Consider the following 64,277-nt stretch of genomic DNA (forward strand, 5'->3'; position numbering starts at 1 on the left):
ATTATTTTGCTATGTAATTTGAAAAATTAGTTATTATAGTTCAAATCCGGATTGCTATTTATTAATTTAAATTAATATCAAATAAATTAAATTTTTGAATTTAATTAATAATATTATTTGTATCATAATTTAATATGATAGTAATGTGTTATAAATATATACATATATATATATATATATATACATATATTAATAACACGATTATTGCTAATTAAAAATAATAATATTATACTATTTTTAATAGAAAATATTAAATAATAAATAGTTAAAATAATTATTAATGAATTTTTTAATTAAAAGTATTAATATTTATAATCTAAAATATCTTTAAAAATAATGATATAGTATCATATAATAAAAATAATTATCCAAATACTATTTTTTTTGCATATGATCAAATGCTACTTATATCTTTAAGAACTTTCTAGTTTAACATTTATTATTAAAACTTATAAAATTCAACATATTTTCCAAAAAATATTTCTGCATAAGTGGCTTCAAATGATCCCTAAGATCATACAGTCCAATAATATGCACAAAGGCAAGCAAAGAGGGATTAAAAATATGCAATATAAAAATTGTTTAATATTTAGGAAATTCAAAAACATGATAGAAAAGAATTGAAAAAATATTGATTTTTCCTTTTATGGTAGCTATAAAAATGAGTGCCAAGAAAGATAAACTATGAAATAATTAATATGCCTATTTTTATTTTTATGGTTAGCTATACAAATAAGTGAGAAAGAAAATAAACTATGAAATAAATTAGTCAATGAAAAAAAATTGATTTTATGCATCTAATTTTTTATTTTTCTTCATTTTTAATTTTGAAAACATTTTATTTTCAATAGAGTTTAGTGAAATTATAGTTTAAAATAAATATTTTTCTTGTATATTTTTTTCAAATAAAATTTTGATATTATTATTATTGTGGTGACGAGGCACCCAGATTAATCATTAGCTTTTGGCAAACAAAGATGGAGCAGTTCGAGACCGAATGGAGCCGTTCGAGACCGAGCAACCATGTCACTGCCAACGCTCCTCAACTCCCAAACCCCAAAAACCCTCTCCCCTTTCCCCATCTCCAACCCTCACTCTCCCTGTCTCTACCCATTTCGAACCCTAACATTCTCCCGGAAACTTCCTCCATTACTCCACAACTCTCTTTCTCCTCTCAATTCACCCCCAAAACTCCCCCTTTCCTCTCACCAGCGAGAGGACCAGCAACTGGAAGAAGAACACGAAGACGAGGATCACGTTATCGGCGATTGCGTTGTCTTCGAAGATGGCGTCTTCGACGACCCGTACCTTCAGGAACACTTCAAATCGACCCCTCCCGAGCCCAGACCCAAGAAATCCGCCGCGGAAATCGAGCCCCAGAACTTGGTTCCCGACAAATGGCGGGAATCCTTGGTGGCGCTCAACATTACGAAGAAAGAGAGGCGGAAGATTGCGCATGAGATGGAGTTTGGAAGCCGCGTGAACAGGAAGAAGGGGTTGATGCCTGTGTGGAATGTGAGCGTGGAGGAGTATTTGAAGCACAGGGAGACTAAGCTGGCGCAATTGAAGCCGCTTGTTCTCGATAATCCTAATTTTCCAGCAAACGAGGAGAAAAGGGAGGCGGAGGTGAAGGAGGAATGGAGAGAAGGTCGTTTGGCGCCGAAGAATCCAAGGTGGGCAGTTTACGGTCGTGGTTTGGATGACGTTTCGGAGTTCTTTAATAGTGGAAGCTATGAACCTGGTCAGGGTGCTGTACCTCAAGGTAACAACTTCTAATCATCTTTGTTCTTTGTAAAGGTGGGATTTTTGTGCTTGCTTTCCAAAATTTTGTTCCATTTTTAGCTGGGAGTAGGATCAGTACGGCAACCTGAAAATTTTTATCACTTTGAGATATTTTATATGTTTTTCATGCTCTTATCTTCTTCAATGCATGGTGTCACTATTTTCACACCTTTGTGAAAGGGCCGTGCGGCGCTAGCTAAAATACTCTTATTTAACTAGCCATCCTATCGTTTACCAACATTCATCCACGAAATATTTTCATTAGCATTCAATCAAATAGCAACGGAAACAGTAAGCAATCATGAAAGCAGTGACAAGAAAACAGTAAACATTGAAGTAATGCAATTCATTAACAACACCTTCGTTGACATTGTATGTTTAGCGAGAGACAAGTAGGTTAAACACGTTGACAATATTTAGTGAGTTTTATAAGATTAATGAACACCCACTCTCCCTTAAAGAGGTTTTTATGTCAATATCATCATGATTCTAGGAAACATCAAAGTGACCAAGGAGTCACACCATGTTTCGAAATCGCGGTAGCGGATAACGTCGCGTAACGGTCGCGGGTGTCGCGGGACACGGGAGACGCGGGTGTTACGTAACGGGAAGCGGGCGTAACGGCTGTGAATTTTTTTCACGCCTGCACAACCATGCCAAAATCAAAAAATAAGCATGAAATCCATTAATGCATGATTTTTAATGAATTTTGACAACCTTCATTCAACCTACAAATGCTTTTTAATAGGCATTATGATTTTTATATTAATTTTAGTGCGCTGCTTACAAAAAAAGGCATATTTTTTTTAAAATTTGCATTAGTTTAATGGGTAAAAAAGATGTAGAAATGTAATTAAAATGAAGAATCAATTGATTAAAGACATAAAGTTACTTAAAATGAGTCAATAGACCCAATAATTTATATTACAATACAATAATTTATATTACAATTTACAATTTTAAAAAATAAATATGGAATTGTAAATCTTACAATTTAATTATTTAAATGGTAGTGTACTTGAGTCACTTGAGACTTGACTAATTGTGTAGAAATTAGGATTTATTATAAATTTTAGATCTAATATTAAATTATTAATAGTCAAGGTATTTAAAAAAATAATTATGTTGAATATTAATTAATAATTTTTTACTAAATCTGTACTCTAACTCTCTATCTTTATAAATTTTATGTTTTAATAATTTTATACTAATTTTTTTATTTTAATTAATAAATTCTACTTATATAATCATTTATAAATTTGCATACTAATTAAATAATAAATATAAACTGAAATTATAAAATAAACTAAATTATTAGTTTAGAATAAATTGGTAATTTACAATTACATTAACCAATGAAGTAGAAGAACTGAAGAAACATGCCCACTCCCGAGTCCCGAGTCCCCACCGAAGCTGCGAGAGAGCTGCAACCTGTAAGCCCCCAAAATTTGGGGGAATCAAAGGCTTCAAAACTTATTTTTGGAACTGTGATTGCGAGCCTGCGAATGGAGGCGACCTGCAGAGCACAGCTCCTTCAAGCGACAAATCGAAGATTGGAAGCTGATTTTTGGGTTCTTACACTGGACAAAGGAGACGAACTGACAAAGAGGGAAAAATCAAACACCTTCAAAACGAATTGCCAGTCAGCTGACCTGCGATGACTGCAAACACCGAAGAACATCTTCAAGGCAAAAATTGAAGCTGATTTTGGAGATTTTGAAGCTTCAGAGCCATAGATTGAAGCTGTACGAAAGAGACGAAGAGTGAAAGAGGGAACAGCACAACAAATCGAAGCTTCGAAGCTGCTTTCGTTTCTTTGGAGGCTTCAAATGAGGAGATCTAAGCTAGATGATGGAGAGAGACACACAAAAGGTACGCAGTAGTGTAAGGGGCTGTCGGCTGTAATGTGTTGTAACGGACGTTACGGGTCGTAACGTTAGTGTAACGGCCGTTATGGGCTGTTGTGGTTCTGTAATGGCCATTATGCACGTGAATTTTCTGCTCACCGCTAATGCGGGCTGTAACGGAATTGGAGAGATAATTTTCCATTACGTAACGGCCATTACGTAGATGATTTTCCATTACGTAACGGCCGTTACGCTACGTAACGGCCGTTATTTAATACCATGAGTCACACTGCCTTATTTGGCATATAAAGAAACTACTAGCAGAAAATAACCCTACACTATTATTTACATGATGAAAACCCATCTCCAGCACATGAGACAAACGGTCACAGGCAAGCATAATATTCTGAACAAGCTTAACTCGCACTTATGCGGTCGACGTCCTTGTAGACTTTTGTGCTAGGTACACTTCAATTTTGTTCACGAACGGTTGAAATTCAATTGATTTCTTTATCACCAAGGCCTTTCCACTTCACTAAGAACTCTTGCCGCATCTTCCTTAAGGATATGAACTTTCTATTTGCAAGAATATCTTTAACTTCACATCTGTCAGGTTGCACTGTCTTAAACTCTACTCTGTTTGACTGACTTCTGTTCAGATCATCGGTGTTGGCACTGAACGGCTTAAGGCAGCTGACATGAAACACATGATGCACTTTCATCCTATTGAAGTGCTGCGATTTTCTCCCCTGATCTGTCCACTTCTTCATTTACTTAGAAGCTTTCTCTAGATAGGCTCAGACAATCTCTGTATTTTGTCTCTATTCTCTAGTGAAGATGTACGCCCTGGGACTCTTTCCTCTGTGTGGCTCGCCTACTGTGTGAGGTAACTGTGGCTGCTAGCTTGTAACAAGCTCAAAAGGGCTCTTATTGGTTGTTGAGCTCCTTTGGGCATTGAAACAAAACTGAGCCACATCAAGTAGTTGTTCCCAATTTTTCTTGATTATTGTTGACGAAATGGCACAAGTACTCTTCCAGTAGCTCTTTGAATCTCTTTGTCTGTCTGTCTATCTGTCTGTCGGTGAGAACTCGAAGTGATGTCAAGATGTGGACCGAGGAACCTGAAAAATTCTGTCAAGAAGTTGTCAATGAATATTGAGTCTCAGTCACAAACAATGTCTTGGGGATATTTCACAATATTCACAAGGAACAATTATGCCGTCTTCTCTACCGAACAGTACTTTGGTGTGACCATGAATGTACTATACTTCGAAAACCTGTCTACACCCACAATTATAGACCCTGCATCTCCCACTCCGGGCATGTTGGTGACGAAGTCTAGTGAGACACTTTCCCACGGTTTAGACAGTAAGAATAATGGCTCCCACAGCCCAGAACTCTTCTTCTGCTACACCTTGTCTTGTTGGCAAGTGAGACAAGTCTGGGTGTAGTCAACTACATCATCACGCATGTGCGGCCAATAATACCTCTGCTTCAGTAGTTTTTTCATTGGAATCATTCTTCACAAACACCCCTCAACAAACATCCTATAATAGTTAGTAAGGCCAAGAAAGGAAAGTAGCTCCTTCACTGTTGTGGGGATCTTTCATTCTTGAATCATCCTTACCATCTCCATATCCCTCCGGATATGACATTGTTCAACCATATGATGAAGGATTTTGTTGTTCTACTGAGCGACAGAACACTTCCCTTTTTTCACATACAGACTGTTTCCCCTCAACCTGTTGAACACCTTCCGTAGATGCTCTTTGTGTTTCCTCTGAAATAACACTGATGCTCCCAACGGTGCTTTGGAATGGCGAACACATCCCGCTTTCAACTCATGAAGCTGTTTTCCCTACTTTGCTGACTCTGGAGGCGCCATTCGGCATGGCCCTTTAGCAAGTGGTTTCACTGTTGTTAACAACTCGATCTCATGCTCCACAATCTATCGTGGAGGCAAGTTGTGAGGCAGCTTATTCGGCATCACCTCCTTGTACTCATCTAACACCGCTTGGATGGTCATAGGCACCAGCTTTTGACCTACTTCTTCATCTACCACCATCGTGGCTAGATGTGTTTGCTCACCCTTTCTTAATTCCTCCTTAAGTTGCATGACTAAAAGGGACTTTGCATCGTGTAAGGAGGATCTCCCATCAGACATAGGGAACCGGTAGAAGGCATCAACATTGTCTTCGTCCCCCCTTAGGAACTCCATTCCCAAAATGTTTGGAAAGTCATCCAATGGCACCGCTGTGAAATTCACATGACCTTCCCACTGTCTAAACTTCACAGTCACTTGCTTGGCTACTCCCAGAGTAGGCTGGGTTATAGAATTAACTGCTTTCATGCGTCCTGTATCCTTCTCTAAGGATAAGTTGAGTCTCCATGCTTCCAGTTGTGAAACAAAATTATGAGTAGTCCTGATATCTACCATAGCGCGAGTACTTTTCCCATTGATCCTTAGGTCTATAAACATTAATCTTTTTGCTCGTGTAACTTTCGGTGCTTTTACCTGCTTTTCCAATGCGTTCACTTACCGCATTGCATCCACCCTCAGGACATCATTCTCTCCCCCCTCGCTTTCTACCATTTGTTTCGAAGCGGAAGCTTGTTAGGCATTGAGTAATCCCTTGTGTGGACACTCACTTATTCTGTGAGGTCCTCCACACAAGTAGCACGAAATTTTACTTTTCTTCTTTTCATTGGGTGTGTTGAACCCTTGAGATGACGAAACTTCCTTAGAAGTTGATGCTTTATAGTCGCCCCCCCCCCCCTACTCTTGGGTCTGCCTTTCTTGAAAGACTTTCCATTGTTTTCCTCTCCGCCAAACCCTTTGGACGAAGCGGAATTATCACCAACGTAGTTAGTCAAGCGTTTTGCAGCAGTTTGTGTAGTAGACAAGTCTTGAATTCTTTGCCTATAAAATTCAGTTCTTGCCCACGGTTTCATCCCCTTTAGAAAATAGAACAGCTTGTCCTTCTCCGACTTGTCCCTGATATCCAACATCAAAGTAGAAAATTGTTTCACGTGTTCCCTGATTGACCCACAATGTTCGAGGTCTCTTAGTTTTTTTTTAGCATTGTACTCAACATTTTTAGGAAAGAATTGGGCCTTGAGCTCTCTTTTCAAGTCTCCCCAACTATCCATTACACAACATCCACTTTCAATTTCATTGTACTTGGTACGCCATCATAGTTTGGCATCACCAACCAAGTACATGGTCGCAGTATCCACTTTCACCTCTTCTGAGGTCATCTTCACAGCGCGAAAGTACTGCTCCTCATCAAATAAGAAGTTTTCCAACTCCTCGGCATCATGGGTACTCCTATGCATCTTGGGTTTTGGTACCTTGGTATTGCTAACTCTCGGAGTGTTGGAGTTCCCCATAGCAAGAACCATCAGATTCTTCTTTGCATCCAGATTAGCTATCCGCGATTGCAAAGCTTCCACTGTATGGTGAAAGTCCTCTGACATTTCACCTAACAAACTTGCTTGATGCTTTTGCGATCCCATTACTTCATCAACAAGTTCCCTTAGCTTGGCCGCCTTTGTGGCCTTAGTGTTGGTTGTTGTCTCAGCCTGTGCTTCCAGTATGCTGATTCTCTCCACATTGGTTGGTGCCATGGTCACTTACCAAAGCTTTCCAAATCCCACAATGAAGGTAATTGAATTTCCAATACGAAGCTTTGATACTAGGTGTTACGGGCCGACAATTTTCACACCTTTGTGAAAGGGTTGTGCGGCGCTAGTTAAAACACTCTTGCTTAACTGTTCATCCTATCGTTTACCAACATTCATCCACGAAATACTTTCATTAGCATTCATTCAAATAGCATTGGAAACAGTAAGCAATCATTAAAACAGTGGCAAGCAAGTAGTAAACATTGAAGCAACGCAATTCATTAACACCTCCGTTGACATTGTGTGTTTAGCGAGGTAGGAAAGTAGGTTAAACACGTTGACAATAGTTAGTGAGTTTTACAAGACTGATGAACACTCACCCTCCCCTAAAGAGGTTTTTATGTAAATATTATCCTGACACTAAGAAACATCAAAGTAACCGAGGAGTCTTAATGCCTTATTTGGCATACAAAGAAATTACTAGCAGAAAAGAACCATACACTAGTATTTACATGATAGAAACCCATCCCTAGCACACGAGACAAGCGGTCACAGGCAAGCATAATGCCTTGAACTAGCTTAGCTCATGACACATGGGTATGCAAAACTGCTTGCATTGCCGAAATTGCACTTTTATACTGGAACTTTAATTTGTTGCTTCCAAAACTATATATATGAGTCGTTTCAAACTTAAAATTTGGTCCTAAATTGCAACATGTAAGGAGAATTGGGAAGTTTTCAGGGTAAAAGATACTCACCTCACCTAATGTTGGTAAAAAGATAGAAACCTCTATTGAGGCTTCTAAAATTTCGTTTGCTTCCTCTGAGGTTTCAAAAATATTATAGACCTCTCTTGAGATTCGCCAAAAAGACACAAACCTCCCCTAAAAAGAATTGTCTTTTTGCAAAACACAAATGGAGGTTTGTGTTTTTTTGACAAATCTCAGGGGAGGTTCTTAAAATTCTTGAGGGAGGTCCTTGAAATTTTTGAAACCTCAAGGGAGGTGAGTATCTTTTTGTCAAACCTCAAGAAGGTGAATGTCTTTTGCCTAAAATTTTATTGGTTGACTTTGCGTCCTTGTGAGTGCTTTATCAGCCAAAAGCACCTCAAATGCAAAATGCTCTCCATGTGCTGATGTGTAACATCTACAAACCAAAGTACATGCACATGTATGGGATGCACTAATTTTATGTGTTTTTGTGCATGTTCTTTTGATTGCCTTTTGCCTACGAGGCTGACTAGGATGCCAAGTAAATTTAAAAACCCTAATCTTTATTTCTTTGTGTATAATTTTTAGGTTTTCATTGCAATGAATCACATGGTTTGGGATTGCCAGTGCAACAATAATGTTTAATGTTTTAATTTGATAGGCCGTCGTAAGTTGTTCACCAAGGAGGAAAAAATTCTGCTGAATAAGCGGAGACCTGATCTAGCAGCTGCTACATCTGTAAGTTAATGTTCTAAGTGATGCTGGTTTGAGTAATTTGACTGATTGCATTTGAACCTTGATATGGGATTCAAATGAAAAATATTTTGAGTTGCGAATTATTTGTGGCCACGTGAGTTATAGTGTGGCAGTTAGTGATGTTTCACAAATATATCTGCTCACCTAATCATTAATTGAAGTTTTCACAAGAACTATCCTTGCAGTCATGCTAAAGGATAAAGTTGAGTTATCTGATTTGTTTATGACATTGGCTAACTTTTTAAGGACAAATGGTTACCTCTGCACACTCTTGCTGCGTCGGGAGAATTTTACCTTATGGATGCTTTGTTGAAACATGATGTTGATATCAACGGTGCAGATAAGGTATATACAGTGTTTACTTGCTAACTGGACAGATTTCAAGTTTGTCATTTTTTTTTTTTCATGTATTGCTTAATTGCTTCTTTGCCTCTCCCATGCTTTATTTATTAATTCTTTTTCTTTTGTCTGAGGAGAGAGGTTATATTACATATCTAATATCCTGAGAATTTCTTCTTCTTGTTGCATCATCTGCCTTTGCTTATATCTTGCTAGGATGGTTTGACTGCGCTTCACAGAGCAATAATTAGCAAAAAACAGGCTATTACCAACTATCTTTTGAGGGAATCGGCAAATCCTTTTGTTTGTGATGCAGTGAGTACAAACTTACAAATCACTTCCTGTTTGTGATAAATTAATAATGTTTATTATTATTTTCCCATAGACCTTTTGTAGTCAAGCTACTTTCTCGCTGCACATACACGCATAATTTTTATGCACAAGCTTTTTTTAATTTAATTAGCATTTTGGAGAGGTTGATTCTTGGCCACACTTGATTGAAATGTTGAGTTCAATCCTTGTTTCCATTTCTCTTTTCTCCAGGACGGTGCCTCTCTAATGCATTTTGCTGTCCGAGCTGCATCAGTTCATGCAATAAAAATTCTTCTGTTATATAATGTTGATATAAACCGTCAGGACAATGTATGGTTAATGAGTTTCCAGAGTTTCTTTACAAGTTCTTGTATGATTTGCCTGATTTACTCGAGACATCACTTGCTTTACCTCTGCAGGATGGGTGGACACCATTGCATCTTGCTGTTCAAACACGCCGAACAGATGTAGTGAGACTTTTGTTAATTAAAGGAGCTGATAAGACATTAAAAAACAAGGTAAATACATACTATTTCTCTTGGATTCTGTTGAAGCCAGATTAATTCTTTAGTTATTTAATGTTTGTGCCCGTGCTTTTATTAATCCTAGAGGTGGTTCTCTTGAGAGTTGATTTGCATTGTTGAGATTGTAGCATGTTTGATAAAAAAATGTATGCAGAATTGTTTATAAATTAGAATTGGAAAGAAAGAAGCAAAGGTGTGGTTGTACCACATACTGCACCAACTTGCATTCTCCCTTGAGAAGTCACTATGGTATTGCTCTCAAGCAGTTAAAACTATGAAAGTTTCCAACATGTAAACATTAGATTTAAAACTTTTACATGTTCATGCTTGGAAGAATTTGACATGGGCATCCGAGAGGTGATAGAAGGTCAAAGGTGCCTACTTATATATATACATTGAAACGATGGTGTCCGAGGCCCTTTGGATGCTCGACTAATCCACTGGGATAAGGTGCTTACTTATGTTAGCTTGAAGCTTTAGCTTATTACTTTATCTTAATGCCAATGTTTTCTTTCCTTTATTTTATTTTATGTTGTATTTTAATTTATGATATCTATTATCAACTTAGCTTATAAAGCAGTCAGTTGACTATCATTTATTTTCTTTTGAAGCGGCATTGAATGAAGAAATGAAAGATTGTAGTAGTTGATTGGTTGAGATTTTGATATGTGAACCTACTTTAAGCAGCTTAACAGCGAGCAGTTGATATGTGGGACAGATGATGTGAATGCTTTGTGGCATATAGGATTGGGGGCGTTCCTGATGCGCGCCTTGATGCATTTTGGGCATAAAATGCCCTAAGGGTTAACTTAAAATTACAGACTCCTAAAATGCATTTGCCACGCCTCACAGCCCAAAAGGCGCGATTGTTACGCCTCAGATGGGAATACGTACACCTTTTAGGATCAGACATAATAATGTTTAAAATTTAAAAAAAAAAAAAAAAAAAAAGGATCTTTTAGGGCTTGACGAGCGATAAACCCCCCTCGATGACTGAAGTTCTTGTGCAGAGGTCTACTGGGTAGAGGTCTTTTCTCTTCCAGCCTTTTGTCTGTCCTCGACAACTCCCTCCAGCCTTTCGTCTCTCTTCAATGAAGCTTCCATTGATGAATGATCCTCTCTCACGACCTTTGACAATGTTTCAGATGATCATCTTCGTGACCACTATTTTATTCCATGAGTAGCAACGACTGTTCGAGGACCTATCTTCCACTGCATGACAGATTATTCAGCAGAAAGCGATCACGGGGTCTGAGAAGAAAATGTGAGAGAGGATCAAGAGAGACAAGAAGATTCGAGAGATGCTGAGAGATGAGAGTCAAGAGAGATATAAGACCAGAGAGATGTGGGACTGGGATCTGTTGTGGAGTTTATATATAATATATATGTTAGGGACATGTGGTTCTTTTCAACAAAGAGAAGCACACATATGCTGAGATCTGGACTTGAAGTACTGACTTTAGCCCACCCTTAGGTTATTTAGGGTTTAAAACTGTATAATAAATTTTATTAAAATAAAATTCACATAAAGTTTAATATGTAATTTCTGAACTCTGTGAATGAGAATCCATGGTTTGCAGAAAGTCATGATCAGTTCATTTCATAATAAATTTTATTTATGCCTCAGTGGTTTGAGGCTTACGGCGCCTTACGCCTTCGCCTTTTAAAATACTGTTATATATGCACCTTTTTTGGGACTGTTTCAATTAGATTGATCTGTATGGGGCGCCAGATGAAATTTGATCACTTTCTTTTATATGTTGCTTACTCCCTTTTTTTCTCTATAGTTTTCAACACATTGTGATGTTGCTGCCTCTGGTTTCAGGATGGATTAACCCCACTTGAATTATGCCTTTATTCTGGTCGAGACACGAGAACCTATGAGCTTATCAAGCTGATGAAGCTGGTTCCGAAGCCACGTTAGGTATTTTCACTGTAAAATGAGCTATACAGCTGCTGAAATGTGCTGGTGGCAACAAAACAAAGCACCGGGTTTACCCTTCTCCTCTTTTACATGTAAGTTTCTATAGTTAATCAACTTATCTCAGATCACGTTCTCCTTCTGACAGAGTTCTCAATGCAGAGGAATCTCCCACCATCAATGGTAAATGTGACCGTGAGAGAAATGTGGCTTCCAGGCCCTGCTTCTATGATCATGAGGTCCTGGATTTAGGGGAATTGAAGCTCATAGAGATTGTAGGCTTATTGTTGATCCTCTTCAAGGCAAAGCTATTGCACCTTGATAACTATGGATGTTGATTTAAAATCCACAAGTTGTGATTTCTTCTCCATGAAGGTCCAAACTACTCATTTATTTATCAAGAAGCAATCTGGGTTGCATATATGCTATGGCTAGTATGATCGTACAGCCATCCATTCTTGTAGAATATTTAGGAAGATATTCAGGATGTAATGCTACTTCAGAGTGTATAAGTTTTTGTTTTAACGAAATATTTGTCACCCAAAAGAAGAAAAAAGGGTTCTATAGATGTTGCCCTTCCTCTTCTGACTACTGAGTTGCCGCAGCTACCCAAGGGGGAAGTGGGGAGGACCTCTACTTCTTACCAAGTATTAATCATGTTACAAATGTCCTTTTAAATAATCAAAGGTCATACCAAAAATCTTTTAACTATTTTTTTAGTTATAAATTAATCTTTTATTGATTAAATTTAATGGACTACCATCTTATTTGTGGGTTATGAATGCTTAATAAATTGTTTAGACAAAATTATCTTTATAAGTTTAATGAAAATTAAGACTAATTAATTTGACCATATGAGCAAGAAGTATGTTGAAGAAATGTTTTGAATCTATTTATTAATCTTTTAAAAAATTGTTCCTTTGTCAAAGAAACAACAGCAACAAAAAATTACTTGTCAGGTTCTACTTTAAATCTCAATACTATTATAGTTCAAGAGGTGTGTTAAATATTTGGAAGATAGGAAGAATGGAATGAAATGGGGTGTCATTTGATTTTGTCATAATCACCATTTGATTTTTTACTCCATTCTATTATGCAAACTAAAGATGTTTGTAGTGTGATGGGTTGAGTGGACATATGCATATATTTCCTTTAAAAAATAATTGTATTATTGTTTTTATTATTATATCGTTTTCTTTAGTAGAGAAGATCAGTTATGGGGATATTTTAAGAATTTAAAAAATTAAATCAAATGTAACTATAAAATAATGTCAACGCCGTGCTACTTTTAGGGTTGGTTAGGATCAAGAATTTTATGTAAGAAAACGAAATGAAAGAAAAATAAGGAGGAAATTTATTTTCTTTTATATTTTTCTTTTTCATCAAATATTGTAAAAAATTAAAGATTATTTTAATATGACTAAAAATTTTAAAAAAACTAAATATTAATAATGTGTAAAATCAAAATTTTGTTTATATATTTGATGTATTTTTTATTTATTTTCCTCATTTTTCTTCCAACATGTTTGATTCTCCAGTCATGTAATAAAGAGAAAAAAGTTAAAATTCTTTTTATTTTGTAACTTTCTAAAAGACGGTGTATGAATAGCATTATTATTTTTTTAGAATTAAAAATTAAAATTTTAATAATTATTAGATTGTATATAATTATGACTTGGGTAAATAAAAATTTTTAAATTAAGTTCCGTTAAACCAAACTCACTCAGTCACTCTATGTAAAAAAAAAAAATTACACTGTAATTTTTATTCGAACCCACGGTTGGAAAATATATATCAGCATTATTAATTAATAATAATAAGCAGGTCTTAGTTTAGATAAATTCTTCGTGACTATTAGGATTAGAGTTTTGTAGGTGCCTAAAAGTAGGGTTCTTATTATTGTCTTGTCGTAACGTTCTCGCTTCCTGCTCTTCTTCGCGTCTGGCTCTCTCCCACTCCTACTCCCACTCCCTCGGACGATGCTCGGAGCTCGGCTCTGCGCCCGAACGTTCTCCGGCTTCGCCCCCCTCGCCGATTATGCTGATGCCGCTCGTTCGATCTCCAATTCGCGCAATTGCTCTACGTCTCACTTCTCAATTCAATTAGTTTTTAGGTCTCGCGGATACAAATCGACTCTAGTTTCTTGCAAATCCTACCGCGGAAGATTCGGTGACAGATCGACCAATGCCGATGATCGTGATCACGATCACAATTATCTCCTTGCCTTTGTCCTCGTTTCAGGTCTCTTCTCACTCATTCACTCTATCTGAATTGAATTCAATTCTATGAAGATTGTTTTGTAATTAATTGTGATAATTAGAAGCTTGAAGATTGTCGTAATTAGAAACTTTTGAAACTCGTGGCGTAATTTATCGTTGTGCCTTGCATTCCTGAAACTTGAATTACTTGAACTAGTGCAGAAACTATGAGGCATTACCGAATGCGTAGGCAGGGGTTTGAAGAAGAGATGAAATGGCAGTCGTCAAGTGAGTTGCTTCCTTTTTCTGTGCGAGCAAAGGAATCAAGAGTGGACGTCAATTCATTAGGACTAGGGTTTCTTCGTCGCTTTCAGAGTCCTACAATTTTTCTAAAGATTTCTTGTGACGGGGACTTCTTGCTTCCGATTATTGTCGGTGGGGCATTTAATTACTCCTGCATTTAATGTCTTGCTGCTGCCAATTTTGGAAAGATTTTGCGTACAAGTATCATGAATTGTGTTATTGCAGGCGAGTTGGCTGTTGAGAAACTTATAGATACATTGGGAGAGGATGAATACGGAAATTGGGTAAATTTCTAAACTTTGACGTGAATCTCCCCCCTCCAACCAAGCTTTTAGAACTGGCACTAAAACCTATTTTAACTACCTATTTAGTTACAGAAAAAGACACCTTCTATTAGCAAAAACCATTAAATCTAATGGACAGGTGCCATGTCTGGGACTCATTTATAATTGATTACTTTTTTGAACAAAGTTGCCCTTACAAGCCTAAGCAACATATGAACGTCATAAAAATTAGTTGAATTAAAAATACAGGACATGGAGACTTTTCCTTGAAATTTGTGATACTTGGCTCTATTTTCAAACATCTACACATTTTGATGTATCTTTTTAATTGATTGACAAGGAAATTATTGGAGTTTGTGATTATTGGTTGTTAATTTTATTTTATTTTTGATAATAATTGCATTTAGTTATGTTATATAACTATTCAAACCTTTAACATTTGCTTAAAATTGTTTACTTCTATTGTATGCTTATAATCTAGGGGATTGGTGTTTTCTCTTGTTTTTGTTTTCCCTCCTTGTATTAATTTTTTATACGACAAGCTAATAAGTAATTCTTTTACTGTTAAATTTTTTTTTGATGGATGAGTATCTTCATTTGCATAAAAAGAAAAAGAAAAGAAAAATAATAGATTTAAGACATGTCACAAATCAGCTTCTCCACCATGCTCTTGGAATGAAATTTATTAATTATAATCTTTCTTAGGGCTAATATGGGCAATTTTGTCCAAAAAAATTATTAAGTATACATGTGCCCCTCCTCCAACACCCCCCCCCCCCAAAAAAAAAAAAAAATTCTTTTTTAGTTACTTTTTTATTTCTCTCTCAAATTGATGCTCAGTTTTGGGCTTGCTGCAGGATTGCCCAAATCAGTTCCAGCTTGTGAGAGATCTCGTGGGAAAACTTGGCTATGAAGTACGGAGCTAATTTTCTCATGTATTTAAAACATGCTCAACTCTTTTATTATTAGGCATTTTTCCACTTTGTTGCCCTCATTTATTGTGTCTCCCACAAAAGATACTCATTGACTAGCATCAATTTACGTTAGCATGTTTGGACTGCGGTTATGACGTCAATTGTACTGAATAAGTTTTATATGCACTTTCTTTTTTATGAGTAGAGGGCACTTGAGAAAGAGGAACAAAGAAAGCTAAGGGGATAAAGCCATAAAGGGTAAAGTAGGTTGACTTAAGAGCAAACTCCATGAGTTTCTTTATAGTTTGTACTCAGTTTAGGAACATGAATTTCAGGCTGCACATTTGGATTTGTGTGGATTGGGATGAAATTCAATATAATTTTGTGTTGCATTTTGTCTGAATTCACACAAATCCAAATCCATGGTCCAAGGTCTAAGGTCCAAACTCCAAGCTCTCAAACATAGAGCTGTGTTCTATCTTAAGGGAGGGAATCAAAGATTTATTTACTGTTCTGGCTGGACAAGAAGGGGTGTGTTTTTTTTTATCTTCTATCTCTGCTAGAATGTAACTAAGCAGTTCTTGTTGGAAAAAAATTGCAATATGTGCAAATAGCGTGTGACTCTTTGTCCCATAGATAAATGTTAATACTTTAGTAGTGCTGGCCTCAAAATGATTCTGTGATCCTTTGAACTCTTCATATGAGGATGTGAATTCATCATGTGAGCTACGACCATCAATTTATGTTATCAGTAGCTTATTTTATTCTGTTGTTGCGCCAGATGAGTTTCCTCGACTGATTCATAAGAAGTTTGAATTGTTAATCCAGAATCATTGGAAATCTCTTAATTTTGCATTTCAATATTTCATGTATGTAAATGTTTAACTCAATTCCACAAGACATTGCTTTTAAAACCCTTGGCAAGAGAACCTTGGGGTCTTTAAAATTAATGAGATTGCTTTCAGGTGGTACCCTGAAAAATTGATTGCAATTGGACGTCCGATAAGTTATTTCCACAGTGAGAGTGGCTTATTTTTTAGCCACGTCCCTAAAAGTTACATAGTGCATGCACACACACTATAGAATAATAGTGTATTTAAAATTACTTCTTCTTCAAAGCAATCATACTACATCCTGGAGACTGCATGATATGCTTCTCTTATCCTGTAATGACAGCTATTTAAAGAAGCAGTGAAAGGAGCAGATGGTGGTGGTGGTGGGCTTCATTGAATAATCCCTTATTGAACTTTTTCCTTCTCGGCAACTGCCACAGTCCCTCGGGCCTTTTGATCTTTATCTTGAATTACTTTGAACTTCAATTTCTGTATTTTTATTGTTTCTTTTGGCATTTGTATCTTTTAGGTTTCACTTATCTTGGTTTGCGTCTTATCTTGGTGATTTGTTCTTGTTGGATGCCTGTGCTATTTTATCTTTGAATTTCTTGCTCTGTTTCTAAACTTCTGTAGATTATGCACTTTTCTTCTTACATTCTCTAAATATATTTGCTGCTGTTTTAGCATAACTAGGCATCTTATATGGGGGAAGCATTTCTAGTAAATGTTTTATTCACTCATTTACCACCATGTTTTCAATATCAATAATTGTTGCATCAAATTTTGTGTTTATTAGTCTTCCATTCTGTGCTTAAATATCATTAATCTGCATCTAAGCTTGCGATATGTTTATTTATGTAATATTTTAAGAAGGTAAGAAGAAATATATTAGCTAAAAGGGATACAAATTCAATCAGCAAAGAAAGCAGAAACTCCTAAAAAAATCTCCTAGTCATTCAACATTTTTAACAGTGCAAAAAGACTATCTCATCCTTATTCCTTACCAGCAGTAGAGTTCTCAAAAATAACTTTGTTTCTGCTTCTACAGAACATTTGCAGAAAATCTGATGCAGAATAAATCAGTCTGATGCCTGGGTTTTAGATTGGGGAGCCTTTCAATTTCCACCTCCCAGACCCGGATTAGGAATTTTCAAAACTCTAGCAGCTTTATCATAGATCAGCTTTTAAACCAACAATGGAAAAACAGATGACTTCTAGATTCCACCTCAATCTGATAGAAAATGCAGCTGACTGAAGCTAGAATACCAGTTTATCATATTATCCAAAGTTCTCAATCTAATCCAAACAGCCAACTACAGAATATTGGCATGCCTTGGAATACAGTTTTTTTTTATCCATTTTATTCTGTACCAAGAAACAGATGTGTCTCTCTCCCTTGTGATATCCCAAGCTGTAGCAATCTTTAGAGAGCTTGACGAATCTCCCACCATAAGCTGATCCTGATTTGAAGTATTAGCATTAAAATCAAGAGCTTCCTTAATAGCTCTGAGAGAGTTTAAAATTCAACTAGACCAACTCCAGCTCCTATCTTTTATAATACTGCTCACCTAGACCTTCATGGGAGGGAAAAGTCTGTGAATGTTAAGGCCAAAACTGTCCATTAAAGGACCAAAAGGATGTCAGTTATCAGAAAACAAAAAGATTTTACACCCATTACCAGCAATGTATTTGAAGGTATTGTGCACATTGTTCCTAAGTCCAAGAACTCTCTTCCAATGTTATTAAGTTGTCTTCCTTCTCTTGCTAGGGACATTGATGTGGGACAGCAACCGAAATTTGGAAATCAGAGAGAGAGAGAGAGAGAATTAGAAAGAAGGGGAGAAGAAGAGAAGGAAAAGGAGAACAGAGAAGAAGAGAAGGAAAATAGGCTGCTGGACAGCAAAGAGAGCAGACGAAACCAGAACAGAACAGAACAAGAAGAGAAGAGAAAAAAGAAGGAAGAAGAAGGAGAGGAGAGGGGAGAACTGCGCAAGAAAGAGCACCCGGGGCAGGGGGGGGGGGGGGACTGAACTGGATTCTTATTCAAAACAATAACTGCTTATCCATAATACACAATCACACTAAAACTCTAAAATATCTAAACTTACTAATTTAAAACAAATCCTTGACTTCCAAATCTTCATACAAAATATGGTCGCCTAGAATAATTTGCAAGCAAACTTCCAACAGATATCCAATCCTTTTGTAAAGGGTGCTTTTCAATACATGTATGTTGGTTATTTTAACCCACTTAATAGGAAAGAGTACTTAGGTTTTCTGGTATGCAGGGGTGATCAACTGTCCATCCTTCCTTCTTAAGGTATCTCCTGTAGCAGCTATTTAACACATTCATCCAAAATTGCATGGGGGCAGTGGAGTTACCTGTTACCCTAAGCAGTTTTATCAATAGTAACTTACCATTTGGTCAAAATTTTATGTTATATTGTGTAATCCATTTCGCTTTCTAAATATTGTGGTCATTTAAACAGGGTTCCCTAGTGCTGCTTGGTTCAAATTATTCGTGTAATCCATTTCGCTTTCTAAATATTGTGATCATTTAAACAGGGTTCCCTAGTGCTGCTTGGTCCAAATTATTCATGTTTTCATTAAGAAATGGTTCTTTATTCATAAATGTGGGGCTGGAGTGCATTTAAGATTTCCTCTCTTTTTTATTTTTATTTTTATTTTTAAATTTTTTTTACTTTTATTTTTTTTCTCCCTTCAATTATGAAATTCACTTCCAGGTAAGAATGGTAAAGATTACAGAAAGAGTGGCTAATACTTACTTTTCTAGGATATATTTTAGCAAGGTACTTGAACTTCACAAAATATGTGTTGATCAATTAAAAAATTAAATGTTTTTTATTTTTTTCTTTATAACATCATTTTCAATTTTTTTATGATTTGCAGCCAGGGGAAAAAGATATTCTTAGTTTGGATGCTCGCCCCTCGGATGCCATAAATGTGGCAACCAGATGCAAGGTATATCATTGCACCTTTGTAACCAAGTGCGATTAAACACTGAATGTGGGGGTAAAACTTTTGATTCATAGCCTAGTTTTCAACTTTATATGTGTTAAAGCTTGGTCTACATTGTTGGCTCACAGCCTAACAGCTTAAGCTTTTAGGTAAAGTGGTAGTCTAACATGGTATTGGAGCTGATTACCAGGAGGTCCAAGTGCTGGTCTTGTTGCCTGCTTTTATTGTGTGGTGTTTAAAAAAATTTTGTACTCCTTATAATGGATGTTATTTCTTGTTTTTATCTCTTCATGTGCTATTGGGCTGCACATGCGGGGGAGTGTTAAAGTTTGATATACGTTATTGACTCTCAACCTAAAAGCTTAAGCTTTTGGGTGAAATGGTAACCTAACAATACATTTATTCAATTTTTTGCACTTTACATTTTATTGAGTGTCTTGAGTTTTTACTCTTGTCGGCTAGACTGGCCTGTCTTGGACATGCTTAAATTGGAATTGCAGGTATCAAGACTGGTCGTCTATGTAATATTGATTCTAGTAGGGTTATTTATTCAAGTCTAGTTTTTGTATTATAAGTTGGATGATTGCTGATAAGCCTAAAATTATTTTCTAAATAACGGTCAATGTAAATTTATTTTGGACAACTGATGTTGGGCTATAATGCTTGGTTTGCTGGCAGCAAGAGGGTTGTACAGGTAATTTCATTAAAAAAGGAAAAAAAAAATAAAAAAAAAAGAAAAAAAAAAAAGGAGCTATTTCATAGAGAAATGCCTATTCTCCCTCTGGTCTCCATTCACCCATCCGCACGTACCACACCCTATGTGTGCGCATTAAGGGGTGGATGTTCTATTACAGCAGTACAAATATGTATAAAATGGCAGCCGGAAATTTTTGGGAAAGCTTCCCCTTCTCACATAAAAAAAAAAAAAGAGAGCAGGAGGGGGGATAGATTTGAGAGGTTCTCCTGGAAAAATGCTTTGTAGCTATTATCTCTGATATATTTGGTACACATGTAGTTTTCAAATGCTCCCTTCAAGTACTTAACCTGCTTTGGTTTGGTTCTCTTGGGTACAGGACTGCAAACATTTTAGTTTTAGCGTTTAATTTTCAGAGTTTCTTTGGTTCTCTTGGGTACAGGACTGCAAACATTTTAGTTTTAGCGTTTAATTTTCAGAGTTTCTTTGATATTCCCTATTGAGAATTTTGACTTCTTATATTAAGGCTTCTATAACATTTTCCATGTTTTTTAATATTGCATTAGCATGATTTCCAGAGACAATTAGGTTAGGACCTTTGTGGATAACTTGGATAGAGCCCACTGCCCATGTTTTTAATCACTTCTGCAGTTTTTCATTTTTTGGAAGTATATGGCATGTCTTTGATTGACTGCTTCTATTCAAAGTTGATTTATAACTTCATGCATAGAGCAAGGTTACAACTTACAAACGGTGAATTTGGTAATAATTTTAAGAAAAATCCTTTGCTGACCTGGACTGACTGATAAATGATTATCTATCCTCTCAATTTTTTTCTTGTATTTATGTTGCAATTACTGGTAGTGTGCCTCATTACATATGGGATGTTGCCCTCAGGCATAATTAACTATTATGCTCTCATGTTTTATGTCCAGAAATTGGAGAAGACAGTTTGTGACATTTGAGATGGGTCTTCTTAACTTGAAAAATTTAGATGAATCATTTATACTGTTTCTTAAAAAAATTTCTGTTCGCAAAGCAGTGCACATGTGTAGCTATATTAAAAGCCATTTGTTCTTCCAAGCACAGCCTAAGCTCTTCAAGCACTGTATTTATTTATTTTTACTGTTACAAGCAGTTTGTTCTTTTTTTTTTTTATTTTCTTTTGTTTTTTTTCAATAACTGTTAAAGATATCTAGAATATATTAAGAAATGTTAATCAAGCCTTGCAGATGTTATTGTCATAGATTCAGGAAAGTTCATTTACTAGGGTGAGTTGGTCTCTCAGAACCATGTCTAACTGCAATTATAAATTGCGGTCTGCAGGCTCCGATATATGTAAATAAGCAAATTGTCTCAACAGATGCTATTAGAATTGTTTATGGGTTGGGCAGTGCACATGGTAGAAAGGCTATTTATGATGTATCCTTAGACAGGTATTTACAGTGATTACTTTAGAGGCTTAATTTTGCAATTATGGGATTTCTTAGGGTCTTAATGCTTCGAGTTATTTTCTTGTCCAGTGCCACAGATGATCCAGATTTACTTGCTGAAGAACTTGATCTGGTGAGGAACATGAATTTGTCTGTTGAAGAGGAAAGGTACCACGATGCAGGTATTTTGGATGGAAAAGAATGACATTATCTTTTATGTGAAGTCTACAATTGATTTCCACAAAGTGCATGTTTCTCTATGTAAACTTTGTTGCAGAATCTTATATAAATATTATCAATCTTTGTAGCCATGTGGAGAGAGAGACTCAATAAGCTTCGAAAATCAAGAGACGAACAGTAGAGTAAATTATTAGGTATATCGAACTGTAGCATTTTATCCATCTCCAGCATTTTGATTTCTGAATGATACCCCTTTCTCAAACAGGTGAAAATATTTCTGGGGTGTGCATGGTTTCTGGTTTTGTGTTAATGACTGGACTGCATGTTGTGTTTGTGCAGAGAAAGCCTTTGAATCGAGTTTTTAATGAATGGTAGGCCTGGAATCTTCTGTCTGAAATGCTGCCATCTAAATATACATGTACAGCTTTAAGTCGCCATACAAAGTTGTCCCTAAACGTAAATTGATGAATGTTCTGAACCATCTGGATGCTCAATTTCTTTTGCATGGAGGAGATGTAGTTTCCCAGCATTGCATAAGTTGGTTCTATGTATAAAAGTTGAAAAATATAAATAGCTTAAATTGTTTTGTCTGTACATTTTAGATTATTTCTAAAAGTGATAATGGGACGTGAATTTTTTGTTTTGTTTTGTTTTTTCTAAAATTAAAAGTTGTTAATGTTCTTTCAAGGAAAATATATATTCAATTAAATTGAGGTAAAATGACACTTTAGAAAGTTTATTTTAGATAGGTTATGATTTGAACCTTAAAAGATGTCTGCTATTTAAAAGACAAAATCATAAGGTGTATTATAAAAATTGACAAAAGGGTTGTGTTGGATGCCATTTAGAAGAGTAATAGTTTTATTTTTTGAGACAAGTAATAGGAATAATTGTAATTATACTTAGGCATAACTCTCATTTTATGCTTGAAAATGCTTTAAATATGGATTTGGATAAGATGTAGTATAAGCTTGTATTGAAATTTATTTAAATTCACTCAAATCCAAATTCAAAACCTACAAAATTTAATATAACTATGTCTCATTGGAACTATGCACAACCTCAGTGCATAAATTTATATATATATTTTTAATATATTTTGTGAATCACTCACCTGCACGAAATATAAAGAGGTAATACTTTCGTATAAAAATTTAAAATTTTGAGCATTAAACTGAATCTCATCTTACCAATATAAGAAGCAGCCAAAAATTATAATTTCTGCATTTTAGAAACTCAACACTCAATGCACATGCAAATTATAAAATTAAACTGCTATAAGAAGTAGCATGGAAAAAATGGTTAAAACAGGATGATGCACAAGATGATAGACAAAAAGTAGTAGTAGTAGTTGACAGCTATTGGTTCTTCACTAGAAATGAAATGTTTGAAAGGTGCTGCAACAGTACTCGTCACTTACTAGAGGAAAAGAGAAAAACAAAAGACTTGGAACAAGAGGATTCGTGAATCTCTCTCTCTCACATGTTGTTGAGAGTTTAACAACACAGGGAGAACTCAAATTGAAATCTTATTGGTGCAACCTTTTCAAACCAGTGAAGATGTCTAACATAAGGATGAGAATTCCGTGTTTCTCCTCTTCTAGTGTGTGTTGCTGCCATCGAGGAGGAGGAGGAGGCAAGGTTTCTCTGCCGGACTCGATGTCCTCGAGCAACTGTTGTGCACTCTGGAAGGATCTGAGGGGAGAGTCCAAGCCTGCCACGGTGGGATTCACCTGCTGGAGGGTCTTTTTGGCTGCGGCGATCTTCCCCTGTTTCATTAGACACATGGCCAGATTGCACATCTGATTATTGTTATTTGGCGCAAGAAAAATGGCCTGGCGGTAGGCCACCTCTGCTTCTAAGCACTTCTTCTGCTGCATCAACGCCCATCCCAAGTTCCCCTGAAGAAATAGAGAGAATTTTTTTCCTCAAGTTAATAATAATATATCCCATGTCTGACCAGAATTCTTCTTTCATTTTGGATTGTATTAATTATACTAGCATCAAACTAAAATGGGTATGTATCGTTCTATTTGCAGATCTTAATACGTACGCGTAAAAAGTAGTTTAATTTTAATATAAAACGAGTTATAATTTTGTGTTATTTTTAGATGCCCAGAAAACTTGAAAGAACTCTTTGAAAATTTTTTGATTGCGAAATTCAATCCGATCAGATCATAATTTTAAAAACCTACGTATTCAAGTGAGAACTCATTGAGTAGTGGGATTTGCTAGGTTTTTTTTTTTTTGATAGAAATATTATAATGAAGTGATTCAAAATAACATAAAATCATACAAAAATTAGGTTGTTGGAGAAGCCAGAGGAGAGAGCCTGGTTACCTGTAAGCGAATTATTTCTTGGTCAACAGAGATCTGCAATCTCTTGCCTCGGGAACGGGCAATCTTGGTGGGCTTCCCATTGAAAGCCTTCCCTTGATAAAGGAGATCCAACTTGTGCCTCAAGAGAGCTATTTGGTCATCCAGCCTTCCACATGCCTGTACCACATTTAAAAATAACGGTCCTTTTAATCTCTAGAACTGGTTTTTTTTTTTTTGTAAAATACATGAGCACAGGAAAGAAGCAATGAGGCGTTTTTCTTTTTATATTTTATTTTATTTGCTCCTCTTCTTTTCAACCAACCTTGTAAAGATCCAGAAGTATGTTGTCAAGAGACTCTTGGGCTTCATCAGAGCATCTGTATCTCAGGGATTTAATGGCTTCAATGGCTTCCTCTGCCCTGTTCTGCTGTTTCATTGCAATTGCCATATCTTTCAGCGCACTGTCCACTCTATCCCCAGCATTAATGGCCGCCCACAGTAGTGGAATTGTCTTCTCCGGATCCTTGTCCACCATCTGATCAAACCAAGCAAGAAGAAATTTAAAAAAAAAACCTCATCAATAATCCATTCAATAACCCGACCCACCCAAAAAAATTACATGGAAGAAAACTAAACCAAAACCTTGAAAAAAAGAAAAAAAAAAACAATTTAATTTAAGATTGATCATGAAATAAATAAAAAATTGCCATTTTGAATGAAACCCACAGAAGAACATTGCCTGAACTTTCTTCGCTACGGCGTAAGTAGAGTTGCCTACTGGGACATTGGGGCCGACATGAAAAAATTGAGACCGAGATCTGAGCATCCTAGGAGGAGATTTGGCCGATGAAGAATTATGACTGAGACGAGGAGGACGAGGATCGCTCCGCATATTATCATGGGATTTATAATGCCTGGAACGAGGAGAAGGAGCGTTCCGCATAGTTTGAGAGATAGAATAGCGATTTTCCTGCGAGGAGGAGGAGAGAAATCGACGGATTTGGAAGGCCGCCGGAAGCGAGGAGAAGAGCAATAGCCGGATTTAGAAGGCTGCCGGAAGCGAGGAGGAGGAGAGCGATCGCTGAATTTAGAAGGCTGCGGAAGCGAGGAGGAGGAGAATTTAGAAGGCCGGAAGCGAGGAGGAGGTACCCATGTTGTCAAAGAAAAAACTGAATGAGGAAGATGAGCGAGAGAGTGTGGAGGAATCGTCCTATTTAACGAGGGGAAGCGCTGAGAAGAGAGAGAGAGAGAGAGAGAGAGAGAGATTTGCAAACTAGCCGTTAGGGGGAAGAGCGGAGCGGACGTAGGCGAAGAGCTGAGAAGAGAGAGAGAGAGAGAGAGAGAGACACTGTAAACTAGCTGTTATCCGCGCGCGAACGCGCTTATTTCCGTGAGCGAGCGCGTGGAGTTTTGCGCACATGTTTGCATTGCGCTGTGAAAATTGCCTCTCACACACGCGCTCTCTCTCTCTCTCTCTCTCTTCGCCCCATTTATGTTTGCATTGCGCTGTGAAACTTGCCTCTCACTCACTCTCTCTCTCTCTCTCTCTCTCTCTCTCTTCGCCCCATTTTGGTTCCGTGCGGTTCCTGTTTTCCTGCCGCCTTATGATCAACCCTCAGATGAGATGAATCTCCCCCGAAACCCCAACTTCAGATTTTCTCAGTTTCTATTCCAAATTAGTCTCTCTTCCGCATATACGCTGAGGTTTCGTGAATCGATCTCCACTCGTTCGCAGATAGATATCGCTCTCTCCTGAAACCTAACTCCAGATTTTCTTAATTTCTATCTTGATTTTTCTTATCCAGTAATGAATTTATTCCCTCTTCTGCATATAACTCGAGGAATCGCGAATCAATCTCCACTCCTTCGCAGATATCCATCCATCTCTTGAGTATGCTTTCCGCTGAATCCAAAAGGTACGTGCGTTCCTCGCATTATCCCTCCTTTTCCTATTTTTCTTTCGTTGTTTTTTCTTTTATTACGAGTATTTTGAGGAAACCATTACATTAAATTTTGGTTGAATGGTTTCATTTTTATGTATTTTTTCGTTTTACTATTTATAATTTTGTACTATATTAAAAGGGAGGCAGGGGCAATTTGTTGTTGAATTTTAATTTATTTTTTATCAAAAAATAATAACAATATACTTTAGGGCTGTTTGGAGTAAGGATTTTATTAGGGGAAAGGAAATGAAAGAAAGAAAAATAATCGGAAAACTTATTTTTGTTTGTATTTTCTTTCTCAAATATTATCAAAAATATAAATTTATTTTATTATGATTAAAAATTTTAAAAAAATTAAACATTAATGGTGCGTAAAGTTGAAATTTTATTTATGAATTTGATATAGGTTTTATTTTTATTTTCCTTTTTTTCCAATAACTAAACATAAAAATATGAATTTTTTAATATTTTTCTTTCCTTCCCCCAACATTTTTTAAGTTTCAAATAGAGCCTTACCAAATTTTATTGAAGGCTACGAAAATGAGAACTCAACATTAATTTCGTTTATATTAGGAATTTTATTTGTAAAATAGAATTAATAATTATTTTTTATTATATTTTCTTTTATATCAAATATTACCCGGAATTAAATTTGTTCTATGACTAATTTGTTAAAAAATTTAAACATTTATGATATGTAAAATTAATTTTTCATTCGCTCATATTTTATTTTCTCTATCACTTTTTTGATAATTTGAAAAAAATAATTGGTTCCTTCATAGTTCCTTGCAGTTTCCATTAGAGAACCAACTACGTAAATCAGTCCTCCTTCCCTCGTGTTGAGGCAATTTGCATTAAATTTAATCTAGCATCACGCTCACTATTTTGTGCTTGCACGAGACATGATGTTTGTAAATCTTGATAATGTTGCAGCTTTAATCTTTAGCGCATTACCCTTAGCATTCTAGAAAGACTTTTGGATTTCTGTAAAATTATTCAGTTCCCATATTTCAATTCCCTGCAAGTGTAATTATTGAAAACAATGCACATGCTCCGCAATGCCACAAGTTAAACCCAATATCGAAATTGCCTTTTATATAATACCCTCTTGACAAAAATCTCTGTTGGGGAAATGTTAAGCTAAAATGTTCATCACATCCCCACCATTTCTGGCAAGAAAAGGTTTTAGATTGGGTGAAGTTTGCAGTAAGCCTTGCAGTAGCTTCTGTCCAACAAAATCGTCCCAATATCTGAACTAGTCAAGTTAGTAAATCTAAGCAGACAATTATTATGACGCATCCTATGAACCTTTATGCGAGATTGTAAGCTACAAATCATAGTAGTAATGTAGAATTTTTTATTGAAAGATCAAACTACAGCAGCACCAGGAATAAGAACAGCAATGGCAATTACCAAACAGGGTCCTATAAGAAATATGCTTGAAAGGTTTAGAAGAGAAAAATGACTTCTGCCAATCAAGTTTGTTTCATAATGTTCAAAATGGGAAACTATTTTATTGGAAAAAATGAAACGCACAAGTTTTATCTGTTTTTTAAACTATTTGGTCTATTTCCAGACAAACTGTTCTTAATTTAATGTCTTTTGTGAGTTTTGCTAACACTTCACATGTCATTTATAGATTACCAATTTTTAGTTAAAGAGATTTTATATTGAAAAATAATTCTGAAATTTAAGACCATGGTTAACACAGCATTTGTAGATAACCAATTGTTAGTTTAAGATATTTTATATTGAAAAATAAGTTCTACAAATCCAGAACATAAGTAAAATTCAAGGTGGATGTCTATATTGGACACAAACCTTTTTTGTTTTTTTGTTTTTCCTTAACGCTGACCCACAAATGGTTATAAGAACTCAATATTTGTTTGGGGTGTTTGCTTCTTAAAAAGGCTTCGAGCATAGAGAAAAAGACCCTATTTCCTACTATTGTTCTAAACTCCTTACATTTCCTTATACCCCTGCGGAACAGCGCATTTTAAATTTCGTAGAATGGAACAATTGAAGAGGAAAATTTCTAATCTTTCTCAAAAATTTGTATAGGTATTTTATATCATATCTACTTCATCCACTTTATGGTAAAATTTTTTTATTTTTAATATTTATTAGGTTTGTTGAATTCACTCTCAGATTTCAAGTATTGACCTCTTGAATTTACTCGAAGCTTTCTTTAGACTCCACGCTGCTGAGGTATTTGCCAGTTTTATTCTTGATTCAAATATGTAATTATTGTTGTATGTGCAGTCTATAATTCATTGATGTTGTTTTGTTGTAATTTTTAATGAACAATTAATCATTTGAGATGATACTTTACGAGTCACGAGTGCCTATAGGTCCTCCTTATGCACATGGCGGATTTTATTCCTCCTTTTGTTCTTTACTCTTCTCTCTGCTTGATTATGATTTTTATTTATTTATTTATTTTTTGGTGTGCTTATAACATGACTTGTTAGTTAAGATGCAAATAATTGTTTGACTAGCTATTTAGGCTTTCAGATTTGTGCAAAATATAACTAGCAGGTGCAGCAGTTGCCACTGTTGGAGAGAGGTGAAATGGTTTAGGAGGGTAAGTCTGCAAAAGGCTCTCAAGGTTCTTACAAGTGATTGTTCTTTTAACTGTGTTTTGAATTTTAAAACACTTAACTCCATTTTAATTATTTACTATTTTGACCTTGTGTGTTATATATATATTTAAAGGATCTTCATGAGATATTTGAGTTGGGATTGAAACCTAAATCTCCATGTCATTTATCACCATTTTTTTGAAAGAATTTTTTCTTTTTTTAGTATTTTTGTACTTATTTTTAAGGATCATAAAAAAAAAAAAAAAAAACTCTCCAAGCCCCTGCATTATTTTCTCTCTCACTCCTAATCAGCTACTTCCAAGAATGCAAGTTTTATGCCCCCAAGGTGTGGTTCAGATGGCAAGGTCACTTCCTAGGAGTGCCGCTTGACGGTCAGCTGATGAAGCCTCCCGGGTTCGATTCTTCCCCTGGGCTCCTGCATTTACCCTCCTTGTGGTATTTTGGAGCCAGATCCACAGGGCGTGGGATTAGTCACGGAGCATAAAAACGCACGTGGACACCCGGCGATATTTAAAAAAAAAAGAAAAAAAAAAGAATGCAAGTTTTATGGGTAAGATTGTTACAATTTTTTACCAGTGTATATGATTATTTTAATTTGCCATTTGGTGCTTTAAAATTTTCTATGATTTTGATTTCTAATATTAGTTTTTATTGTCGTATTTTTCTGCGCATTTTTCCCTTTTGGCTTCCGTCCACTCAAAGTTTCTACTTTCTACCAATTTGATGATTTGTTTTAATATTCTCTAATATTTTTGTTATATTATTGAAGTTTAAGGAATGCTCTAAAGTTGTTTGTATTCTGGTTAGAAATACTGCATGTATTGCTTCTATCAAAGAAAACGTTGTTTGTAATAGTCTATTTATTAAAAGATCCTTGTACTCTGGTTAGAAATAATGTATGTACTGCTTCTATCTAAGAATAAGCATTTTTGGCTTTCATTTACTCCATGAAGTCCATTGTATTTGAATAGCTTCTTCTTGGTGCATTCAAGATTTTGCCTTTTCAGGGTTCCTTAAGATAATTCAGAGCAGCGATCAGCAAAGCAATGCTGTGTATGTGCGTGTTTTAAATTCTAATATTTAAGATTTGCTTTTTCAGAGCAGCGATCAGCTATGGTGTGCATGTGTGTGTTTTATATTCTAATATTCAAGATTTGCTTTATATATGTTTGCCAACAATGGATCTTTGTGTGCTTTTGTCTCTGTGTGTAAAATTCGGAAAACTATTTGTTGGATTAACCTTGACAAACGAGGACAGTGTTTTATTTGTTTAGCTGTCTTTCTATTTCTTCGTAAATTTGATAAAAACTTTGACAGCATCAGAAATGAGATACGTTTGGTATCTTAAAAAGTGGAAAGTTTCTCGTGTAGTAATGATGCCTATGTCTGTCTATGTTCTTCAGGTAGATCAATCTTGGAAAGCTGGATCTATAATCCGAATAAAGAGTTTACAAATTTGAATTCTAATTTGCTTTAGGAATAATGTACTGCAGAACTTCTTTCACAAAATTTTTGTGATGATTGATGGATTTCGCTTTTCAACTAGAAAATTTAGTTTGATCCAAGTAGACTTTAGTGTTTGAAATTGTCATTTACTGAGGTTTAAGTTTCCAAAAGCAATCATCTTAACAATATCCTATCCATGTTGGGTGATTACACGATCAACTATCGATAATATTGCTCAATTGGCATGGTGCAAGTTCCAAATGCACGAGTTTACAAAATTATGGTATTCTAATATTTTTTTTCCTTCTATATTAATGCCCCGTTTGGAAATTGGAAAATATGAGAGAAAGGAAAGAAAAATATAAAGGAATCCAATTTTTCATGTTTGGTTGTCAAGGAAAGTGAAAATATATATATATATATATATATATATATATATATATCAAATTAATGAACAAAAAGTTTGGTTTTATACACCATTAACATTTAATTTTTCTTAATTTTTAATCTTATTAGAACAACTTTTATTGTTAGTGGTATTTTGATTTAGAAGGAAAAATATAATGGAAAATGAATTTCCTCCCTCTTTTCCTTTCTCCACCAAAATCCTTGATCCAAACAGACCCTAAATGCTATTAAGAATGAAAGTTTGTTTCAATATGATAAGAAATAAGGAAAAATCAAACATTAATGATGTATAAAATCAATTTTTTGTTCGTATATTTGATATATGATAATCAAACGTGAAAATGATGTTTTCCTTTCCTTGTTTTAATATTTTTTTGAGTTCCAAATGGGGGTTTAAACATCCCGAGGAGGAAGGAGACTCAATCGGGGGTAAATCACACTTTCACTTCTAATTTCAAATTTCATCAATAACCTATTTCTTAAGTGGCTTTCAGTCTTTTCGCACACTATTTATACAAAAAGTTACTCTATATATTCTTAAGATACATGCACATACGAAATTTCCCATATTAGGTTGTCGATAAATTTGAATTGAAGTGAAATGAACTCATGTTCTTTTCCCCCATGTGTATCTTCCTCTTCCCCTTCTCTTCTTTCTTCTTTCTTCTTCTTCTTCCTTCATTTCATCAATTTATTCTAATTGCTCATTTGGCATTCTTCTTTCTTCTTCGTTCGTTTCATCAATTTATTCTAATTCTTTGTGGTATTTTTGTTTTACTAATACAATGCTTATTGTTTTCTCTTCGATTAAATTGCATATTATGTATTAGTTAACATGTACCTTATGTTTGATTTGTATAATGCTACAGTATGGGAATGTAGTGGAATGAAAATTTGAATGATTAAATTTAATAATAAATTTAATTATATTTTACCTAATTCTGTTCTATTCTTATGTATCAAACATAAATTATTATAGTATAATACAATAAATTAAAATAAAGTTGCTAAAATATATGCCCAGCTTCTGCCTCAGCTTCATGCAATTTTTCAGTATGCTACTGCTTTTATCTGGTGGCCCCATCAAAGGATCATTTCCTCCAAACAACAATCTTTCAATTTGCAAAATTTATAAAAGAAAAATGGAAATTATCTTTTATTATTTTTAAATTTCTAATTTCTAACATGATTTTTAGAAAATTAAAAAATTAAGTTGTCTTTTTCTTTTTTTAGTAATTTTGAAATCTAGAAATGAAGAATTAAAACTACTTTACACAACTAAATAAATCCTTTGCTGGCCTTGCTTTGTGGACTCTTGTTTTTCGTTGTTTAAGTGAACAAACCCCTTATTTTTACTTTTCCATACTAATTTGAGAAATTATAAAATAAATTTTAATTTTTATAATTTTTAGAAAATTTAAAATAGGAAAAAGTGTTTTTTCACAATTAAATGGTTCTTAGATTTTCACTTAAAACTTGACACTATAATTATAATAGAAGCCACAATTTAATTGCTCACATGAAACGATAGTGCTATAATTACAACAACAATAAGAAGGAGATTGATTGCTAAAAAAAAAAAACAATAACAAGAAGTAGTCTTAAATTCCACTTAATTATATGAATTCTTTTTCGCCAATTCATAGAGCATTTTCCTCTATTAGATTAATGACTATTAAATCTTTTCTCACTACCTCATTATAAATTATTTTAGGCCTACGTTGACTCCTTTTCATGCCAGAAATGATAATTAACTCACTCCTTCTTACAAATTCTACTAGGTCTGCATTTTAAATGCCCAAATCATTTGATTCGTCCCTCACTTATCTTGTTTTCAACTCGTGTTATGCCTAAATTATTGCGTATATACTCGTTTCTTACTTTATCTTTTAATGTTAAATCACTCATCTATCTTAATATTTGCATTTAAGCAACTTTTACTTTTTGCATATGTTGTTTTTTAATTGCCCAACATTTTAAACCATAAAATATAATTGACCTTATAGTTTTCTTACAAAAACTTTCATTTTAATTTCAAGGATATTGTATGATCACACAACACATGTGATGCTCCTTACATGATTGAAATTACAATATATATATTTTATCTTATTTCTACTTATCCTAAATCCTTTACACTCTAATGTGACTCTCCAAAGTTTTAATTTAGATTCCGCTCCGCTTGTACTATCATCAATCAATATGATATCATTTGCAAACAACATACACCAAGGATCTCATTTTGAATATTCCTAGTAAGTTCATCAATTATTAAAAGTTAAAATATTAGGGTTCAAAGTAGAACCTTAATGTAAGCCTATTGTGATTGGAAAAAAATCTCTAGATTCCTCTTCTATAGTTCTAATGCCAATCGCTACTCTCTCATATATTTTTTAATTACCTCAGTATAGCTACTGTAAACCTCCTTCTTTCTTCAGACCTATCAAAGAACGTCTCTATGTTTTTATTATATGCTTTCTCTAGTCTAATAAAAATCATATGTAAGTCTCTTCTTTTTCCTAAACTTTTTCATTAAATTTCTTAAAAGATAAATAACTTATGTTGTTGATCTCCTAGGTATAAAATCAAATTAATTTTTTGAAATCTTCGTTTTTAGCCTTATTCTATGTTCAATTACTTTTTCCCATAATTTTATCGCATTATTCATAATCTTAATTCCACAATGGTTATTACAGTTTTGAATATTGCTGTTATTTTTGTATAAAGGTATTAACGTAATTTTTCTCCATTTTTTTTTTTGATATTTTCTTTAATTTTTATAATAGTGTTGAATAAATTAGTTAACCAAATATTCCATTTATACTTTAAACATTTTCAAACTTCAATGGGTATTTTATTTGGTATTATAGATTCCTCACTTTTCATTTTTTTTTTAATGTCATCTTAATTTCAAGGACTCTAATCTTACGCATAAATATCCTATTTTTAGCCTTCTCTTTATTTGTCACTTTTAAGTTCAATCTTTCATTTTGGTATTCATTAAACAACTTATCAAAGTGTCTTTGCCGCCTCTCTTTTATGTTTCTTTGCTAATTAAGACATTATCATTCTTGTTCTTTATATATTTTACATCACTTAAATCTTTGCACTTTCTTTCTCTAACTCTAGCAAGTTTACAAATGTTTTTGTTCCCTTTTTTATATCAAGTTTAGTATATAAAGTATCATAAGCTCTATGTTTAGCTTCGCTAATATTTTTTTTTTTTTTTTTGCATTTTTTCTTCTTTATATTTTTTGAAGATTTTCAATATTTATACCTTTTTTCATATTTTATACTAATTTCTTTTTGTCTTAACGACTTTTTGAACTTCTTGAGCCCACAACTAACTTTCTTTACTACTCGAATATCTTTCTTTGGATTCACCTAAAACTTCTTTTGCTATGCTTACAATAGAATTAAGAGTATTCTATGATCACACAACGAACCTCACACACTCCTCGATTTTTCTCAACATGTTTTAATTCTATGTATTATATTTTCTTCAATTTTCCCTTCAGTTTGCATGATATATCCAAGATATCTAAATCTATTAGTGTTATTAATCTTTTAATTATCAAGTTTAATCTTCTCTCTATTGTTGCTCCTTACATTATTGAAATTACATTTCATATATTTTGTTTTATTCCTACTAATTATCCTAAACCTTTTAGACTCTAATGTGACTCTCCAAAGTTATAACTTAAATTCCGCTTTGCTCGTACTATCATCAATCAGCACGATATCATTTGCAAGCAACATATACCAAGGATCTAATTTTGAATATTCCTAGTAAGTTCATCAATTATTAAAGTAAAAATATAAGGGTTCAAAGTAGAGTTTTAATGTACACCTATTGTAATTTGAAAATCTTTAGATTCTCCTCCTACAGTTCTAATGCTAATCATTACTCTCTCATATATATTTTTAATCACCTCAATATATCTATTGTAAACCTTTTTCTTTTTTAAGACTCATCAAAGAACGTCACTAGGTACTTTATTATATGTTTTCTCTAGATTAATAAAAATCATTTGTTAGTCCATCTTCTTTTCCTTAAACCTTTTCATTAAACTTCTTAAAAGATAAATTGCTTCCATTATTAATCTTCTAGGCATAAAACCAAATTAATTTTCTAAAATCTTCGTTTCAAGTTGATGTAGGACGGTTTTAAGTAGCCTTAGTCCTACGGTTGACCCTCTTTGTAGCACACACACAATATCACAATCATAGGGGAGAATTGAATTATTCAAGCATGAACATCACAAACATATTCTAGTGATCACAAGTTGTTAAGATTTTGAAACCGTATTTGATTTGGTTTAAAAGCTCTTAGTTGATCATTTCATTCAAGTAATCAAGTTCACTTTAAAAGATGCTATATTAGAAGTCTTAGATCATAAGTCCTAGCGTGCAAATAAAATATCCCTAAGCATGGTACCAGCAATCATGTTCATGTTGAAAATTTAGGAAGATTCAAAAAGAATGAACAAGGTTTTTAATTAAGAATTTGGGTAGGTTTTCAAGACTTATAAGGGACTTTTAGGGATTGTTTTATATGGTTACAAATAAGGAATTGAAACGATCTTACCAAGAGGTTCGGAATGACAAACACCAAGGCACGCGAGTACTCAATCGCACCACGAACAAACTTGTTGAACCTTAGGAATCTTGAGGCAAGAATGAAGCTTGAGGAAGGTAGTGGCCGTGAGCTATGAAAGAGGAGTGAGATGGGGAGTGGTGATGATGATGATGTTGAGGTCTTCATGGTCTCTCACCACCCATTCTCTAGGGAGATGGAATGTAACCTTACACTAAATCATAAGGAGAGGAACAAGCTTCACAAGTTCAAGCAAAGATTTCTTTTAATTCATAATGCAAAGACCCATTTTACAATAAAAGTGATGTATATTTATAGCCTTACATGAGTATGCACATGGCTTCTTAAGAGATTAAAGAAAATAAAAAAATAGATTAAAACATTTAAAACATAGATAATGAGGTTCCTAGGAAATAGTTTGTCATAGGAAATAAGCGCCTAGAAACAAGAATAATTATGATAATGGAATCTAAGAACTTAAAATGGAATAAATGCTTCTTGAAAGACCAAGACTCTTTGACTTGCAAGTTGTCATCCTCTTTTTAAGCTAGCTTTCAATAGAAGCTTCAATTGTGAGTCTCCCCATGTTGTGGCTGAATGCAGGGGGGAGGGGTGATTTTGGTCCATTGTTCATGGATCTTCAAGTGGTCTTCAATTCCTTGCTCTAAAGCTTAAGTCCTTTATTTCATTCTTCAAGCTCATCGAATGTAAAAACCCATTAAGTGATCATTTGGGCTTGAACTTCAAATTACCTACAAAAAAAGTTCACATTCAATGATGGACTTTGGGTGGTCGTCTACATGTCACAATATCCGCGAAAGATACTCGAGGTGCATGTTGATCCCCTTCATCTCTCCCTTACCGAAAAGAATTCTCCTCTAGAGAATTGTGTCGAAAGTACTCATTATACATGTAGAGACCCAAACCAGGGAAAATAAGGAAATTAGATAAGAAAGGAAAATTTTTAAAAAAGGGAACAGCAGGCTTCGTTAACGAGGTCTATGTTCTCGTCGACAAAGGTCCTAACGTGGTTCGTCACTGAAATTTAGAGCTTCATTGACAAAGAGATCTCGAACGAATTGAAAATATCATACTAGGGTTCGTTGACGAAGGAAGAGGTTCGTGGACAAACGTCCTTCTGTAGCTCGTCAACAAAGACGCCACTTCGTCAACAAGTTTGACCAGGTCAAGAGGGCTATAAATAGGATTTTTGTTTGCTTCTTCATTAAGAAAGCTAAATCTCTCTCTTTCTCTCTCTCTCTCTCTAAGGTTCTTCACATTTCGTCGCCCGAATCGACGATCAGAAGTTACCACGAGGATCTGAGAGTGAATATTTACAATCCTAGCGGAGTAGATTCTTGATCTCGGGAAAAAAGCTAGGATTTAGTTTTCAAGTGTTTGGATTCTTTTTCAGATATATGTAAGGGGATTAAGTTAAGTTAGTTTTTTTTTTTTAATGAAATTAAACCGTTTGAAATTTTTATGAAGTTAGTATATTTATGTTTTCAGTTGAGATTTCTAAAGCTGACCGTTCAAAGGATTCTTTTTCAAACCTAGGATATACGTTATGGTATTTCAGTATAAATGAACGGTGTGAGGCTTGGTTTTATGTTTTAAACTATATATGCTATGTTTTCTTGGTTGCCTACAGGCTATATTTAAAGTATAGGAAATTGTGTGGTAGGCAAATGATATGTATGTACTCTTTTGTAACCAAAATGATGAATTTTTGTGAAATACTGGAACTTCTTATGAAAATACAAGATTATGTTTATGGCTGTGATGGCCAAGATGATGTTTACGGCCGCGAGGGCCAGGATTATGTTTAATGGCTGTGAGTCAAGTTTTATATGACAGCCAAGGGCTGGAGATTTTAAATGACAGGTTATGTGAAATGAATATGAAATATGTTTTATTACTTAAATTGCATGATATGCTTTAGAAATCCTGTGGACCATTATGTTATGAGTATGGTACCATTGCTAGGAATTATATATGTGGCCATGTGCGCCCACACTGTTCTGTAAGAGTGGTGCGGGTGGTTTCAGTCGATTAGCCTCAGTAGAGGGTGTACCTAACCTGGAAGCCCGGACTTTCAGGATATAGTAGGGCAATCGGAGCACGCAAGAAATTGCAGATGCCTTCGTGGACAGTGTTAGACGCGGATGTATATTTGACTTTGTCTAGGTTGATCATCCTAGGCTTAGTCCAACCTTCGGGCAGCACAGCCCTAACCATGAGGGTTTATACATGGCGTTAGTCCCAAGGAATATCTTTTATGCATATCTGTATATTAATGTAAATGATGTTATGTGATTAATGAACTATTTATGTCAGGAAAATGAATCAAGTTTTTCCAACTGTATAAGTACGTATGATGTAAAAACAACTATTTTCGATTATATAAAGAATGGATGTTTTTCTATAAACACTAATGGGCATGCTACCCACACACTGATATTAACTTGATCACCCTTACCGAGAAGTGTCTAGTTTTGGATTGGATTGTAATATGGATGTTTGGAAACCTATATGTATTAAAGAACTTAGAACTCTGGTAATGTATGCCTTGGAGATTGTTGTATTACTTCCGTTGCATGTTTATTATTATGAGATGGTATCAGGTACACAGACGTCACATAAGTAGTACCCCGAGATCAGGAGGAGTTCGAGGCATTGCAGGTGGTATCAGAGCCTAGGTTTGTTAGGTTTTGCAAACTTTGACCAGTTTAGGATTACCAGAGTATAGGTTAAAATGAGTTGAGGATAAGAGTCAATAAGTTAGGTGGGTTTTAGTCTGGAGACTTGGAGGCAGATCTTGGTCGACAGTCTTCTGTGCTTTTCCTGGAATGACGATTTTAGGAAAACCATGGTAAATCCATCAATGGTTTCATTTCGAGGTTGAGAGGCTAAAACTCGAAATCTAAGTGGAGACGTGAGGTTAAGTGAGCATATAATTGTCCTAGAGTAGGGATAGAGGTCTATATGTCAACGGTTTTATGTCGGGATTGTTTGACCTGTCCTTTTAAATTAAGAATTTTCGTGTCATGGTATTTCTTCTTTTAATAATTGTGTTCCTCATGATAAGAATGAAATATTGAACTGGGTTCTATCTCATTTACAGGATGGACTCTAGGGGAAAGGACGTGGATGTCATGGGAGATTACCATGTGGACACATCCAGTGAGAACGATGTCGATGCTTTTGCGGTGCTGTGCAGTATAGCGCGACATGCTAGGAAGGAAACCCGGAGGGATTCCAGAGAGCAGGATCAGCCAGCGGCTAACAAGGGCTGCACATTCCAGCAATTCACCCAGACGAATCCATCGGCGTTTTCTAGAGGCTCGAACCCGATTGTAGCAGAGGATTGGGTTCAGGAGATGGAGAAACTATTGGGGGTGCTGAAATGCACGGAGGAGCAGAAGGTTTGGTTTTCCGCCTTCAAACTGGTGGGGGGAGGCAAAGAGATGTTGGACATCGGCTAGGTTGGTGGAGGAACATTGTCCAGGGTATGTATTAATTTCCTAGACCTGTTTCAAGGAGATATTTTTTAGCAGATACTTCCCTATTGCCACTCAGGAGGTAAAGGCTAAGAAGTTCTTACGTTTGACCAAGGGTCCCATAACCGTACAACAGTATGCGGCCCGATTTGTGGAACTGTCCCAATTCGCTCCACACATGGTCCTAGACGAGCCGAAGAAGACTCGGATGTTTGAGAGAGGGTTGAGACAGTCAATACGCGCGCAGGTGGCGGAGTTATTGGTCCAAAGCTTTACTGAGCTAGTGGACAGAGCCCTAGTGGATAGAGCCATGGCGTCAGAGGCCAGTATTCAGGAAGGGGGGAGAGAGGCGAACTAGAAGAAGAGACCCTTCCCTCAGAGTTATCAGTCCAGCTCCAGCCAAAGCTCCTGGAAGCGGCTTGGTAGTTCATCAGGCCAACGGCAAGTGTCAGGATCTCGAGCCTCACAGGGGAGTTCTCAAAGTGCCACTTGTCCCAGATACCATAAATATAATTAACCTTATAGTTTTCTTACAAAACTGTCATTTTAATTTTAAGAGTATTTTATGATCACACAACACATCTGATGCACTCCATTTTTCTTAACGTGTTTTAATTCTATGTACTATATCTTCGTCAATTTTCCCTTAAGCTTGCATAATATATCCAAGATATTTGAATCTATTAGTGTTATTAATCTCTTAATTATCAAGTTTAATCTTCTCTCCATTGATGCTCCTTACATGATTGAAATTACATTATATATATTTTATCTTATTCCTACTTATCCTAATTCCTTTACACTCTAATGTGGCTCTCCAAAGTTTTAATTTAGATTCCTCTCCACTCATACTATCATCAATCAATATGATATCATTTGCAAACAACATACACCAAGGATCTCGTTTTGAATATTCCTAATAAGTTCATCAATTGTTAAAAGTTAAAATATAAGGGTTCAAAGTAAAACCTTAATGTAAACCTATTATGATTGGAAAAAAAATCTTTAGATTCATCTCCTATAGTTCTCATGCTAATCACTAATTTCTCATATATTTTTTAATTACCTCAGTGTAGCTACTGTAAACCTCCTTCTTTCTTCAGACCTATCAAAGAACGTCTCTACATACTTTCTTATATGCTTTCTTTAGGCTAATAAAAATCATATGTAAGTCTCTTCTTTTTCCTAAACTTTTTCATTAAAATTTGTAAAAGATAAATAACTTATGTTGTTGATCTCTTAAGTATAAAATCAAATTATTTGTTTGAAATCTTCGTTTCTAGCCTTATTCTATGTTCAATTACTTTTTTTCATAATTTTATCACGTGACTTATAATCTTAATTCCACAATGGTTATTACAGTTTTGAATATCGCCATTATTTTGTATAAATGTATTAACGTACTTTTCTTCCATTCTTTTAATATTTTCTTGATTTTTTATAATAGTATTGAATAAATTAGTTAACCAAATATTTCCTTTATACATTAAACATTTTCAAACTTCAATGGGTATTTTTTTTGGTCTTATAGATTCCTCACTTTTCATTTTTTTTTTTAATGTCATCTTAATTTCAAGGACTCTAATCTTACGCATAAATATCTTATTTTTAGCCTTCTCTTTATTTGCCACTTTTAAGTCCAATCTTTCAATTTGGTATTCATTAAACAACTTATCAAAGTGTCTTTGCTACCTCTCTTTTATGTTTCTTTTCTAATTAAGACATTATCATTTTTGTTTTTTATATATTTTACATCACTTAAATTTTTACACTTTCTTTCTCTAACTCTAGCAAGTTTATAAATGTTTTTGTTTCCTTTTTTATATCAAGTTTAGTATATAAAGTATCATAAGCTCTATGTTTAGCTTCACTAATAATCTTTTTTTTTGCATTTTTTCTTACTTTTTCATATTTTTCAAGATTTTCAATATTTATACAATTTTGTCATATTTTATACTAATTTCTTTTCGTCTTAATGACTTTTTGAACTTCTTGATCCCACTACTAACTTTTACTCCTCAAGTATCTTTCTTTGGATTCACCTAAAACTTCTTTTGCTATGCTTGCGATAGAATTAATGGTATTTTATGATCACAAAACACACCTAACGCACTCCTCCATTTTTCTCAACATGTTTTAATTCTATGTATTATATCTTCTTCAATTTTCCCTTTAGCTTGCATAATATATCCAAGATATCGAAATCTATTAGTGCTATTAATATTTTAATTATAAAGTTTAATCTTCTCTCTATTGTTGCTCCTTACATTATTAAAATTACATTTCATATATTTTGTTTTATTCCTACTTATCCTAAACCTTTTAGACTCTAATGTAACTCTCCAAAGTTATAACTTAAATTTCGCTTTGCTCGTACTATCATCAATCAACACGATATCATTTGCAAACAACATACACCAAGGATCTCATTTTGAATATTCCTAGTAAGTTCATCAATTATTAAAGTAAAAATATAAGGGTTAAAAGTAGAGCTTTAATGTACAACTATTGTAATTTGAAAATCTTTAGATTCTCCTCCTACAGTTCTAATGCTAATCATTACTCTCTCATATATATTTTTTAATGACCTCAATATATCTACTGTAAACCTCTTTCTTTTTTAAGACTCATCAAAGAAAGTCCCTAAGTACTTGATTATATGTTTTCTCTAGATTAATAGAAACCATTTGTTAGTCCCTCTTCTTTTCCCTAAACTTTTTCATTAAACTTATCAAAAGATAAATTGCTTCTGTTGTTAATCTTCTAGGCATAAAACCAAATTAATTTTCTAAAATCTTCGTTTCTAGTTGATGTAGGATGGTTTTAAGTAGCCCTAGTCCTTCAGTTGATCCTCTTTGTAGAACACACACACACACACACACACATACAATATCACAATCATAGGGGAGAATTGAATTATTCAAGCATGAACATCACAAACATATTCTAGTGATCACAAGTTGTTAAAATTTTGAAAACATATATGATTTGGTTTAAAAGCTCTTAGTTGATCATTTCATTCAAGTAATCAAGTTTACTTTAAAAGATGCTATATCAGAAGTCTTAGATCATAAGTCCTAGTGTACAAATCAAATATCCCTAAGCATGGTACTAGCAATCATGTTCATGGTGAAAATCTAGGAAGATTCAAAGAGAATGAACAAAGGTTTCAATCAAGAATTTGGGTAGGTTTTCAAGACTTACAAGGGACTTTTAGGGATTGTTTTAAATGGTCACAAACAAGGAATTGAAACGATCTTACCAAGAGGTTTGGAATGACAAACACCAAGGCACACGAGTACTCAATTGCACCACGAACAAGCTTATTGAACCTTAGGAATCTTGAGGCAAGAATGAAGCTTGAGGGAGGTTGTGGCCGTGAGCTATGAAAGAGGAGTGAGGTGTGGAGTGGTGATGATGATGTTGAGGTCGTCATGGTCTCTCACCACCCAATCTCTAGGGAGATGGAACGTAACCTTTTCTTTTTTTTTTTTTTAATAACAATCTTCACAATCTGAAGCAAAAAATTCTTTTAATTCATAATGCAACGATCCATTTTACAATAAAAGTTATGTATATTTATAGCCTTACATGAGTATGCACATGATTTGCACATGGCTTCTTAAGAGATTAAAGAAAATAAAAAAATTGAATAAAACATTTAAAACATAGATAATGAGGTTCCTAGGAAATAGTTTGTCATAGGAAATAAGTGCCTAGAAACAAGAATAATTATGATAGTGGAGTCTAGGAACTTAAAATGAAATAAATGCTTCTTGAAAGACCAAGACTCTTTGACTTGCAAGTTGTCATCCTCTTTTTAAGCTAGCTTCCAATAGAAGCTTCAATTGTAAGTCTCCCCATGTTGTGGCTGAATGCAGGGGGGAGGGGTGATTTTGGTCCATTGTTTCATGGATCTTCAAGTGGTCTTCAATTCCTTGCTCTAAAGTTTAAGTCCTTTATTTCATTCTTCAAACTCATCAAATGTAAAAGCCCATTAAGTGATCATTTGGGCTTGAACTTCAAATTACCCGCAAATAAAGTTCACATCTAATGGTGGACTTCGGGTGGTGGTCTACATGTCACAATATCTACGAAAGATATTTGAGGTGCATGTTGATTTCCATCATCTCTCCCTGATGGAAAAGAATTCTCCTCTAGAGAATTGTATCAAAAGTACTCAATATACAACTCTGGGTTGAGATGAAGGACATCATATTTAAGAATCCAACTTCTTTCTAATAGTGGCTTCCCTTTCCGTTTGACCAGAAACTTTTGGTATGTTTTAACTTGTGTGTATGTTGTTTTATCATCCAAAATATCTTAAATTTGCTCGAGTTTCTTTAGTAGGACTAATGGTGGTGGCAAAGGTAAATTTCGCTTTTCTGGTGCAACTGCAAGGTTAGTAGGACTAAGTTCTGCAAAAGAATTAGCTTCCAAAAAATGTGTGAGATCTTCAACATTAAATACACTGCTTATACCAAAATCATTAGGAATATCTAATATGTAAGCATTAGAATTTTTTTTCTTGAAAACTTTGAATGGTCCCATCTTTTTGGCATTAAGCTTTCTTACCTTTCCTAAAGGAATATTTTCGTGTCGAATTCAAACCATAACCATATCACCTTTCCAAAATTCCTACAACCTACGATGTACATCAGCAATAGATTTTTAACGTTCATTGCTTAAATTAATTTTCATTCTTATCTGAGAGTGTAAATCATGTATATGCTTTGCAAATGTATCAGCCTGCTCACTCACTTTAGACTCAGGTGGTAATGGAATGAGATCTACAAGCTTCCTAGGATTATATCTCGTAACAACCTAAAATGGGCTAAGTCCTGTGGTCCTATTCACTAAACTATTGAATGCAAACTCGGTCATAGGAAGGCATAAATTCCAAGCTGTGATGTTCTCACCTACCAAACATCTCAATAGGTCCCCAAGGCTCCTCTTCACCACTTCAGTCTGTTTATTAGTATGCGAGTGATATGCACTAGAAAATTTGAGCTTGGTACCTAGTGAAGCCCATAAGGTTTTCCAGAAGTAGCTCACAAACTTCACATCCCTATAAAAAACAATGGTTTTGGGAAGACCATGAAGTCTCACTACTTCCCTGAAAAATATAGTGGCAATCATGTAGGCATCATGTGTATTATTGCATGGAATAAAATGTAACGTTTTTGAAAATATGCCCACAACAAAAAACAATGAATCATTTCCCTTGGAAATCCTGGAGAGACCTAACACAAATCCATACTAATATTCTGACATGGGATGTGTGGCACGGGCAATGGGGTATACAATCCTGAGTTCTGTTTCTTACCCTTCGTTGTCTGACAAGTATGGCATTATGAAACAAACCTAGCAACATCTCTCTTCAGACTAGACTAGTAGAACCTATCCTCAATCATAGCTATGATTTTATCTTTACTGAAGTGACCCACAACACCTCCAGCATGTAATTCCAAAATCAGTTGGTCACATAGAGATGTGGATGGGATACCTAGTCTAGCTCCTCTAAAAAGAAATCCACCAAGAATCACAAAGTCTGGGTGAGATCTAGGAACTCCCTGTAGAAAATCAGAAAATATATCACAAAAGTATTTACAATGAGAGTACTGTTGCTTGATGTTATTGAAGTGAACAACTTTCAGATGAAGAGTCTGTATAGTGGCTACAACTTGGCTCAAAGCATTCGCAGCCTTGTTCTCAACACCAGCACCTTGTTCTCAACACCAGCTTAGTGTTTGAGTACAAAGATGTATTTATGTACGTACTCAACCCATGTCATATGTCTATGCCTTAGCTTCTTTTGAGTATGTAAGTACCTAAAGGCCAAATGGTCTGAGTACAAGACAAACTCCTGAGGAAGGAGGTAGTGTCTCCAGTGTCGTAGTGACTGTACTACAACATAAAATTCTCTATCATAGGTAAAATATCACTGTTTTTCCTCATTCAACTTCTCGCTAAAGAAGGCTATGGGGTGTCCATTATAACTAAGTACTCCTTCAACGCCGACACTTGAGGCGTCACATGCAACCTCAAATAATTTCTGAAAATCTGGGAGGTGTAGCAGTGGTGTCTTAGTCATCAAATATTTTATATCCAAAAGGCTTTTGTCGCACATTTCGACCATGTAAATTCTCCTTTCTTGAGGTAGTTCGTAATGGGGGCCATGATGGTGCTAAAGTTTCAAATGAACCTCCTGTAGAATGTGGCTAACCCATGAAAACTCCTCACATCATGCATATTCTGAAGAGTAAGCCAATCTCTAATGGCTTTGACCTTATCAGGGTCAACATAAATGTCATGCTCAGACACAACAAAACCAAGGAAGATGACGTGTGTAGTCATGAAAGTACACTTCTTTAAATTAGCATACAACTTTCCTCCCTCAAAACCTCAAACACTCTCTTTAAATGGACAAGGTGCTCGTTCTTAGTTTGGCTATAGATCAATATATCATCAAAGTAGACTACAAGGAAGTGTCCAATGAAATGCTTTAATGTATGAGTCATAACTCTCATGAAAGTACTCGGTGCGTTAGTTAGCCCAAATTGCATGACTAACCACTTATATAACCCATCCTTCATCTTGAAGGTAGTTTTGCACTCATCTCTCAGTTTGATAGTAATTTGATGGTTTCCACTTTTAAGGTCTATTCTTTGAAAAAATATTGGATCCTACCATCTGATCAAACATATCATCTAGTCTAGGTATGGGAAACTTATACTTGACGGTGATCTTGTTGATTGCTTTACTATTGATGCACATCCTCCAAGTGTCATCTTTCTTGGGAGTGAGGAACGTAAGGCGGGAATATGGACTCATGCTCGCTTGAATGATGCCCTTTTCTCTCATTTCATTCACTTGTTTCATCAACTCCTTTTGTTCCCTAGAGTTCATTCTATAATGTGGTAAATTAGACAAAGATGAACCAGGAACAAGGTCAATGACATGTTGAATGTCTCTCTTGGGAGGTAACTCACTAGGTGGCTCAGAGATGACATCCTTAAACTCATAAAGTATGAGTGATACTTCTAGTGGTGTTTCATGCTTAGGAAGGGATGTCTCAGTCTCCCTAGTAACAACCACATACACTACTTGTGTATTGCGAATCTCCTGCTCAAACTGTTTTACTCATGATATTCGATGATTTTCCACTAGTTTTTGTCTTTTCCTTTTCTTACCTTTTGGCTCTAGTGGACTCAAACAATTCTCTTGCCATTACACCTAAAGGAATAAGTGTTGGCGTGTCCATTATGTGAGACATCCAGATCATACAACCAAGGTTGTACTAACAAAATATGGGCAACGTCCATAAGAATGACATCGCACCAAGTCTTGCCCTCATAATCACCAATCCTAATGGGGACTAGGTATCTATCACTTATGGGCATGGTATTGGCATCAACCCAAGCCACCCTATATAGTTGTGGGTGTGACTCAACCTTCAATCCCAACTTCTTAGTTACGGATTTAGACACAACATTCATGCAACTACAACCATCTATGATTATCTTGCAACTTTTATTCTCACACTTGATGTAAGTATGGAAAATAGAAGTGCAACGCTAGTCCTCCTGATCCTTGGAAATGATCATAATGAGTCTTATTGCACTCAACTAGGCACTCTCATCTGGCTCACTTGATAACTCATCCTCACTAGGCACAACTTCAGGAACATATACTTGATCCTCCTCAGGCTCGTCCTCACCATCTTCCCTATCAAGAGCCAAGTTCCTGGTGGGACATTATTTGGCCAAGTGTCCTTGTTTATGGCACCTGAAACACACTGCATTGCCAAAACTTTGGTGAGAGGATCTAGTCATGGGTATTTTTCCCTTGTCCATAGGCTTCTAGACTGTGGGATTGCTCCCTAGAGAGGTGCCTTCACCTAATTGCGCTGGTCGGGACTTATCATAACTCTGTACCTTTCGAGAGTATGACTCATTTGAAGAGGTACCAGACCATTTTCCCATAGAACCTTTATTCATTTGCTTAAAGTCATGAACTAAATTATAGGCTTGTTCAATAGACTCAATGTGATGGGTAAACAGTTCTCTCCTCAGTTTAGGCTTTAATCGTATGCAAAATCGGGAGATCTGCTGACTAGCAATCTCATAGACACCACATATTATAGACAACTCATCAAATTGACTCATGTATTTTGACACAGTCATGCTATCCTGATGCAAACTATAAAGTTAATCCATAAGGCGCTCTCTATAGCTAAAGGGTACATACTTCTCCCTCAACCTTTCCTTCATTAGGTCCCAATGCTCAATGGGCCTATCAGCTAACCTCGCCTCTTGCCTTTTGACATTCAACCAATGGAGCTTGACTTGCCTCGTCAACCTTATTTTTGCAAACTTTGTAAAAAATTAGTTAAATTAGTATTTGTGCAATTGTTATAGATTTGTGACTATACAAATTTATCTTGAAATTTTTATTTTAGTTATGAATTTATAAAAAGAAGGATGTTTTTTAGGAATAATATGAAAAAAAAAAAAAAAAAAGTCAACTAAAATTTTGAACAACTTTTTCACATACACATGTACATGTACAAGTACAATTAGAGGATTGTAAGTGAGTCAAACTTACTCCTTGGACTTAACTCGTTCCCTAATTTAACTCAACTCAACTTGATTATGCTCAAATTCGAATTAATTGAGTATTTTAATAAGTCAAGTTTCTGGTTTTTGTAATACTACTCGAGTCAAGTTTGAGTCTAATCGAGCTTTTTGATTTGATTATTTATATTATATAAGCCATATAATTTTTAATATTAATTTATAATCAAGTCGAAATCAAGTTTTAATAACTTGAAGCTAAGTCGAGTTCGTATTTAACAATTTTGACATCAATCAAATTGAAATTGAGTTTTGAGTTTAACATTTTTAAATTGAGACCAATTCAAAGATTTGACTCTAACTTGAATACTTTTTTTTGGTAACCGCATTGTATTGCCTTAAGCATTTGCTTGCAATAATTATAGTCCCATGAAATCAGCTTGTCTGACCTTGTCGAAATAAAATAAAATAAAATTTCTCGAAATTAACATAATAGCCTGAACTAAGCTAAACCTAGATCAATGGCGGACAAAAAAAAAAAAAAATAGATCCTCCCATCACATCCTACCAACTAATAAAAACATTTCAAATAATATATCTTACATGATAGGACCCACATATAATCTTATGGAACCCACTATATGGAGTGTTTTTATTAAATGGTAGGGTGTGATGGTCCTAGCCAGAGGACTTAATTTTTTCTCATCAAGAAGTCAACTCGGCCCTTACAATAAGACGTGCTACAACCAGGGTAATTTGAAGCCAATACATTTAGCATGTCTTCCTAATATGGTCATTTGATTTTTCCTTATTTTTTCTTGAGAAATATATATATATATATATATATATATATATATATATATATATATATATATATTCCTAACTATTTTATTCAACATGTAATAAGAAAAGAGTAGACATTCGCATGATAAAATTTGGAAATAATTATTTCCTAAATATTCCTTATTATGGACTTATGAATTATTTTATATTATTATTTATTTTATAGTAATAACATAATTTTTTGTATAAATAATAATAACTAGACTATTAAAACTAATCTATTCTTGAGAATAAACATTTTGCAAACAAAACATAACCTAAATTATTAATTTTTTCAAACACTTCTCTATATCCTCAACGAGGTCTTTGACATTTTTGAAATTTTAGAGATCTCTGTCTTCTCATTAAACCTCAAGGTAAGCAAGTGTGTTTTACCCTAATATTAATAACAAATTTAAAAATATTTTAAAAAAATATTATTCAGAATATGTTGATATATATCAGCCAATTCAAAAAATAATTATTAACACATTTTAAATAAAATATTTATATGCTTTAAAAATAAAATTCTTAAATTTAAAATTGCATCTTTACCATGAGTCGAACAAATGTTCAGCATGCATGTGTATTTGTGTGTGACATTGTGTTGACATCAGCAGTTCAACTCGCCAGCTGATCAATTAAATGCCTTCTCTGGGATGGCCACCGACCCAAGTTTTAAAATCATCTTCAATACGATCTTATTAGATGCATTCAAAGATACTAAATCAATAAATAAAATGGAAAAAAAAAGTCATAAAAAAGAAACCCAAAACTGCATACATTCCACTCCTCCAGAGAGCCAAATTCACATCAAACCTAACTATAGCAGTATGAAATGATAAGATCTTACAATGGTGATAGGGGTTCACTCTTTCACTTGCGTTTTATGGAAGTCTGGGAAGAAGCAGGTTGTAATTTGTTGTATAAAGGAGTGCATCTATGGTGGCGGATTATCATAATCAACACAAAAGTATTAGCAGCCAAGAACAAGAGGCTTCCTATCCAAAGCTGTAAGAAGACATTCTTCCCTCTAAACTCAAGGAGGTAGCCCCACATCAGCCAATGCATTTGAGCTCCCATCCATATCAGAACGCAGCCTAAGCCTGCCTTGAGCTTCATGGTGCTCCATGGTAGTATTAGCGGCAACAAGCAGAAGAACCACACGAAATATTGCGCTGTGATTACCTGTAGATGGAACAAACCCATCACTCTAGTAAGTAGAAAAGTGATTTTCTGAAATTCATTCTAAATTTCGTATACAGGCTAGCTGACCAAGAAAAACCATCTTGATTCTTCACAATCGTTTGTTCAGAATTCGTACTTCTAATTACTATACCCCACGAGTACTCAATTTTCCAGAACCAACATTTTATATTTGCATTCTCATGCACTGTTCAAACTAAACTATCTAACTAGCTCTAGCCAGCTCTAGCCATATTGACGATATCTACTGCATCAGAATTTGTGCATAAAGGCCCCCACAGCTCTCATTTTTGAAACAGCACCGTCAGAGAAGACAATGAGTGACCAGCTGGCAGTGGAGATAAGTTCAGCCCTTACAATGCCAAGGCTGGTGATAAGTGAGGGATTTTCTAATAAAGATAGGAGGTGCCGCCCTCGTTTACAAAAAAAAAAAAAAATTCCTCGCGTAGTGATGCCTCTGGGGAGTCCTGTGAGGAAGGCTCTGCACCTCACAAAGCTGGATCCACAGGAAACTTGGCTCTGCATAACTGAGTACAGAAATGGCAATGCCTGCTCTGCAGCTTTCTACACCCAGCAATCCTGAACAGGCCCAGGCTCTTGTGCTCCCTGTGGCTTTGACCAAATTTGCTAGGTAAATCAATTAATTAAATCCACCAATTTAAGGAATTCTTGATGCATAATGTTATACAAGTTGAAATGGGCTTTTATGAGGACATTGACAAAACCAATCTACAGTATACACTATAAAACCCACCATTTAAGGAATTCTTGAAGAGTAATGCTATACAACTAGACTTTATATACAAATCTGACTTTTCTGAGAGGATATGGGCATAATCCAATCAACATACTTTGACTAAGAGTATATTATCAAACAAATCTAAAATTTTCCAAGTTGAAGAAACTTGGAAGTTCACGAACTCAAATACAATACAGTTCCGCTGTGCTTGGGAGCATGAATTTCAGACTTCGGATTTGGACAAAATTCAATACAAATTTGTATTATATCTTTTTCAAATCCACACAAATCCATATCCAAGGCCAGTTCCAAATATAGGGTTCATGTTTTTCTATTCACGATAGGAACCTTATTATTGGGAGCATTGGTTGGTTGCTGGACATGGGGAATAATAAGTCCAAGTGTAGCATTCATATGGCAACTTTACACTTAATAGCTACTTAGCAAGCTCCATGAATCTGCCAAACTTGGATGTGCTACAGCAGATACCTCCAACTCTCCACTACTACTTTTGGTATATATATGACTTAGATTATAGTATACTAGCAATTGGACACACGTGTGGCCTGTATGGTACATTCTTATTTATCTTTTATAAAATTGTTGAACTTTGTATTTTTATTTTTCTTATTTTTATTCCTTTTGCAGCAATCTGTTTTAAAGGGGTGCCTTTTCAGATAGGAAGGCGGTTTTATTTTGATTGTTTTGAAGTTTCTTTTTTTTTGGGGGGGGTTTGTTTTTCCTTAGGAGGATGTCTTATTCTCTTTCAACATTATTTCCTCTATAATGAAATATCTCTACTTTTTCTATTAAAAAATAACCTTGTTAAATACATTTCTATTTTTGTACCATCAAACCGATATCACAAAATGATCTACTATAAGTTGGACAAAAATATGATCTGCTAAAAAATTTCAATTGAGATTTCTAATTTTTTGGAATATTTTAAAATATTGAAAAATTGATACCTGAGAAAGAGTTGTAGGTATTGATTAGTTGTTAGGTAGTTATAACCAATTTTTCTGTTAGTTTTAATTAGTTATCTCTATAATATATTATCTCAAACAATATTTAAGTTTTTTTGTAATGATATTTTAGGAAATGCCAAGTGGACACCAAAGTGAGGGAATCACCTTTATATATGTAATAGAAGAGGGCTAAGAAACCTACTTCTCTAATACAGATGTTTTATGGAGAATAAACTGATTATATGTTGTAGTCAGAGACTTACTAGTTGTTTGGTTCACAAAACCTCTGAGGATTCCCAGGAATGTGAGTTGGGAATTCTTGATGCCCATGTTTGGTCACTACTATAATCCCATGTTGCAAGCATATGGGATTCCCTAAGAAATCCATTATGTTTACAGAACATGTCCGTCTATTTCATCAGACAGGATTCTCAGACATGTGATTCCCCAAACCAAACATTTAACTATAGTATCATTAAATCCTATATATCCTGATGTCAATTTTAAAAATGAAAAAGAAAAATCTAGTGTGGTGATAGTCAAGTTATAGATTTCACAATATGGAAGCGGTTATGTAAGCAATTCAAAAGTAATTTCTAATTCATGTACCTTATTGAATGCTACAAATGCCACCGTCTGCACAAAGAAGCAAAATGGTAGGTCCCGTGCACAGCAGAAAATGAGAACTAGCTGCACCATAAATTGAGGCAGAAATGAGATGAGCTTTTCCACCACTGAAAACTCATGTCCATAATGTAGATAGATATGGTAGAAATATATAGAAAAGTTGTGTCTTGGATCAGTCCGTGTAAGATGGTACAGCAGTGCCTCGTGCAAGAACTCCCATCTGTATAGATAGAAGAAAAAACCAGTGCAAGCAAAAAAAACAGCCCCAGAGACCAGCCCAAACAGAAGTCTCCCTCTTGTAAACAAGCCGGTCAGAGTAATCCATATATCGTATAGATTCACTTTGCTGCTAAAACCTTGGGCCAACTTTCCCTGACTAGAACTCCAATTTGAAAGGGTAGGCTTTTGACCAAATTGATAGTAAAGTGGATCCAGAATTATAACAATAGGAAGTGCATAGATTATAGGGTAGATTCTAAAATGGACAAGTAGCCCATACCAAACTGCAGCTTGTAACACTTTTCCTGCAACCAGAAAACAGCATTACATCAATGAAGTTACAAAGCAGAGAAATATTACCGTCTAATGTTAATGCATAAACCAGAGGGGGCCTCATACTGCTCATAAATCCTACATCACATCTACAAAATGTGTAACAAAGCCAGCCAAAGGAGTCTCCCCACTCATCTACAGTCTGTCCCTCTCTCCTTCATTCACCCTTTCTATTAATATTTCTAACAAAGAAAGTTTCTCCAGTACACATGGCGCAGAAAATATTGCCAGATTATACACTAAAGGCATCTTCACCAGCCATAAGTCAGAAATAGATTATGCCTACATTATAGAACAACTAAGATTTTCCATAGTGAGGAAATTGTTGTGTTTAAATAAATATAATGAAAGATTTCTGTCAGGGTTATGGCCCCTCCCCGACAACCTTGAAAAAAAAAAAAAGTGTGCAAGAACCATCTTTTCTTCTCCTGCTTCCACTTAGGCCAAGTTTATATGAAAGCTGCTGAGATAGTGAAAGTGCCTCCTCCTTTATGCAATTGGATTGAGGAATTGGATAGGCTTACAGATTTTGATGGGGGTCCTTTGGCTGATTTAGGTAGACTTGTTCTGCCAGCTTCACCCTATCAAATTTCAAGGGCTAAAAATAGGAGGATTTTCAAGGATCTTAACGGCAGTGTAAGTGAAGTTTTTAGTAACACTGGAAAGGACATTTTAGGTTACGATGTAGGACAAGAAGCAGCCTGCCTTAAGCACAATTTCAAGCCATTTCACACCTTCATTTAGTGTTGAGAAAATATATATATAATCATCATTGATGAAAGATGCCCTATGAATGTGGTTCCTAGAAAACAGGTCACTCATATGCAACTTCATCTAGAACCTCACCCAGAGCCTTCTGACATATCTTGGTTGATAATACTACTTCTTCGTGTTAGTGAAAGATGTTTGGTTCCTATCCAAATGGGTGACTATTTTGATAATGTTTGGTGTGATACCATACCCATTAATATTGGCCATGTACTCCTTGGCTCTCCTTGGTTGGATGATTTGGGTGTGACTCAAGGATATGATAACACATATGACTTCCACTATCATGGCAAAAAGATCATTTTGAAGCCCACTCTACCAACCAACCATGACAAAGAATCTGCCATAGTGACTCAACTCGAAGACACTTTCAAGCAAGGAAAGAATGTGTTTGAAGACATCCAAAGTCTTTCAAACATTCGTGTTGTTGAGTTAGTCATTCCCAATGTGTTCATTGATTCCAATCTCAATTCAAGTCTATGGTGTTGCAAAAGGAACGTGGTTGCATCACTTAAGATTAGCTTCCAAAGAGTCCAAGTTCGCTTCTTACTTGTGATCCTCTAACAATTCAAAATTTGAGGCTGATTTTTTTCTAATTGGGGGAAATTTGATGTAGGACAAGAAGTAAAACCATGGGAAGATCCTTGTTGGAGAATAATTCAAAAGAATTGGGATCAAAGGCTTGTTGGATTTAGTTAATAGTTAACAGTGTTTAGTTTAATTAGTATAGGATTGCGTGTATTTGGGGGACTTGTTTGTAATATTTGTGTATTTTAAGGGTATTTTTGTAGTTTCATGTAGACTTTTACGGATATATGTGTAATTTCATGTGTTAGAGGCTTTCTTATATAGTGTGTGAAAGCTATGTAGGAGGTAGCTGTTGACGAATTTAAATTTGAAAGTGAATGTGAGATTTGCCCCTTGTATCTCCTCTCTTCTCTTTTCCTCCTGTTTCTTCTTCTTTCCTTCTCCTTTTCTACATTCTCCTATGGGTGCAGATTCTTGATGCTGCCCTGCATCGCTATATCTCTCAATTCAAGAGATTTAGCAAATTTTGTAAGTTGACTTTTTATGGCTGTTTTTGTTAGCCTTTAAATGCCATTCCTTTGTATTGTACTCTGGTTGTACCCTTTGATCTGATATATGGACTCTTACCTATTTCTAAAAAAAAAAAAAAAACGTAAAGAGGAATTTTACAAACAAGATTAATTGTCTAGACAGGGTATCCTCCTTTCAACCAATGTTTAGCCACCTTTACCAATGTTTATGCATTGGAAGAAAACTACCTGATTTGAACATCAATCTCTTGAGAAGATTCACCTTTCAAGAGTACCATTGTCCTTCCAGTATTTTTTATCTTCCTTCGTAATATAGTTAAGTTGAATATGAGCTTGTGGGTAAAGACACCGCAGAACCCAATTATGCAGTATCACACAAACAGACTAGAAAGAAATAATACTGGAATCTCAAGTGAAACCACTGAATATTATTAATTTGCAAAGCTGTTAGAATGAAGTAGAATATATACCATTTAAGAGACAGATGATAATCCACAGAACCATGGCACAGACAACAGGCTCACAGTTCCCACGGGTTCCAATGGTGAATGTGAATGGATTGAGCAGCCATACCATTACAGAACAGGTGCACAGATTCTCGGGCACCCTACGTAGCTTCAAAATGCTGCGAATAAGCAAGCCCACAAGTAAATCTGCAAAGTAATTATTACTTCATTTTAGTATGGTTGGTGACTAACAATATTTATATGGTTATTATGTGCTCAGTGTTTTCTCTATCTCCTCACAATTTGAGCCCAAAAGGAAAGATGAATAAAGTAGCATCTCACAAAGAGAGAGACAAACTTAAGACTAAACATAGTGAGCCACAATTTTCTCAGAAAAGAAAAATAATGTCTTGCATGACCAGAACAGCTGCATGGTCCTAGATTTCCAAAAAATTGTTCAAATTTCCATTGGAATTTCTGCTTTCCACCACCCTTGGAATTGAAATGGCACTCAATTTCCATCAAAATTTCCATGAACCATCGAAATTTATGAAATCTCAAAATTTCAGAAAAAATTTTCAAAAATTTGACAATGGAACAAAAACAAACTTGAAGTTGAAATTGTTAAGATTAAAAACTCAAATCAAAATTTCTCTCTTGATAAAAAAATTTTTTTTATTGAAAATAAAGATTATTATAAGAGGGTATGAATGATAACTATCATACTGTTGAAACTTTCTGCAAAATCAAACACAGATATTAACTATGACATCTTATTCGACCTTTTATGTCTAAATTAGCTATATTTGACTAATATCTTATTTACTTATAAATGTCATTTATAATAACTGAATATGTTTAATTTGCAATGCAATTATTGTATCTTATAAACCACATGCCTACGGCTTGTCACTGATGCATCTTATTTATATATTTTAGTTGCAAATCTTGCATTAAAATGCCCATTATGAGTTTCCGAAGTTTCATTAAAAGAATTCCATCTCTACTTCTAATTTTCATTGATTTTTAAAATTAAAATTGACATTTAAGTGGAAATTTCTGTACTTTTGAAGCCACAAAATTTTAGTCAAAATCAAAATTTAAAACCCTGGACAATGCAAATTGAGAAGGACTTGGAAGTTCAATGCCAGACTATCATTCAATCTAGTTAATGTATATCTTGTTGTATCATCAAATATCAGCAGATATTTTTCATCCAGAGTTTCCCAATGTAGAAGATATTGGAAACTAAATTTAGTAGACACAACAATATATACTGATACCGCACATCAATCAGGGAACAGACAGATACGTAAATGGCGAACGACACCCATGCTCGCTTTGTTACATCAAATAGACCGTGTGGAATAAAATGATGCTATTTTCAATTTATGTACCTAAAAATATAATATCGAGAAATTTTCCACACCTGCAGCCGAGAAGAAAATCTTCCCCCATGAATGATGGATAATTGAATTTGGAATGAGTAGGAATGCGAGCAAAGGTGAGTACCGATATGTAGATCTTTGGTAAGGGGATTTTCCCGAGGCAATCAAAGAAGCAGCATCGGAAAAGACAAGATAATCAACATCCGTATACCTAACCTCCATATGAGCATCTTGCCATTCCCCATAAATAATTAAGAAAACACGCAGAAATGCGGAGAACAGAAGCAATGAGCGAAAATTTACCATTTCAGTTGCTGGAATAGATGGGACCCAAAACCAATCTAGCTCAGTGGCTCTTTAGAAGCTCCAATACCATTCTTGCTTAAGCGAGAGAAAAGAAGAAAGAGAAGCCGACGATCACGGGAGGGAATACCTGGCAGGGTCTACGAGTTGTGGTGGCAAGGGTTGACATTGGAGGGGTTTTGGTGGCTGCTGAGTGAAGAAGCAAGCTGTTGGCAATACAGAATGGATGCACAGATTCATCTAAGAAATAAAATAATTACTTCTGAGAGTTGCTGTAGCCATAAACACACGCAGGCGCGCGCAGAGAGAGAGAGAGAGAGAGAGAGAGAGAGGACCGGGCGAATGCGGAAGTAGCAGCGAGAAGAGTATTTGACGGAAGAGGTAGTTTGCTGGAAACAAGTTTTGGAAACACGATTTACTTGAAGTTGCTTTTCTACGCGGTTTTTGATTTGGAGAAATATTCTTTGAAAATCGATTTCTGTTATGCTGCTTTGCTCTTGCTGAAGTTGGTGACTCTTGACAACCATTCTAGACTAAAGGGAGCTATGCAATATTATTTTTATTTTATATATATATATATATATATATATATTTGTACAATAAGAAACAACATTATGATAATTTATTTGTTTAAGTTACTATTTTTAAAAAAATATTTTTTGTCAATTTTTATTTTTTAAAAAAACAAAAACAAAAAAATATCCAATTTTATGACTTTTAATTTTTTTTGTAACATATTTTCAGAATATTTTAATATTCAAAGTTAGCTTCTTATTCATCAAGTAATTAAGTTTCATTCAACCCAATTCATTCCTCCTCTACAGATTATATACGCAAACTTCTCATTTTACGATTGTTGGATACTGCCAACATAAGTTTCATCTTATCTTCATGCTTTTATTTCTTGAGACTTTACAATTTTCAATTTCTTGGTCCAATTCCATTGAATTAGGCTTCCATTATATGTGTTAGGATCGGAGGAGCCCATGGGTGGGTTTGATACACATGGGTGAATACCAATTTGACCCAAAAGCTTAAGCCTATTGGGTCCTAAGCTCATCCATGTATATAAACACCCATCATCCACTCTAATTTTTCAATGTGAGACAAGCTTACAAATGGAATTCTCAACAATAGGGTGATGTGCCTCTTAATAATATACCTCCATTACTTGTTTAGCTGATGTTGGATGAGGTATCCTAAACCTTAATTCTAGCCAAGAGGCTTCAATATGCCAAGTGACTTCCCTAGGACATATATTAAGCATTCTTGTATTTAATGCATATAATGGCATATGAAATAATGTATTATTTAATTAATTACACAAATAAATACTTATCATTTCAAATTCCATGACAAATACGTTCTCAAATACTCTTATAGTCAGATATTTTATTTGCACTATGGTGTCAGTTAGGCAATTTAAAATAATGGTAGATTGAGGCTATTAAAATTTTGGACTTAAAAATCAATGCAACTAAATTAGCACGAGTAAGAACACAAAAATGAAAATAAATAGAGAGTTTAAGGAAGAAGAAAGCAGACTCTTAGGAATGGGTTGGCTTTCCCAAGCCCACATCCACTCTCTTAAGGCCTTAACTACCTTTAAGGTCCAAAATACCAAACTCTTGTTATAATCCTTTTACTTTCCCGGAGGCAAGGACTCCAATCTTTATAATGAATGAGAAGATGCAAAGATAATATTCACAAGGTATTTTTTTGATATTTCTCTCTTTTAAAACTAAATAAGCAAGCGTAAATATTAATAAGAGAAGAAATAAAAAATAACTTGAGAGTATGTTTGCCATAATCTTGGTTATTGTTATTTGGGGCTATATATAAGATTTTTGGTCAAAAAGTACGTTTTTGCCTACTCTTATGTGTGAATCACTATAATTGGCCGACCTAATACTAGTTGTTAATATGTAAAGTAACTGTTTAGTTTCCTAAAATGTGGATTTTGTCAACCATTTAATTCTCGAGGTTTGATCGATCGATCATTCTCTAGGATTGCTTGATTGTTCCCTACAAAATAGCCTAGATTAGTCCCCTTTTTTTGTGATTTTTCTCTTTTGTGCCAGAACAAGATAATCTTCATGGAGTCTAAGCACAATTACTATACAAGTAAAAATACAATAAAATTGTCTTCAAGATTCTTCAATTTTCCATTATGATAACTTGATGTTCCATTTAAAACAAAACTCAACCTCAAGAAACTATAGATTTTTATCATCAAAATTTATTCAATTAAACCTTAGGACTAACAAGATTAACAAATTGCTTCCCTTCATTATTTCAATTTTGAAAAGTCTTCATCAAACCTATATATAGACTTGATTGTGCAACCACGATTTGTAAAGACCCGGAAAATTGAATTAATGAGAAAATAAAGAAAAGAAGAAAATTTGGTTTGGTGTAGACCAAACCGTTGACGGTTTTCTATCCACGGTTTGGTGAGAGGCCAGAAAACCGTCGACGATTTTGTGTAACTGCGGCCCAATAACGATAAAATGGTGAAAAATAGGGGGGTTAAAAACCTATCTGGCAAAGCTGAATAAAGGAGATCCTGTAAGCCATTTCTTATAAACAAAAATAAATCTCTCTCTCTCTCTCTCTCTCTCTCTCTCTCTCTCTCTCTCTCTATCTCCCTCCTCGCTCTCTCTCTCTCTCTCTCTCTCTCTCAACCTACCAAACCCTTTCTCTTCTCTCTTTGATTTCTCTTCAATTACAGCCTGATTTGGCAATTAGGCACCACCACGGGGTCCTAGGAGCGACCCTTCTCAAGTTAATTGGAGTAGATTTTCGATTTAGGCATTCTAGGCACCACTCCAAGGCTGAGGTAAGGGAGATGAATTATTAATTGTTTTATAGTTTAACTAGTTATTGGAGTGTGTGGGCCTAGGAAATGTGAATATGATTATAATTTTGGGGTTGAGTTAGTTAAATTAGGAATAAGGATGTTGAGTTAATCCGGTGTAAGGAGAATATTACTCATAGGCTAGAATATGAATATGAGAAATGAAATGAAAAATGAACAGCCATGAGTTACAGGCGCATTGGGCTATATGCTGGTGGATACCCATGGGCTAGAATATGAATATGAGAAATGAAATGAAAAATGAATAGCCATGAGTTACAGACACGTTGTGTTATATGCCGGTGGAAACTCATGGGTTAGAATATGAATATGAGAAATGAAATGAAAAATGAATAGCTATGAGTTACAGACGTGTTGTGCTATATGCTAGTGGATACTTATGAGTTAGAATATGATTCTGAGAAATGAAAGCTTATGAAAGCATGTTAAAATATGATGATAGGAAATGAAAGTTTATGAAAACATGTTGAAATATGATGATGGGAAAAGAAATCTTATGAAACTATGATATATATATATATATGATTTGATTATGAATACATCTGTATGTTTTTCTCAGTTGATATAATTATTTAAATGAATGTATTATGATATAACAAAACTCATGTTGCCACACACTGTCAATAATATATTTCGTCTTACTAAGAGGTGTCTCACTTAGAATTCAAACATTTCAAAAAATTAGGACAGACAAGCAGAGAGAGCTCTGAGGTAGAGGAAATCTTGTTATCCTAGTATTCAAGGTAAGTGTTTAGAATTTGAGATATGTTTTGTATAACCCCTAGAGTATTTTGTGAATTTTTGGGATAGTGTATGTATATGTATGGAGGTTATAGCACTCTGGTATTGTATTTTAGACTCAAACACTATATGTATTCCGCTACATGGATAGTATGTTTTAATGGACAAATTTCCCGATACCCCACTTCGGGCCGGATCATATTGATATATGGTATCAGGGATTTTTGACAAATGATTGATTAATGTTTATTATTGTGTTAAAAAAAAGGGTAGAAAAATCGGGTCGTCACAGTTTGGTATCAGAGCCTAGGTTGTTAGGTTATGCAGATTTCAGCAGAAAACAATACCAAGGTATAGGAATGGATCTTGATGAGAATAGGAGATGGGTAGACTGGGATATGAGTCAATCATTGTTGGAGGATAAGATTGGAATTTAGGGTTCTATCTTGCAACCTAGAGGCAGGATATTCCGTGGTAGTTTCTATGATTTTCCTAGGGTGACAATTTTAGGAAAGTCATAGAAAACTATCACTGGTTCTTGTTTCTCAGTGGTAAGACTAAATCTTAAATTGGGAAAAAAGGATGTTAAGTTAATCTGGTGTAAGGAGAATATCTTATGGGTCTTAGTTAGATGAGTGTATTGTTATGATGATAGAGTTCTAAGATTGTTTTGTTCCATTTTCAGGATGGACCATAGGAACAACAATACGAATGCTGGAGGTGATGAAGCAAGGCTTTCTAATTTAGGTGGCGGAGATTCCGATGCGGTACTACGTAGTGTCACCCAACAAGTGATGGCAAAAATGGCAAGGAGTTCAAGGGAATGGGGCTCTACGATTGAACAGTTTACACGTATGAATCCCCTGTCATTCTCTAGAGGGGCCAAACCATTCATGGCTGAGGACTAGGTCTAGGAAATTGAGGAGACATTAACAATTCTCCCTTGTACTGATGAGCAGAAGGTTTATTTTGCTACGCTCAAGTTGACAGGAGAGACTAAACGCTGGTGTAGATAAGAGAGATTGCTAGAGGAGCAGAGGCCTGTGTCTATAGTTGTGACCTAAAGCCACTTCAAAGAATTATTCTTCAAGTGGTATTTCCCCTCTACTACCCGAAATGCTAAAGCTGCAGAATTTTTGAATCTGACCTAGGTACATATGATGATATTGCAGTACATCGCTAGATTTGTTGAGCTGTCTCGTTTTGTCCCATACATGGTGATAGATGAGGAAAAGAAGGCAAGGAAATTTGAGAGCAGACTGAGGCAAGGTATTTATGAGTAGGTTGTGGCTTTTTAGGTTCAAACTTTCTCCGAGTTAGTAGATAAAGCCCCAGTAATAGAGATCATCCTATAGAGAGGTGCTGGGGTATAGAGCCAGAGGAAGAGGCCTACACCTCCAGATTTTCAAGCATGAACCAATCAGGGGCCTTGGAGGAGGCATGGTGGCAGAGGAGGACAGAGACAAGGGACGGGAGACTAAGCTATACAGGGTAGACCATTGCACCCTCCCTATCCTAGGTGCCACAAGAAAGATCCAGGAGAATGTCGGGTTAGAGAGATGATTTGTTATCGATGCAACCAACCCGAACACATAGCATGAGACTGTCGTGCACCACTAGGCAATACGCCTGCTCCTAGACCATACCGAGGAGATAATCAGGCACCCCAAGGCAATCTAAAGAGGAATAACACCCCGGCGTGGGTCTATACTCTAACATCGGGATACGCAGAGGCGGCCAACAATATAGTGACAGGTATGATTTCAATTTTGTCATATAGAGCTATTGTTTTATTTGACTGAGGGCAAACTCACTCCTTCATAGCCTAGGAGTTTATCAAGTTCTGTGGAATAGAAGCTCAGCCACTAGATGTCAGTTTATTAGTGGCTACACCGACCCGATCCATAGTGTTGTGTAGAAAGGTACTCAAAGATTGTTCGATCAGTATTAAGGGAAGGTAGACATGCATGGTTTCAAGGTAATTCTAGGAATGGATTGGATAGCGGACCACTTTGCCATTATTGACTACTATTAGAAAGAAGTAATATTCAGACCTCCAGGAGAACAGGAGTACATATTTGTGGGGACATGTGTGCGCACCCCACCTCAGATATTATCAGCCATTTAGGAGAGGAGGTTGCTTATGGAGGGATGCTAGGGGTACCTGGCTTGTGTGAAAAAAGTGTCGGAAGGGGAATTAAAGTTGGAGGATATCCCGATAGGGAGGGATTTTCCTGATGTGTTTCCGAAAGATTTTCTAAGACTGCCCCTTGATCCTGAAGTCAAGTTTGCTATTGACCTCACTCTAGGAACAACATCGATTTCTAAAGCGTTGTACAGAATGGCACCGGCGGAACTAAAAGAGTTGAAAGAACAACTACAGGAATTGTTAGAAAAAGGGTTTATCAAGCCCACTGAGTCACCTTGTGGAGCACCGGTATTGTTTGTGAAAAAGAAAGATGGGTCGATGAAAATGTGCATCGATTATAGAGAAATAAATAAAGTGACAATTAAGAATAAATACCTACTTCCCCGCATTGATGAGTTATTTGACCAGCTTCAGGGGACACAGACTTTCTCCAAGATTGATTTACGCTCCAGGTACCATCAAGTAAAGGTCAGTGCAAAAGATATTCTGAAAATAGCATTTTGAACTCAGTATGGCCACTATGAGTTTCTGATTATGCTGTTCGGACTGACGAATGCTCCTACCGTATTCATGAACTTGATGAATAGGGTTTTTCATCAGTACCTAGATCAGTTTGTTGTGGTTTTTATTGATGACATTTTGGTGTATTCAAAGAGCCCTGAGGAGCACAAGGAACATTTGAGAATAGTTCTTTAGGTACTGAGAGAAAGGAAGTTGTATACCAAAATCAAGAAATGTGAGTTCAGGTTGAAGCAAGTCACTTTCATCGGACATGTGATATCCAAAGGCAGCATTTCTATGGATCTAAACAAGATTGAGGCGGTAGTAGACTAGGAAAGACTGAAAAATGTGCAGGAAGTTAGAAGTTTCTTAGGACTGGCAGGATACTGTCGCCAATTTGTGGAGGGATTCTCTAAATTGTCAAGTCTTTTGACCAGATTGACCAGGAAGAATGTAAGGTTTGAGTGGACAGATAAGTGTGAACAGAACTTCCAGGAATTAAAATAGCGACTCATTACTGCACCGGTTTCGACGATTCCTTCGGGAGAAGAGGGTTTTGTAATTCACAGTGATGCGTTAAACAAAGGGCCCGGGTGTGTTCTGATACAGCGGGGAAGAGTTATAGCTTATGCTTCTCGAAAGAATATGAAAAAAAATTACCCTACTCATGATCTAGAGTTAGCAACGGTGGTTTATGCGTTGAAAATTTGGAGACGTTATTTGTATGGGGGTAGGTGTGAGATCTTCACAGATCATAAGAACCTGAAGTACTTTTTCACACAAAAGGAATTAAATATGAGACAGAGGAGGTGGCTATAACTGATTAAAGATTATGACTACACCATTAGTTTCCACCCTATAAAAGCTAATGTGATAGTTGATGCTTTGAGCCAGAAATCAGTGGTTTCATCAGTATCAACAATGGTGATTCGGAATCCGATCCAGATGGATTTAGAAAAGCTTGGTGTGAAGTTAGTAGAGGGAAATCACCAAGAACTCATTGCTAATCTGGTACTTTAGCCCACCTTATAGGAAAGAATTAAAGCTGCTTAGATGAAGGATGTGGAATTAGTAAAGATTATGGATGAAGTGCAAAATGGTCAAGGAGTGGAGTTTAATATCACAGATGATAAAGCTTTGAGGTTCCGTACCAAATTTTGTGTACCTACTGATGCTGAGATTAAGAGAGTTATCCTAGAGAAAGCGCATTGATCCCTTTATACAGTGCACCCTGGAAGCACTAAAATGTACAAGGATTTTCGGGAGTCTTTTTGATGGGGTAATATGAAGAAAGAAATCGTTGAATATGTAGAGCAATATTTGATATGCTAGCAGGTAAAATCTAAGCATCAGAGACCATCGAGAACATTGCAACCACTTCACATTCCCGAATGGAAGTGGAGGCACATTTCCATGGATTTTGTCATAGGGTTACCGCCGGCTTTTCATGGACAGGACGCCATCTGGGTAGTCGTTGACCGATTAACAAAGACTACCCACTTTCTTCCTATTAGAGTTAATTACACCTTGAGAAGACTGGCAAAGTTGTACATATAGGAGATAGTTAGACTGCATGACGTGCCAGTATCCATAGTATCAGATCAACACCCACGGTTCACATTTCGTTTTTGGAGGAGTTTGCAAGGAGTCATGGGTTCTCAGTTGATGTTCAGTACAACATTTCATCCTTAGATTGATGGATAGATAAAGATAACTATACAGATATTGGAGGATATCCTACGAGCTTGTGTGCTGGACTTTGGAGGTAGTTGGACACAATTTTTGCCATTAGTTGAATTTGCTTATAATAATAACTACCAAGCCAACATTGGGATGACACCATACAAAGCGTTGTATGGTCAAAGGTGCTGATCTCCATTATATTGGGATGAAATTGGTGAAAGGCAGGTTTTGGGGCCAAAAATTGATCAACATACCTATCAGAAAGTCATACTTGTTCGAGATAGGATCAAAACGGCTCAAAGTCGCTAGAAAAGTTATGCTGACACCCGCCAACGAGAACTGGAGTTTAGTGCGGGGAATCATATATTCTTGAAAGTTGCACCGATGAAAGGAATTATGAGATTTTGTAAAAATGATAAGTTGA

At 35.3% G+C, this 64,277-nt stretch overlaps 4 protein-coding genes and 1 long non-coding RNA gene across 8 annotated transcripts; 3 read left to right on the forward strand and 2 right to left on the reverse strand.

The window, feature by feature from the left end:
- The first annotated feature begins 947 nt into the window (after positions 1-947).
- On the forward strand, positions 948-12,400 carry LOC131165363 (ankyrin repeat domain-containing protein, chloroplastic). 2 transcript variants are annotated; one of them, XR_009139556.1, is made up of 8 exons: positions 948-1,762; positions 8,625-8,701; positions 8,966-9,064; positions 9,275-9,373; positions 9,602-9,700; positions 9,790-9,888; positions 11,720-11,910; positions 11,978-12,400. XR_009139556.1 is itself a non-coding variant. In XM_058123093.1 (8 exons), exons 1-7 carry the CDS (start codon positions 1,024-1,026, stop codon positions 11,816-11,818), a joined length of 1,311 nt encoding a protein of 436 aa, XP_057979076.1. In that variant the 5' UTR covers positions 948-1,023; the 3' UTR covers positions 11,964-12,400. The 2 variants fall into 2 exon arrangements, 1 of the variants encoding a protein (XP_057979076.1); XM_058123093.1 differs by having other exon boundaries at positions 11,720-11,818; positions 11,964-12,400.
- Positions 12,401-13,671: 1,271 nt separating this feature from the next.
- On the forward strand, positions 13,672-22,234 carry LOC131154229 (bifunctional nuclease 2). Of its 3 annotated transcripts, none has more exons than XM_058106867.1 (10): positions 13,672-14,056; positions 14,236-14,448; positions 14,542-14,600; positions 15,458-15,514; positions 19,092-19,157; positions 19,258-19,329; positions 21,347-21,456; positions 21,544-21,635; positions 21,762-21,827; positions 21,973-22,234. In XM_058106867.1, the coding sequence occupies exons 1-9, from the start codon at positions 13,795-13,797 to the stop codon at positions 21,812-21,814; spliced, it is 984 nt and encodes a 327-aa protein (XP_057962850.1). In that variant the 5' UTR covers positions 13,672-13,794; the 3' UTR covers positions 21,815-21,827; positions 21,973-22,234. The 3 variants fall into 3 exon arrangements, with proteins under 3 accessions (XP_057962850.1, XP_057962858.1, XP_057962866.1); XM_058106883.1 differs by having other exon boundaries at positions 13,922-14,056; positions 14,231-14,448; XM_058106875.1 differs by lacking the exon at positions 19,092-19,157 and having other exon boundaries at positions 13,687-14,056.
- A 686-nt stretch (positions 22,235-22,920) lies between these two features.
- Positions 22,921-25,491, reverse strand: LOC131154243 (protein POLLENLESS 3-LIKE 2-like). The gene is made up of 4 exons (XM_058106897.1): positions 24,691-25,491; positions 24,274-24,486; positions 23,973-24,128; positions 22,921-23,533 (listed from the first exon to the last, which is right to left on the reverse strand). Exons 1-4 carry the CDS (start codon positions 24,892-24,894, stop codon positions 23,162-23,164), a joined length of 945 nt encoding a protein of 314 aa, XP_057962880.1. The 5' UTR covers positions 24,895-25,491; the 3' UTR covers positions 22,921-23,161.
- Positions 25,404-29,168, forward strand: LOC131154252 (uncharacterized). Its single transcript, XR_009136397.1, has 2 exons — positions 25,404-25,867; positions 28,043-29,168. It is a non-coding gene; the product is annotated as an uncharacterized LOC131154252 (long non-coding RNA).
- A 19,354-nt stretch (positions 29,169-48,522) lies between these two features.
- Positions 48,523-56,431, reverse strand: LOC131154257 (GPI mannosyltransferase 1). Its single transcript, XM_058106917.1, has 4 exons — positions 55,640-56,431; positions 54,235-54,417; positions 51,369-51,910; positions 48,523-49,034 (listed from the first exon to the last, which is right to left on the reverse strand). The coding sequence occupies exons 1-4, from the start codon at positions 55,902-55,904 to the stop codon at positions 48,723-48,725; spliced, it is 1,302 nt and encodes a 433-aa protein (XP_057962900.1). The 5' UTR covers positions 55,905-56,431; the 3' UTR covers positions 48,523-48,722.
- Positions 56,432-64,277: the final 7,846 nt, after the last annotated feature.

This window comes from Malania oleifera, chromosome 1 (genome assembly GCF_029873635.1).
Source record: "Malania oleifera isolate guangnan ecotype guangnan chromosome 1, ASM2987363v1, whole genome shotgun sequence".
NCBI classification, from domain to species: Eukaryota; Viridiplantae; Streptophyta; class Magnoliopsida; order Santalales; family Ximeniaceae; genus Malania; species Malania oleifera.

What these genes read in the sequence shown, in the direction of transcription:
- LOC131154243 (XM_058106897.1), bottom strand. Translation starts at nt 24,894, where the DNA reads ATGCGGAACGCTCCTTCTCCTCGTTCCAGGCATTATAAATCCCATGAT. An exon ending in CCGTAGCGAAGAAAGTTCAG is followed by an intron (nt 24,487 to 24,690) that starts GCAATGTTCTTC and finishes TGGTTTGATCAG; the next exon opens with ATGGTGGACAAGGATCCGGA. An exon ending in AAGAAATAATTCGCTTACAG is followed by an intron (nt 23,534 to 23,972) that starts GTAACCAGGCTC and finishes CTATTTCTTCAG; the next exon opens with GGGAACTTGGGATGGGCGTT.
- LOC131154229 (XM_058106867.1), top strand. Translation starts at nt 13,795, where the DNA reads ATGCTCGGAGCTCGGCTCTGCGCCCGAACGTTCTCCGGCTTCGCCCCC. An exon ending in TGGGAAAACTTGGCTATGAA is followed by an intron (nt 15,515 to 19,091) that starts GTACGGAGCTAA and finishes ATTCACTTCCAG; the next exon opens with GTAAGAATGGTAAAGATTAC. An exon ending in ATGTGGCAACCAGATGCAAG is followed by an intron (nt 19,330 to 21,346) that starts GTATATCATTGC and finishes TGCGGTCTGCAG; the next exon opens with GCTCCGATATATGTAAATAA.
- LOC131165363 (XM_058123093.1), top strand. Translation starts at nt 1,024, where the DNA reads ATGTCACTGCCAACGCTCCTCAACTCCCAAACCCCAAAAACCCTCTCC. An exon ending in ATCTAGCAGCTGCTACATCT is followed by an intron (nt 8,702 to 8,965) that starts GTAAGTTAATGT and finishes TAACTTTTTAAG; the next exon opens with GACAAATGGTTACCTCTGCA. An exon ending in ATAAGACATTAAAAAACAAG is followed by an intron (nt 9,889 to 11,719) that starts GTAAATACATAC and finishes CTCTGGTTTCAG; the next exon opens with GATGGATTAACCCCACTTGA.
- LOC131154257 (XM_058106917.1), bottom strand. Translation starts at nt 55,904, where the DNA reads ATGGTAAATTTTCGCTCATTGCTTCTGTTCTCCGCATTTCTGCGTGTT. An exon ending in GATTTTCTTCTCGGCTGCAG is followed by an intron (nt 54,418 to 55,639) that starts GTGTGGAAAATT and finishes ATTACTTTGCAG; the next exon opens with ATTTACTTGTGGGCTTGCTT. An exon ending in TATCATCTGTCTCTTAAATG is followed by an intron (nt 51,911 to 54,234) that starts GTATATATTCTA and finishes TTCTGGTTGCAG; the next exon opens with GAAAAGTGTTACAAGCTGCA.